This window comes from Triticum aestivum, chromosome 1D (assembly GCF_018294505.1).
Source record: "Triticum aestivum cultivar Chinese Spring chromosome 1D, IWGSC CS RefSeq v2.1, whole genome shotgun sequence".
Taxonomy (NCBI): Eukaryota; Viridiplantae; Streptophyta; class Magnoliopsida; order Poales; family Poaceae; genus Triticum; species Triticum aestivum.
In genome coordinates, this window is record NC_057796.1 from 41,627,770 (window position 1) to 41,699,858 (window position 72,089).

Here is a 72,089-nt window from a genome sequence, read left to right on the forward strand (position 1 = left end):
TCATGCATACCGGAAGGAAGCCGGGAGAGTCGTGGTCTTGAGTAGACACGAGCTTGTCCCTAGTTCCTCGTCGGGACGAGTGTGTCCGGTATGGCATGATGAGTTTTGATGAGCAATGACTCTGTCTGTCTATGGTAATGATTTGGTTATGCTATCATTTGGAGAATACCTGGACCTCCTGAGTCGGTCGTAGGTCGAGTCTTGTTTAGTAGCTTCCCCTACTTGTTTTGTACTACCACTTGTCCCTGCCGCGGGTAGGGTACGGTTCAGTAGGTTGTCAACCCCTTACCAAAGCACACACCGTACAGAGAGGCCATGGTGGAAGATACCGGAGGCCTCCGGTAGGCATGCCACCTGGTCCGGGGGCATGGGTGTTTTCGGTTGGGACCGAGAGTGGGGCACCCCTTAGAGCGCGCGAATATAAATTTGATCCCATGCTACGTCGAGGTTGTAGCCTCCCCACTTAGAGTTTTGCTTGGCAGGTGTCGTGGGTGATTCCAGACACCGGTAAGTTAAGCTGGTGTGTGCAGGTCAGGCGTGTTTTCAATTAAAAGGCCGTAGGCGGAATTAGTCCCGATGGGCTAAATAAATCCGTTACTCGTGGGTAAAGAGTACACCCTCTACAGAGGATATATCTATTCGGATAGCCATGTCCATGGGTAGGACTACAGTCTGAGATGAGTCTAGTGACGGTATTCGGATGGAGAACGGCTAGACTGGAGCATAGTAACGGTATTCGGATGGAGAACGGCTAGACTGGAGCATAGTAACGGTATTCGGATGGAGAACGATTAAACTAGAGCATAGTGACGGTCTTCGGATGGAGAAACGGCTATACTAGGATATTGTTTATGACCCGTGACACCTGAGAATCATGTGTATTATTGTTATCATGGACTAACCATTTACATTATTTGAATTTATTGAGTATCCCTGGGACGGTTCTACCTCCTGGATATTCACTGTGATTATTCTTATATAAGCCCTTTATGTGGCGTCGCTCAGACGCCCGATTGCGACATGTTTGTTATCTATTCCTTATAAGCCCTTTATGTGGCGTCGCTCAGACGCCCGATTGCGTTTGTTATCTATTCCTTATAAGCCCTTTATGTGGTGTCGCTCAGACGCCCGACTGCGGCATGTTTGTCATTTTATTTTTCTTTATAAGCCCTTTATGTGGTGTCGCTCAAACGCCCGACTGCGGCATGTTTGTCATTTTATTTTCTTTATAAGCCCTTTATGTGGTGTCGCTCAGACGCCCGACTGCGGCATTGTCATTTTATTTGCAACCTTTCGAGGAGTCATTTCAGACACTCGCTCAGTGCATTCCATTTTTACTCCCGTGTTGCACGTTCATATTCTCTCTGCATGCGTGCATCACAGATTTTTTGTGGCAGACGTTATCATCATGATAATATTTCAGAGCATGATTACCCCTTGTTATATTATACCCGTGTTTTTAATGTTTGCGAGTACATTCAAACGTACTCACTGGCTTGTCCCTGGCTATTGTCTTGGCCAGATTTCGCGTATGGGGATAAGCATTGCGATGACAGCCCCGGAACTTGCGTGTTGTCGATAGCAGCCTCGCGAAGATAGGAGTTATCCTGGTCAGCTGTTCTTGTGGAAAATGGAGTCCCATAGACACAGATGTATCGCAAACCGCTTCCGCCATCAACCACTAGAAACCAAGTGTTGTACTCCTAGGCCACAATGGTCTTGTACTACATATTTTGTACTTTGCTTGGAATCCTTGTATCAAGTTGGTGCCTCATCAGCTAACAGTAATCCTGGGGCTGGTGGGCACAAAGGCCGTTTTTCTAGGAAATTATTATCCCAAAAATCCGGTCGTGACAAATTGTCTATTGTTCATGCTATAATTGTGTTATCCGGAAATCGTAATACATGTGTGAATACATAGACCACAACGTGTCCCTAGTAAGCCTCTAGTTGACTAGCTCGTTGATCAACAGATAGTCATGGTTTCCTGACTATGGACATTGGATGTCATTGATAACGGGATCACATCATTAGGAGAATGATGTGATGGACAAGACCCAATCCTAAGCATAGCGCAAAGATCGTGTAGTTCGTTTGCTAGAGCTTTTCCAATGTCAAGTATCTTGTCCTTAGACCATGAGATCGTGCAACTCCCGGATGCCGTAGGAGTGCTTTGGGTGTGCCAAACGTCACAACGTAACTGGGTGACTATAAAGGTGCACTAAGGGTATCTCCGAAAGTGTCTGTTGGGTTGGCACGGATCGAGACTGGGATTTGTCACTCCGTGTGACGGAGAGGTATCTCTGGGCCCACTCGGTAATGCATCATCATAATGAGCTCAATGTGACTAAGGAGTTAGTCACGGGATCATGCATTACGGTACGAGTAAAGAGACTTTCCGGTAACGAGATTGAACAAGGTATTGGGATACCGACGATCGAATCTCGGGCAAGTAACATACCGATTGACAAAGGGAATTGTATACGGGATTGATTGAATCCTCGACATCGTGGTTCATCCGATGAGATCATCGTGGAACATGTGGGAGCCAACATGGGTATCCAGATCCCGCTGTTGGTTATTGACCGGAGAGGCGTCTCGGTCATGTCTACATGTCTCCCGAACCCGTAGGGTCTACACACTTAAGGTTCGGTGACGCTAGGGTTGTAGAGATATGAGTATGCGGAAACTCGAAAGTTGTTCGGAGTCCCGGATGAGATCCCGGATGTCACGAGGAGTTCCGGAATGGTCCGGAGGTGAAGAATTATATATAGGAAGTCCAGTTTCGGCCACCGGGAAAGTTTCGGGGGTTATCGGTATTGTACCGGGACCATCGGAAGGGTCCCGGGGGTCCACCGGGTGGGGCCACCTGTCCCGGAGGGCCCCATGGGCTGAAGTGGGAAGGGAACCAGCCCTTAGTGGGCTGGGGCGCCCCCCATGGGCCTCCCCCCTGCGCCTAGGGTTGGAAACCCTAGGGTGGGGGGGCGCCCCACTTGACTTGGGGGGGAAGCCACCCCCCCTTCCCCTTGGCCGCCGCCCCCCCCATGTAGATGGGTCTTGGCCGGCGCCCCCCCTCCCAGGGGGCCTATATAAAGGGGGGAGGGAGGGCAGCAACATTACAGCCTTGGGCGCCTCCCTCCTCCCCTGCTACACCTCTCCCTCTCGCAGAAGCTCGGCGAAGCCCTGCCGAGATCCCGCTACATCCACCACCACGCCGTCGTGCTGCTGGATCTCCATCAACCTCTCCTTCCCCCTTGCTGGATCAAGAAGGAGGAGACGTCGCTGCACCGTACGTGTGTTGAACGCGGAGGTGCCGTCCGTTCGGCACTCGGTCATCGGTGATTTGGATCACGGCGAGTACGACTCCATCACCCACGTTCATTGGAACGCTTCCGCTCGCGATCTACAAGGGTATGTAGATGCACTCCCTTCCCCTCGTTGCTAGTATACTCCATAGATGGATCTTGGTGATACGTAGGAAATTTTAAAATTCTGCTACGATCCCCAACAATTGCATCTACATTCCTACCCTGTAGTATTGTCAGGATCACGCGAACTGTCATCTGGGGCCGCCACCCAGTCATTCATGTCCCGAGCCACCACCAACCCTCTGCCTCACAAGGCACCAACTATGGAGGGAAGATCCGAAGGCACCTCCTTCCACTTCTGACCAAACATCAGCCACTGGACCAGAGTCAAACGCCTCCACCGCGGGCGTGCATCCCATGCAACCGCCAAGCCACTGACATCACCGCGCCATAGCAACCCACGGCCCTACCGACGGCCACACTGGGTCGCCGCCACCACCCGACGCTGCTAGTCGACGTCCAGCCACCGGATCTGACTAGAGATGGCCAAGCACACAACCACCATCGGCCACATGCCGCCAATCCGACGCCAAATCCCACCGGTACCATCCTGCTTGCGCCACCTCCACCCCACCACCTCCACCATCGCGCACAGCCACAATGCCCTGGCACCATCGGCCCGTAGCAGACGTAACGACCACTGCCAAGCAGAGGCGCCGCCCCAACAAAGGCCAGACCCGCCCGGAAAGAGCCCCGCACGCCCGGACCTCCGCGCTGCCCCGCACCTCACGACCAAGTCGCCGCCCATACGGCACTGCAGCACGCCGCCGAACGAGCAGCACAAGCTCACTCACCCGTGCCAGCATGCGCACACAGCCGCATCGCGCATTCCCCCGCCAAGTAGAGCTGCCTGCAATGCCCCAGCCTGAGCGAGAACCCCCCGGTCGCCATCGAGCAGGCTTTGCTAGGCGATGGCCTATGGCGGCGGGGGAGGGTTGGCTCCCGTGACGCCTGTAGGAGGTCTAAACATCTGAATGTAAAAAATATTAATAAATCCTGAACGTTCAGATTTTAAGCATGGCAATCCGAACGTTTTTCATGACAACTTTAGTTCACGCGAGGTAGGCAAACATGGCAATTTTCAGATAAAAAACGAAATATGATAAAGTTGCATGTTCTAACAACTAAAGTTACCACCTCGCGTCAACTAAAATTGCCATGAAAAGATGTTCGGGATGACATGCTTAAAATCCAAACTTTTGGGATTTATCGGCGTCCGAAAGATTGGCAAGTGGATGGGCACATCCTTTTTCTTTACAAAATAGTGGAAGCACATCCTTAAATGTGGAAGATTCCAAGGAAGGAGACCCATCGAGCTTCTTCTCCGGTCGCGGGCGGTTGTTGGACCTCACCAGCAGTTCCGCGTACGGGAGTCGTCCCGCACGTCGTGCCCCCTCTTCTTTTTGAACTTTCTTTTAGCATGGTCTGCACCTACACCGTGCGCCGTGTTTGTCTTTGTTGACTAGCTAGCATGAGCAACACTGTTCAACACCATCGCAGGTGTTCAGACTGCGGCTTTGCCCGGGGCCTGGGACGATCCTAGTTTGTGTTCAGACTGCTTGAAATACATTAGTTTCTCCATCGATGTCAATTCGATGTTACATTAGTTTGTGGGTAGTAAGTGGCATTTGGCCGCAAAATACTACCCGGTCATGTAGTTGGTGCTAGTGCTAAAGAAATTTAGCAAGACCTTTTGAGATGGTTGGTGGACATGTATGTAGTGGGTGCTAAAGATGATGTTCCAAGTCATGATTAAGCATATAGCCTAAAAGAAAGTCATGATTAAGCATGGATTTGCTTGTCCTCGTCCCATCCGACTCGTCTAACGCGCTCTCTATTCTTTCCGGTGATTCTCTTTCCTGGGCGGCATATGGTCATTTAGTTATAAAGATTAAGACCCTCGTGAAAGGGAGAAAATTTGTTTCATAGAAAATTGAAAGAGAACAAAATTAAATAGGGTCAAGTTGGTGGTTTACACACGAACTAAAAGTCTAGCATGGTTGTATGGACGCACATAGGTCCTCTTTGTATCGAGGAATTGTTGCATAGAGTTTATCCGACGGGAGGCCAGGATACCCAACCCACCCATATCCTTGGACAGACAGATGTCGGCCCACATCACCACGTGGTACTTCTGTCGATTGTTCATCGCCCGCTAGAAGAACCGGGACAGGTCTTTATCGAATGAACTATTCACTCTCTCCAGCAAAATGTACATCCCATCATATACATGGGGATACTGGAGAGATTAGAGTCAATCAAGATTCAAGACAGTCTTACTTTCCTTGGAAGTAAACCACTCACACCACGGTTCAGCCCGCGCGGCGACCTTTCCCATGAGAGGGTCAAACGCACTAAGAAGAAACTTCGAGTCAGAGAGCAGTATCCTCAAATACTCTATGGGAAGGTGGCCAGCCCGCAATTCAGGTTGTTCGCGATCCGTTGCTGCTCGGCCTCGGAGTATCCCAGAACAATCACCTCGCTCTTACCAAAATTATTTTTTAGCCCCGACATTTCTTCGAAACACAAGAGAAGCAACTGCAAGTTGACGATGTCTAGATCCGAACCCTCTACCATAATCATGGTATCATTCGCATACTGCTGGTGAGTGACCCAACCCCCAGGGATAATGTGAGCCACCACCCCTCGTAGGTGGCCGGCGGCCCTCGCCTTATCAAGGATGGTCGCAAGGGCGTCCACTGGCAGGTAGAAACAAAGGCAAAAGATTCACCTCATCCATTAGTTAAGGAGTCTAGAGTTGCTTTTACAAAAGCCACAAGAAGATTACATGGCCACTCTACTCTCCCGGTATAATGCAGCCCAAATGTTTTGCGCCCACAATGACCTAAAACTTGGCCTCGCTTTGAATGTTTGATTGATTGTAGGATTGACTGGTGGATAGACTTGTGGCGGAAGACCCTAACATTTCTCTCACATCAAATGGTCCAACAAGTCAGCATGGTAGGGGAGGCCAACACTTTTCGGTTCGGCTTATTGGTGCTGGACATGTTGATCCACCAATCCTTAATAGAGAGCTCATCAATTAATGATGAAGTGTTGAAGTAGTCGAGGTTGAGCACCTCTTCATCATTTCCCATAGTCCAACCAACAGATTTGATGGTCTGTTTGCGAAGCGGACAAAGGCCACGGTTTGGCCATCCTTTTTTTCAACCTCTCTGCCGTCCAGATACAATTTTAAATTGCAACCAAGCGAAGAATTAACTATTCACCATCGACGGTTCCAATATAAAGCAGCTAGTGAGCTATGTTGCACAGGCATCAGCTGGTACAATATATCAATGCCGACGGCATTCTTGCTGACCGCCCTGCTACTGGCGGCAGCGGCAGCGACCAACGAGGCGGCAGGGAGCCTCGTCGTAACCCATGGCTGCGCGACGAGCTGCGGCGGCGTGGACATCCCCTACCCTTTCGGCATCGGCGGCGGCTGCTTCCGCAAGGGCTTCGAGATCGAGTGCGTCAACAGCAGCCGCGCTGTGCTCGCCGGCACGTCCATCCAGGTGATGCACCTGTCGTCGGACCCGGCCGAGTCGCTGGTGATGCTCCCCATTGGATGGATGTGCTTTAACGCCTCCAGCCCCAGCGAAGCCTCGGGTTTCAGCTACGCCGAGACGGAGATGAACAAGGACGGCGTGTACCGCATCTCCAACACACACAACATGCTCGTCGTCCTCGGCTGCAACACCTTCGCCTACACGGGCAGCGGGAAGACGCAGGGCGGCACCGATGCCTACACCTACTACACGGGCTGCATGTCCTTCTGCAACAACTCGGCCAGCGCACAGGACGGCCTCTGCGCCGGCGTTGGGTGCTGCCGCCTCGACATCCCGCCGGGCCTCACCGGCAACTACTTCAAGTTCCGTACCTACGACCACTCCACCATGATGGACTACAGCCCCTGCGACTACGCATTCCTCGTCGACAGGAACAACTACACCTTCCGACGGTCCGACCTCCTCATGGACACCAACCGGACCTCGCCGGTCTGGCTGGACTGGGCCATCCGCGGCAACGGCTCCGCTTCTGGCGACGTGTTCTCATGCACACAGGCGGCCAAGACGGGTCAGTCCGCATGCGTCAGCGCGCACAGCGACTGCGTGGATTCCACCAATGGGCCTGGCTACAACTGCAAGTGCTCCAAAGGCTACGAGGGCAACGCCTACCTTGCCGACGGATGCACCAGTAAGTAGTACTTTCTGTGAGATTCTATGAAATTCGTTGAATTTCAGTAATCTCAGTAGTCCCTGAAATATTTACCTTTCCACCAAATTATTTCAGTAGTATACAGGAATTCAAATATTTTCCATTTTAAAAAAATATTTAATTGAATCCAATAGAGTAGTTCGGCCCTCTGAACGAAATGCAAACCGAAATTGATTTCGGTTGCTTGCTGGATTTTTTTCTAAAACTGAAAGAGAAAACCAGTAGTACTGCTCGTACTAGTACGTTTTAGTTGTACACACACTGTTTTATACCGTGTTAGCATGGTGACATTTTTCACTTAGCATTTAGTAACTTTGACTGCCAATCGTTGTATGAAATATGTACGGACAAATCAAATATGAAACTAGTAATTTGATGGTATAGTTTCCAGCCAATACATATGAAGATCATTTTTCTTGTTAATCAGTACTCAAAATAGAAGTCTGACTGCATGTTTTTTAAGACATCGTTGTTATTAGAAATATGGTTTAAGGAGGTCGATCGATGCCCTAATGATTATTTTTGTGAATTTGTGCAACACAGATATAGATGAATGTGCACATCCAGCAAAGTATCATTGCTACGGTGTCTGCAAGGACACTCAAGGATCTTACCAATGCACCTGTCATCCAGGTTATGAGAGCGATGACCCAAGAACTGGACCCTGCGCTCCAAAGTTCCCACTTGCTGCACAGATTTCCATAGGTAACCTCAGGCAAACAACTTTGAATGTTTTGATTTTGCTAATTATCAGTTTCGCAATTATTTAATTTTTGTATGTTCACTTAAAGTAGACAACACAAATTAAGCAATCTTTCTATGTAGCTCTTTTTATATGTACTTTGTTATAGTCTAGTCCCTCCTGGAGTTAGCTAGCTAGCTGAATGAGTGGGTCGATGTGAGGGGAGTGATGAATATTGTTTGAGACCTACAAGTGACCTGACTTAAAAAAGTTTCAGTCAACTGATGAACAAACAAGTCCCCACCAAGGGGCACAATCTTATATCATGTAGGATCTAGGACGCGGGTACATTCAATTTCAGTATCTTACTTTTCTTTAAGTTAAAATATATGCAGTTATTCAAAGCAATGCGGAAACTTAAAATGAACTTACTGAATTTGTTAGCAGAATAATAATTAGGATATTTTTCATTAAATTATTTAGGTTTGCTTCTTTGTCCATATATAGGTGTAATAGGCGGTACACTTGTCATCGCATTAGTGGCATTCATCATTATTATTCGAAAAGAGAAGCGGAAGACCAGGGAGTTTTATGAGAAAAATGGTGGTCTTACCTTGGAGAAAGCTAAAGTTATAAAGCTTTTCAAAAAGGAGGAGCTCAAGCCAATTTTAAGAAGTAGCAATTTAATTGGAAAAGGTGGCTTTGGTGAAGTTTACAAGGGGGTTGTTGATAACATACTAGTTGCAGTAAAGAAACCAATTAGCGGTAATGTGCTGGAGAACAAGCAATTTGCAAATGAAGTCATCATACAGTCTCAAGTCATCCACAAGAACATCGTTAAGCTTATAGGTTGTTGCCTAGAAGTGGATACCCCCATGCTAGTGTACGAGTTCATTTCCAAAGGAAGCTTGCATGACATTCTTCATGAGTCCGAGAAGAGGGAGCCACTCAACTTGGATGTGCGTCTAAGCATTATTGTGGAATCGGCACATGGTCTAGCTTATATGCATTCCCAAGCCCATACCAAAATCCTGCACGGTGATGTTAAACCAGCAAATATACTTTTGGATGACAACTTTGTGCCAAAGATCTCAGACTTTGGCATATCGAGGTTGATTGCAGTAGATAAGGAACACACTGCAAATGTCATTGGTGACATGACTTATATGGATCCAGTATACCTACAAACAGGCCGACTGACTGAAAAAAGTGATGTCTACAGTTTTGGGGTTGTCATCTTAGAGGTCATTAGCAGGAAGAAGGCCACTCATTCCGACAATAACAACTTAGTGACGAGTTTCCTTGAGTGTCATAAAGAAGGGAAGAAAGCAACTGAGTTGTTTGATAAGGAAATTGCCATAGCAGGAGATTTGGAGCTTCTTGACACTCTGGCCGGTATTGCTGTGGAATGTCTTAACCTTGATGTGGATCAAAGACCATCAATGACAAATGTCGTGGCACGTCTTCTCACATTGAATAGATCCCGTGTGTTGTAACTGGTTTCTGAGGTTGAGTTTTAACATGTATGGAAATTTATCATGCATCACACTTCTTCCCATTCCAAAGTCAACGTGCATCTCCCAGTAAGATAGGCAACTATCAAGGCGTGAATTTTCTGTATTTGTTGTTGTGAGTAGCAGAGGAGGCCATCCTTAGTTCTTGAAATTTTGTATGACTGTAGCAAGTAACTATGTGGTTTATGTGACCAAATTTATGGAATAACTAATTAAATTCCCGCGTGCTACTATTGTGATTTGCTCTTGCTCCTGAAAACCTCAACGTGCTTGCCATGAAACCGTACATTCCATGACAATATTAAGGGTGTTCATAAGAACTCAAAATTTCACTAAAATGTGCTCAAGTATACAATTCTTGTTCTTCACAATGTTTTTTCAGTTTCAGGGGTTCCCATAGAAAAGACGTGTCAACAGTGAATTAATGATACCTACACTACTCGGAAGGCTCCAAGGCTCTATACAAAATAAGTGGTTTTAGTTCAAATTTGCCAAATTTGAACTAAAACCATGACATTATTTTTGGGACGGAGGGAGTATGTACTTAGTTCGTGGATGTAGCCTTTTTTTTGCTTGCTGGCCCTGGCAAATGGAAACAGATAATTCCAACAAGCAACAAATGAGTATGGTTAAAAAAATGGACGTGTGATCTGGAAAAATCAAATTGCCACGTTAAACTTTAAAACTGCCATCATTTAGATAAAAAATGCCGTGTACAAAAAAATAGACATTTTCTTATGAAAAAAACATAGGAACATAAATTCATAAATGCCATGCTCTGAAATATGAAGATTGCCCTGCTACTTTATAAAATTTCCATTTCTCTGATTTATAAATTTACGTGATAAATAAAAATGCCATGCCAATAAAAATGGAAATGACACCCTCTTAATAATAAAACTGTCAGCCATAATAAAAATTCCATGCTCTCAATAATAAAACTACCATCCTGTTTATAATAAAACTGGCATGCTCCTAATAATAAAATGTCATGCAATTAATAACAAAAATGAGATGCTCTTGATCATAAAACTTCCATCCTCTTGATAATAAAAGTGACATGTTACTAATTATTGAAACGACATACTCTTAATAAAACAAATGCCATGTGAGAAAGTAAAAAAAAAACAATTCCAAAAAAAGTCATGAATACGTGATAAAATTTCCCAAAAACTTGCCATGGGGGCATTCCGAAAAGACCTAGAACACTTTTTTTGGAACGAAGACGCCAAAGGCGTCCGGCTTTAAATTAATAAAGCCAACAGGGCCAAAGACCTAGAACTTGCAATGCTACCTATAACAAAAATACACATGGCAAGTTTGAAATCTTCCCCTCTAAAAAATATGGATTTTTTATTTTAAAAATACGAAAAATTGCCATTTTAGGAAAAAAAAATCAAATGAGCGTAAATGTATTTGAATACATAAATGTATTTGAGTGCATGTGTTCACAGACCCCGTTTCAGCCCAAGTGGTGAGTGTGCACCGCGTTGGTGTATCATTTCCGCAAAGTTTTAGCTCTCCCGAATAATGACACGTTCGGAAGGAAACCCGCCACCTTCACGGCTGCACGTAATTACGGAGTAGTAGCATTTTGCTTGGACCTGTATTTTTTTTTTTGGTGATGAATAACTTGGACCTGTAATGTAGTAATCTCTAACGTTCTGGGTCCTGTACTCTGGCTTCATTTTGGTTAATGTTTTTTGATCTTTTAAAAAGACAAATTTGGCGTGTGACAATCAATGTGATTCACCGTGCTGCCAGCGGGCACCTAGTACGTGATGTAGGCCGCGGTGCACAGGTCGCCCCGAGAGAGAGCAGCACACACTCGATCAGAGCCGGGCGGTCAGGCGCGTTCACACCGCCACACTGCGCGCAAGTGGTGAGGCAGGCTCATTTACATCAGACGGACAGGAGTAAGTGCACCTCCACTAGCTACATGCTCATGCTCTCGTACTAAAGAGAGCGGGAAACAGAGTGAGCTCGGCCGACCCAAGAGGCGACCCCGTGCGAGACCTTGGCGTTGACCGGAGGTCTCCGGTCTCCGGTGCGCGCCGTCGTCTCCCCGGCGGCGAGCTCTGGTTGCGATCTGAGGTCCGTTGTGCCTTGTGCGTCTGGTTTCACATCCACTTTTGTTTCTTCCAAGTGTGTTCTGTGTTTCGTCTGGTCGCGACTCGCTTCGCGGTTTCGATCTGTTTTCAGCGCGCACGGAAACAAGTTTGGATCTGACAGTGTCCTCGCGCGCAGTTCAGTGTGTGTATCCTTTCTATTGTGCTAGTTGGATCTTCTTCCGTTTGTTCGGTTGGTCTGTTTAAGATTGGATGGATGCTGCATGGTTAGATTATTTTCTACTGTATATATAAGCGGCATGATGGGAGTATTTCATCATGCGGCCATTCATGAGCACCCACAACCTAGATTATGTTGTTGTTGTTGAGAAACACCCATAAACATAGATTGCTCTCAGCATTTCAGCTTAAGTACTGCACCCTTTTTTGCTGCTTTGTCAACAAAAAATGAGGCGGGGGGGGGGACCCCTTTCTTTAAATAACAAACTGTACTTTTTTTCAGTGAAAATTTCAGCATACCTTTTTTGTTAGACAAAAAATTCAGCATACGTTTTTTTTTTCGAGAATAAAAAAATTCAGCATACGCATTGTATGGAGAGAAGAGAATAGTTTGCTCGAGCAGGAGGAGGGAGCGGGCCGTTCGCAGCCCACCTAAACTCGTACGTGGGAGCCCATGGATCAGTATCTTAGTTTTGTACTGATATGCGAATGGGCGGGCCCATAGTACGCTCGGCCTTCCACACCCAGGCCCGAGCCTTCAACCAGCTGCCGACCCGCCGGAGCAGATAGGGTCGTCTCCGGCGCCGACGTCCCCCCCTGCCCCCCCTCCCACACACCGGCATCAGCCCGACCTGCTCTCTCTCCCTCCGTGATGCTCCACCGTGTAAGCTCGGCCTGCCTGCCTCCAGGAGCTCGCGTCGATGCCCGCCGCCACGAGCCCGGCTCCAGGGGCTCCAAGAGAGATCACGGCAGGGTTCCCTCCCCGCCGACGGAGCTCCTTCTTTCACCGGAGCTCCCTTACCCGCCGGATCCGACCCCCTCCAGACCAACTCCGGCCTCGACCGGCTCTGCTCCGGGCAGCGACGTCGTGCAAGCAGCGCAGATGGCGATGGGGTGGCGTTCCGTGCAGCACCTTCACCGTGCGAATCGGCGTGACACTTGACATCTTTGCAATTAGCTGCTTGTGCCGCACATTTGAGCTGACCATCTAGACGATGACTTCCGAGGATGTTACTTCCATTTTGCGGTTAGTCCTCGTTCCTGCCTTGCAATCATATAGACACAGAGAGGATAGCGTGCATTGTAGATTTGCAGCTTGTAATTTTCAACAGTAGCAGTGCACTTGCAGGTTTGCTTCAGGGATGTATGGTCAGGGAAACAAGCATATATGCTTGGCACACTGATGTCTGAAGAAATTAACATGGGATGTTCAGATATATTGTTGAGGAATTAGGTAGTGTGCTACCAAGGAACTGTATGTGTCGTGTATGATTAGCAATTGTGCAATAATATAGATACAGAGAAGAACCAGCAATTAAAGATTGATTTCCATCAAAGGCTCGTGTGCATTTCAGATTTGCAGGTTGTAGTATTCAACAGTAGTAATGCACTTGCAGATGTGCTTCATGGATGTATGGGTAGGGAGACAATGATGCATATATGCCTGACACACTAATGCCTGAAGAAATTAGTGCAATGCTCAGACATATTTGTTGAAGAATTAGGTTGTGTGCTACCGGGTAATTCTGTAATTGTATGTTCCTTGTATGATTATTAGGCGTTGTGCAACTTAACAATGGGTAACTACTAAACTTTGCAGTGCAATTTTACAATGAATAACTTCTAAAGTTTATAGTGGTAGTCTTGCCTAGGCAGACCATGTAGTATTGTAGTGAAATATGTGCTAATTAAACATGACACATATAAATCTAGTGGTATTTTGGAAATTGTTTTGTTGCCCATATCTACCGCAAAACAGTAGGAAATAACACAATATCAGCTAATCAGAACACAATAATAGTCCAGGGGTATTAAAGACTTCCCATCAGACAATTCAGACCATGAGCCCAAACGACAGAAAAAGAAAAGAATGACTGCATTTGTTTAGCGACTTTTTTTCACCGCTATTCAGCGGGCAGTTAAGCTTAAGCCGTCTCCTCCAGCCGAAAAGAACCAGGCCTTAATATGGCTGGTGGACATGTAGTTGGCAGCAGAAGTCCGAAATGCCCATGTTTGCTCGATGATGTTTGAGTCCTGATTAAGCAGGGTTTATTAGGTTTTACGTATAGCACAAATCATATATTTGGCACATGTTTTTAATGGAAATTAACTTTTTTATTATGAAGTGAAATGATGCATTGAACAATGTTTTAATGTAGGAAATATCATTTAAAGATGATACAAAATTATCTAAAGATGATTATATACAACCAAGCTGTGTTACTACACACATTAAGAAATTGTTCGTAGACACTGGAGCAGATCAGAGAACAAGAGATTGCACACTTTGAAGAAATTGTTATCACACAAAATTGACCAAAATGTGGGATCCTGCCGGCATAAGCGGGCCTCCCAAGCTCAGTGCTTGATGATTACTTTGGCGTCTACTACATGTTGCTTTGTTCTTTGGTTTGCTAGCATTTTGTGTGCAAGTTCCATATTCCCATATATGGTTCCATATAAAGCAGTGACTTATGTTGCACAGGCAATGCCAACGGCATTCTTGCTGCCGGCGGTGCTCCTGGCGGCAGCGGCAGCGGCAGCCACAAATAAGTTGCACTATCATTATTAACTTTGCATCTTTTGGCTTCATTATTATGAATATGTGTATCACTACGATCGAGATCCAACAAACCATTTTCGTTGGTGTGTATGACCATAGAAGGGTTTTTATTCATGTAAACAGAACAACAATTGTTCTCTAACTTAAATGAATAACCGTATTGCAATAAACATATCAAATCATATTCATGCTCAACGCAAACACCAAATAACACTTATTTAGTTTCAACACTAATCCCGAAAGTATAGGGAGTGTGCGATGATGATCACATCAATCTTGGAACTACTTTCAACACACATCGTCACCTCGCCTTTTACTAGTCTCTGTTTATTCTGCAACTCTCGTTTTTGAGTTACTACTCTTTAGCAACTGAACGAGTATCAAATACTGAGGGGTTGCTATAAACACTAGTAAGTACACATCAATAACATGTATATCCAATATACCTTTGTTCACTTTGCCATCCTTCTTATCCATCAAATACTTGGGGCAGTTTCGCCTCCAGTGACCAGTCCCTTTGCAGTAGAAGCACTTAGTCTCAGGCTTAGGTAAAGACTTGGGCTTCTTCACTTGAGTAGCAACTTGCTTGCCGTTCTTTTTGAAGTTCCCCTTCTTCCCTTTGCCCTTTTCTTGAAACTAGTGGTCTCGTCAACCATCAACACTTGATGTTTTTCTTGATTTCTACCTTCGTCGGTTTCAGCATCACGAAGAGCTCAGGAATTACTTTCGTCATCCCTTGCATACTATAGTTCATCACGAAGTTCTACTAACTTGGTGATGGTGACTAGAGAATTCTGTCAATCACTATTTTATCTGGAAGATAAACTCCCACTTGATTCAAGCGATTGTAGTACCCAGACAATCTGAGCACATGCTCACTAGTTGAGCGATTCTCCTCCATCTTTTAGCTATAGAACTTGTTGGAGACTTCATATCTCTCAACTCGGGTATTTGCTTGAAATATTAACTTCAACTCCTGGAACATCTCATATGGTCCATGACGTTCAAAACGTCTTTGAAGTCCCGATTCTAAGCCATTAAGCATGGTGCACTAAACTATCAAGTAGTCATCATATTGAGCTAGCCAAACGTTCATAACGTCTGCATCTGCTCCTGCAATAGGTCTGTCACCTAGCGGTGCATCAAGGACATAATTTTTCTGTGCAACAATGAGGATAATCCTCAGATCACGGATCCAATCCGCATCTTTGCTACTAACATCTTTCAACATAATTTTTCTCTAGGAACATATCAAAAATAAACACAGGGAAGCAACAACGCGAGCTATTGATCTACAACATAATTTGCAAAATACTATCAGGACTAAGTTCATGATAAATTTAAGTTCAATTAATCATATTACTTAAGAACTCCCACTTAGATAGACATCCCTCTAATCCTCTAAGTGATCACGTGATCCATATCAACTAAACCATGTCCGATCATCACGTGAGATGGAGTAGTTTCAATGGTGAACATCACTATGTTGATCATATCTACTATATGATTCACGCTCGACCTTTCGGTCTCCGTGTTCCGAGGCCATATCTGTTATATGCTAGGCTCGTCAAGTTTAACCTGAGTATTCCGCGTATGCAACTGTTTTGCACCCGTTGTATTTGAACGTAGAGCCTATCACACCCGATTAACACGTGGTGTCTCAGCACGAAGAACTTTTGCAACGGTGCATACTCAGGGAGAACACTTTTATCTTGAAATTTTAGTGAGAGATCATCTTATAATGCTACCGTCAATCAAAGCAAGATAAGATGCATAAAGGATTAACATCACATGCAATCAATATAACTGATATGATATGGCCATCATCATCTTGTGCTTGTGATCTCCATCTCCGAAGCACCGTGCTTGTGATCTCCATCTCTGAAGCACCGTCATGATCACCATCGTCACCGGCGCGACACCTTGATCTCCATCGTAGCATCGTTGTCGTCTCGCCAACTTATTGCTTTTACGACTATCGCTACCGCTTAGTGATAAAGTAAAACTATTACATGGCAATTGCATCTCATACAATAAAGCGACAACCATATGGCTCCTGCCAGTTGCCGATAACTCGGTTACAAAACATGATCATCTCATACAACACATTATATCACATCATGTCTTGACCATATCACATCACAACATGCCCTGCAAAAACAAGTTAGACGTCCTCTACTTTGTTGTTGCATATTTTACGTGGCTGCTACGGGCTTAGCAAGAACCGTTTTTACCTACGCATCAAAACCACAACGATAGTTTGTCAAGTTGGTGCTGTTTTAACCTTCGCAAGGACCGGGCGTAGCCACACTCGGTTCAACTAAAGTGAGAGAGACAGACACCCGCCGGTCACCTTTAAGCAACGAGTGCTCGCAACGGTGAAACCAGTCTCGCGTAAGCGTACGCGTAATGTCGGTCCGGGCCGCTTCATCTCACAATACCGCTGAACCAAAGTATGACATGCTGGTAAGCAGTATGACTTATATCGCCCACAACTCACTTGTATTCTACTCGTGCATAGCATCAACGCATAAAACCTGGCTCTGATACCACTGTTGGGGAACGTAGTAATTTCAAAAAAATTCCTACGCACACGCAAGATCATGGTGATGCATAGCAACGAGAGGGGAGAGTGTTGTCCACGTACCCTCGTAGACCGACAGCCGAAGCGTTATCACAACGCGGTTGATGTAGTCGTACGTCTTCACGATCCGACCGATCAAGTACCGAACGTACGGCACCTCCGAGTTCTACACACGTTCAGCTCGATGACGTCCCTCAAACTCCGATCCAGCCGAGTGTTGAGGGAGAGTTTCGTCAGCACGACGGCGTGGTGACGATGATGATGTTCCACCGACGCAGGGCTTCGCCTAAGCTCCGCAACGGTATTATCGAGGTGTAATATGGTGGAGGGGGGCACCGCACACGGCTAAGAGATCTCAAGGATCAATTGTTGTGTCTCTGGGGTGCCCCCTTGCCCCCGTATATAAAGGAGCAAGGGGGAGGCAGCCGGCCAAGGGGAGAGGCGCGCCATAGGGGGAGTCCTACTCCCACTGGGAGTAGGACTCCTCCTTTCCTTGTGGGAGTAGGAGAAGGGAAGGGGGAAGGAGAAAGAACGAAGGGTGCGCCCCCCTTCCCTAGTCCAATTCGGACCAGACCATGGGGAGGGGGCGGCCACCTTTTGAGGCCTTTCTCTCCTTTCCCGTATGGCCCATTAAGGCCCAATACGAATTCCCGTAACTCTCCGGTACTCCGAAAAATACCCGAATCACTCGGAACCTTTCCGAAGTCCGAATATAGTCGTCCAATATATCGATCTTTACGTCTCGACCATTTCGAGACTCCTCGTCATATCCCTGATCTCATCCGGGACTCCGAACTCCTTCGGTACATCAAAACTCAATAAAACTGTCATCGTAACGTTAAGCGTGCGGACCCTACGGGTTCGAGAACTATGTAGACATGACCGAGACACGTCTCCGGTCAATAACCAATAGCGGGACCTGGATGCCCATATTGGCTCCCACATATTCTACGAAGATCTTTATCGGTCAGACCGCATAACAACATACGTTGTTCCCTTTGTCACCGGTATGTTACTTGCCCGAGATTTGATCGTCGGTATCTCGATACCTAGTTCAATCTCGTTACCGGCAAGTCTCTTTACTCGTTCCGTAACACATCATCCCGCAACTAACTCATTAGTCACAATGCTTGCAAGGCTTATAGTGATGTGCATTACCGAGTGGGCCCAGAGATACCTCTCCGACAATTGGAGTGACAAATCCTAATCTCGAAATACGCCAACCCAACAAGTACCTTTGGAGACACCTGTAGAGCACCTTTATAATCACCCATTTACGTTGTGACGTTTGGTAGCACACAAAGTGTTCCTCCGGTAAACGGGAGTTGCATAATCTCATAGTCATAGGAACATGTATAAGTCATGAAGAAAGCAATAGCAACATACTAAACGATTGAGTGCTAAGCTAACGGAATGGGTCAAGTCAATCACGTCATTCTCCTAATGAGGTGATCTTGTTAATCAAATGACAACTTATGTCTATGGCTAGGAAACATAACCATCTTTGATTAACGAGCTAGTCAAGTAGAGGCATACTAGTGACACTCTGTTTGTCTATATATTCACACATGTATTATGTTTCCGGTTAATACAATTCTAGCATGAATAATAAACATTTATCATGATACAAGGAAATAAATAATACTTTATTATTGCCTCTAGGGCATATTTCCTTCAGATGCGAAGATTACATGATTGGTACATGAAAACCTGCAGAGAGTCTGATGGGATGAATACTTTGACGCTGAGAGTTAAACCGGAGCATGACCTCGTTGGAATTGAACTGCTGAATGTTTCATTTGAGGAGTTCTTCCAGTTTTTCAATCAAAAGGCCCTCGATAAATCAACGATCACTTGCTACTGTCTGTAAGTAGTACTACTTCTGTCATTAAGTCTCTCTATATAGGTCAGCTCTTTCATTGCATATATTTATAATTATCCTCACTATATTATGCAGATTGAAGATCGCCGAATTGAAGAAAAGACAAATCGGTGATATTGGGTTCATTAACACAAATCTCATAGATGCATATACGGCTGAAAAACATGCCAAAGAAGCCGAGGCCAACTTGCTACAATCGTTGGTATTAAATCAAAACAAAGATATAATACTCTTTCCTTACAACTTCAAGTGAGTGTTACTATCTTGTGCATATTCGGTTTCCCTTATTAGTCCAGGTTATGGTAATGTAATTGATGACTTATGCATGCATGCGCAGCTTCCAGTATATTCTCCTAGAGATTAAGCTTGAGCAGGGAGTAGTAACCATCTTAGACTCGAGACGAAAAGATCCCCAGGACTATGCGGACATGACTCAAATGCTCAAGAAGTAAGTTAAATCGATCATTATCCACCATATCGGCAACTTTGTTCATTTCCTGATATCAAGTAATTGTTTTCTTTGTCTGGCAGGGTTTGGAGAAAATTCACCACAAAAGCTCCGGGACTGCCGAAGAAGCTGCAATTTAGACACCCGAAAGTAAGTACTATAGTAGCATGTTCCGCACATCTCCTAGTGATTCAAGCGCTAGTTTCATCAATACCATTTAGCATGCTTGCTTATCAGTTAGATTGACCTCTATTTCTTGTAAAGTGGTTGTGGCAGGAACAAGGGAATGATTTCTGTGGATACTACGTTTGCGAGTCTATCCGCCACACGACCTGTGAGCGGGGCTACTCTGACGAACAATATGAAGTGCGTAAGCAATAATATTCACAATTTTATTTTATTACCATCATTTGTGTCGAGTTTCATTTATTCATATATATATGTATTGACCCCCTTCTTCAAATTAGATGTTTCGGATGCGGGATGAACTCCTAGCAGAAGATCGTATGCGAGCAATTCAAGAGGAATTGGCGGCATTCTTCCTTGACCACGTGATCGCTGAAAACGGAGAATACTATGTGGACCCTGTGTTCTTACATTTAATTAGGAGATTATATTGTAAGAGATAATTATTGTATATATGTAGCCGGTAGTGTCAGATAGATATACGAGAACTTGTTGTTCGACCAATCTCTCGGAGAAGGAGAGGTGGTCGATATCACTTCTCTCTGTATGCATATGTTCATGACGATCTTCTGTTTCCTTCATTTGCTTACTAGCTAGCGTGTCTAGTCCTCTCCATACGTATATAGTACGTAGCGTCGACCAAGCACGGAGATAAGAGAGGACACTTCTCTCTATTAATTAGCTAGCTAACACAATATATGAAACACCTAAATTAACCCCCCAAAACCCCCCAACCCCCCCCCCCCTTTCAAAAAAAAAACCCCAGCCCCTGAAATGCTGATGCGTGGATGCCTATTGGTCCCGGTTGGTGACACCAACCGGGACAAAAGGCCCTGCCTATTGGTCCCGGTTGGTGTCACCAACCGTGACCAAAGGCCCCCTGCCTGGGCTGGCAGCAGCGGCCACGTGGAGGACCTTCTGTCCCGGTTCGTGTAAGAACCGGGACTAAAGGGTTAGGGCTTTAGTAACGACCCTTTAGTCCCGGTTCGAAAACCGGGACAAAAGGCCCTTACCAACCGGGGTAAAAGCCCCCTTTTTCTACTAGTGTAATCTTGCATGTGCAAGAAGCCAATCTGAGTTTGGTAAGTTGTGTTAGGATAATCCTTGTGTCCTGTAGTAGTCGCCCTTCTAGGATAGTAGTTAAGCAAGATGAGATAAGGTGGGTTGTAACAGCTAGTTGTGGTTTCCAGGGGCACATCTATGCTGTGTAGGGTGGTTACTGTAGCACCACCCCTAAATCCTATATACCAAGATGCACCCATATGTACAATGTAAGTTTTGCTATTAAGATTAGCATAGAGAGCTTTTCATAGTAGTTTCTTGTGTGCATGTGTGTTGTGGTGGAGACAGGGGGCAGCAGTGGCCTTGCCCCCCTCCCCCTCTAATATCATTAATTTAAGCCTATTTTTCATATGAACAGTGTAGACTTTACTTTTTTTTACTCTAGCCCCCCCCCCTCGCCAACATTCAGATTTTGAAAATCCTGCCTCCGCCACGCGTGTGAGAAAACAGTGACTGAATCTTGGTTTGAGAACCTAGTAGTTCTAACAATTGACATCAGAGCCATGTGTAATTAGATTGAGTGAAATATGAAGAAAGGAGGAGAGATTGTTTCCCTTAGACATCCTATGCTCACAAAGGGCAATTGCTCGACATGGCCCATCAAGATGAATGTGTCCATACTAGCCCAGGGTTGGGATGCTGCTAAGCCAAAAGATCAGGAGATGCCCACGGAGGAGAAGAAGGATCAAATGGCGTTGGCTGCCATTTATCAAGGGATACTAGAGGACATGCCCTTCCCGGTGTCCGAAAAGGAGACATGCAAGGCGACTTGGGAGACCCTAAAGATCATGCAAATGGGTGGTGAGCGCGTGAAGGACGCCAAGGTACAAACTCTCAACATGAAATTTGAGGGGTTGCACATGAAGGAGTCTGAATCGGTTGATTATTTCGCTGCGCGGTTGATGACCATCCTCAACAAGGTTAGGGTACTTGGCGAGAAGTTTGAGGAGACTTGCGCTATGAAGAAGTTCCTTCATGCCATCCCCAACATGTCTCTCCAAATTGCTTCGACCATTGAACAATTTGGTGACCTCAAAACCATGACGGTGGAAGAGGTTATTAGACAGTTGAAGGCATATGAGGAGCGTATAGGAGGAATTGGTGATGCTGGCCAGGAGCACTTGGTGCTGACCTGCACTGAGTGGGAGTCCAGGTTCAAGAGGAATGGGGGCAGCAATGGCTCCAGCAAGAAAAGGCGCAAGTTCGGTAAGGCATATGTTCGTTGATATAATGTAATGACTATGGGCATTTCTCTAGGGAATGTCTCAAGACAAAGAAATAAGGCAATGCAGACGCACATTTTGCTCAAGCATGTGTAGAAGTTGAACCAACCTTGTTCTAAGCAAGGAAATGTTGTTTGGTAAGTTGCGCCGCCGGCAATGAGGAGGTAGTGCTCCCGGTAAGTTGTGTCACTGGTGGCACAGGTTTGTGTTGCCATGTAAGTTGCGTCCACAAGACACTGTGTGTGTGGTCACTTGAGTTTTTGTGCTAGATATGTCCACGAAATCGCGTATGTGATCAAAATCTTGTGTCAGTTGTGTCCACAAGATACTTCTTGTGTTAGTTGGGTCCATAAAAAGATGAATTCTTGTGTCAGCTGCATCCACCGAGATAATTCTAGGTCTAGCTCTAATTAGATCAACTCTAAATTAAACTAGAACTACAGAGCTAGAGGAGGCTCCCAAAACTATATATAGGTTGGGGAGAGGGGAGGGGTGCCACAAGGGAGGAGGACCCCTCCCCTTGCTTTCCTCCTCCCCTTCCAAATTCGGCCTCCCCTAGGCATTCGAAAAGGCTAAGGGGGCACCACTTATGTTATTGGGCCCTAGGGCTCAATAACTCTCCACCACTAGGCCTTTTAGTATTTTCTTTTAGCCCGCTGATATTTAATATTCTAAAAGCCTCCTAATCAATATTAGAATCTTTTATCATTTATTTAACATCTCCAAAAACATTTACCACCTATATATCAATTCCCGATATTACCCGGTCATATGAACTCAAGTACTTATTGCCAGAGCCTAATAACAGACCCGAAGAAATGTAGCCCCCAAACCCAAGGGGGAGAGGTTGGGAGAAGTTAATCATCGGCTGCTCCCGATCAGTACACAATGTGAGTGCCACTTTAAGATGCCCTTAGACTGAGACCTCGCTGCTAATACCAGCGGCTTCCACTTTTATGTAATTAATGAGTGTTTGGCCCCATGAACTTTAACACCGATATTCCATACTAAACGTTGGCCATTTACTCAAATAATAATCTATCACTACCTCAACTTCGCAAAGCTATTGCAAAGAATTAAGCTTATCAAATTCAATGATCTATGCATACCTATCATTTTTAGAACCAACATATAATTCATGGAAATGACCAATTGCTATTCAACTTTGCTCTAACATATACTAGATCATTGATGGCGCGTGATGTTGTGCCCTTCTATTTGGAATTATCTTAAATATAGAAAGACATGATCATGAACGTTAGTTACATCTGCATATATTGACCCATATATTTGTGAGCAACATAAGGGAGGTTAATATTAATTGGTTTGCAAGAAGTAGTGTGGCAGTATGGTGGGATATAGTCTTATCTTTGGTCTAATGGGATTTAGTCAGCACAAGTACAGTCAACATGTGATGGGGTAGACAATTATAAATTAACAAAAGGAAAGTATGATTCATAGTTGGGACTGTAAATTAGTACATGATGGTTCAATTGGAAGGTACAAAAATAGAACAGTTACTTGAGGCGCTGTTCCGAGCAGTAGAGGATAGCATGGAAAATAAATGGAGGGCAAGCAGATGCAATAGAATACCTGGCGAAGCATGGAGAAGCACAAGAGTGAGAAGTAAAAACAAGCCGACACATCGAAGCTTAGACAAACAACACAAGTAATTTAGTATAACACATTAGCATGACATTGTATAACACAACAACATGTGAAGGGCTTGCCAAAATGAAGTCACACTCAACAAGTGGTTTACAACATTTACATAAAGTCTATTCTAAGCTTAAGAAATAACATAACAGGAAGCTGCCCAAAAGCAGTAGGAATGGAATTACAATTTTCTGATCCAAAAGAACCAAAAAGAAAGACCTTCCTGTCAAAATGATGCATAGAAAGCTTCACAAGAACATGAGTTGCAACAGTGGACCATGGAGGTTGATGGCATCTGCTATAGTGAATCTATGCTATAATACCCGTAGAAAAAACTATTGATTGTTGAGTAAAATGGTTCATGTCATGCTATAATACCCTTAAAAACTATTGAATCTATGCTATAATTCCATCTATTTCATTCTATATATGAAAGCCTTTCGGGATTACAATATCAACTTCATGTCATGTTTTGACCAATTGATTATCAATACTTTTGCAGATGAGTTTCATGGAGGACTTGACTGGAACCAGCGTTACCAAATTCTAAAGGGAATTTGTCAGGGTATGCGTCACCTCCATGATGAAGCACATGTTCTTCACGGAGATCTCAAACCAGACAATATATTGCTGGGGGCTAATCTCGTGCCAAAAATACACGACTTTGGTTTGTCCAGGCTCTTAGATAAAGGAGAAACTTCAGGTTATACCAGAAACGTCTACGGGACTCGGTAAGCTGTAGACCGATCCTCTTGGTAATTTTTTTTCCGGTGTCACTTGGTACTTCGGTAATCATAATGCATTAGACTTTGTATATACACATATATGCAGAGGATATATACCACCGGAGATGCTTCAAGGTCATTGGTCAACTAAGTCTGACATATACAGCTTAGGCGTTATAATCATGGAATTGTTGACCGGGAATAGATGGTTGGAGCCAAGTGTATTACAAGTGAGCAGAACTTTTCAAACTATATCTGGATCGAAGTGCTGCCATAATTTTATTTGGACTTTAGCGGGTGCTAATTCCCCAAAACAGAGAATGTCGCTGAACCATTTCTGACCCATGTATTGGTGTAAATTTGTACAGGTATTGAAACAGTTGAGGAAAAAGTTGGTAAAAGAAGGAGCGTTTTCATCATGGGAAAACAAATACCGTCAAGTTAGAACATGTCTGGAGATTGGGTATACCTGCATGGAAATCGACTCAGATAAAAGGCCTACTGCATTGCAAATTATCCAGCTGCTTGATGAAACCGAAAGCACGAACTACTCTGCGGCATCACTTTGGCAGGTATGGCAAATCGAAAGCACAAGGACTGTTCTTTATCCATCTTTTTAACGTACTGATTGATAAAAAATTCTGTTTTAGCCAGACTTAAATCCTCACAAGCACAGTACAGTAGTACATTTCTTTTGTTCGGCCATTAGGCTAAACATATAGCAGTTCGCAGAGCCATCTCTAACGAAAGATATGTGCTAATTAAACTAAATAAGAAAAGAAAATACATGACAAAGGGAAGACACAGTGTAAAATAGAGAAACACCAAACTCTTGCATGAAGTAATGGTCTCTTCAGCGAGGGAAGGCACCTTTCAAATTAGCAGAAATCCTACGATTTTACTCCTACATGCATGATACATCTAAGAGAATACTGATGTCACCCATTGCATACATGCTTACATGTTGATTTATATATAAGTGCAGTCAGGAGATGAGGAATAGGATTCATCGGACACAGAAGCTTTGGAGATAGAGACAACAACCGAGTTTTTTCCCAGTGACGAGGAACCCGCTTCTGCAGACACAACTGGAGAGACGAGCACACAGGAGCCTGATAAACCAGACCTAGTAAGTAAGTTGCCTCCGTTGGTGGATCTGTCTGACCTAAAAGTCCTGGAAAAAATCACAGATAATTTTTCACACAAACGAATAGTTGGGAAGGACGGTACGTTCAAGGGTTCACATAAGGCTTTTGTTTATAAGGTAGGCATGGTTGTATGTTACGATGTGGTGCTTTGCTTTGCTGCTGTCCTTTGAGTTCAACATCTTCATTGATCTTGATTACACACACACACACACACACACACACACACACACACACACACACACACACATATACTAAATGTATATATATTTGAACAGGGCGACATTCCATGTCAAGAAATGATAGCTGTGAAGAGGTTAATTGGAGTGGAGATTCCAGTTGAAAAGTTTAAGAGGGAAGCAGAACAGTTCATTAGTCTAGATCACAAGAATATAGTAAAGGTTGCCAGCTACTGCCACGATCAATCTAGAGGACATAGACTGGTACAGTTCAAAGGAGAACCACTACCACAACTGTTTAATGGTGCCGAACAACTGCTCTGCTATGAATATATGCACAACGGAAGTCTTCGCGACTATCTTGTTGGTATGATACCGGTCACTAACAATTACGTTATCTTTAACATCTGCAATCAATTACTATTTTCTTTAACATCCGTAAACAATTTCTGTTTTCTTTAACATCTGTAATCAACTACTGGACAATTGCTTTCAATGGAGGAGGGCTGCAACGTCCAGTACAAATCATATATGGATGGATCGATATAATTTAGGAACTGCTTGCAGAAATAGAAGGAAAACCAATCCATTTATAGTTTTACAAGTTTTACAGTAGTTGGCATTTTTTGGAGCCGTTCGTTTGTCTCGATCTAACGGCGTATACATACGTAGTACTCGAAAGTACGCGGATGAAAGTACTAGAAAGTACTATTAGTCTAGGGGCATTTTAGTCCTAGGAAATATATGACAAGGTGGGGCCCTCTCGTCCAATGCAAAACCGCCGCCCCTCTCCTCCAATGCAAAACCGCCGCCCCTCTCGTCCAATGCAAAGCCGCCGCCGTGCTCCTTCCCCTCTTCCATCACCATTGCAACCGCGGCCATCTCCTAGCCTTCTCCTCCTTCTCGCGGCCGCAACTTTGCTCTTCTCATCTTCCACATCCACCCCCCTCTTCCATCCACGCAAGATCCTCGATGGAGCAGCAGATCGAGCACATCGGCGGCGGCGAGAACGCCGACTTCGTGGAGATCGCCGGCGGCGACCAGGTCAAGATGGCCAGGTTGACGGAGATCCGTTCTTGGTTTCACAACATATTGCAGATGAACTGGACGGCAATGGCCACTTTGAAGCAAATGACGAGGAGGGAGAGGGCAAAGCATTCCCCCCCCACCCGCACAACCGATGCACAAGGTCGAGATCCTCCTCTGGGCGATGGAGCAGGCCGATTCGTCTAGCCCGTGGACCAGGCGTAGGTGGTGGGCGTTCAGATCCAGGGTAGAGCATCCACTGGATCAGGAACCCACGGTGCACGAGGTGCCGTTGCAGATTGTGGAGCCTCCAACCGAGTCGGAGATGACTCCGAAGCGCAAGAGGAGGAGGACAGTGGTCGCGACATCGCTTCCCCGCCGTTCTCCACGCTTCCCTCGCCGCTCTCCTCGTCTGAACGGCGGCCGTAGCTATGTTTAGGGTAAGATTGCTGAATTTCATTCATCATTACTTGCCACTTGCTTAATTTGATTCTCTGCAATATGTTCTTGCTACCTGTGTACTTGAATCCGTAGCCTCTGGATGGCAGCTTAGTTTGATCGACGAGGCTGTAATGAGTCTAGGCATATAGCATTGCTATGTTTACTTGCTACGTTTTGATGTGCTGGAGTTGTATCCATGATAGGAAATTTTGTCTGTCACCTCAAGAGTTGTGTTCAAATTACGTGATGCAATCTGTGTAAATTGAACTTGCAATATTTTGGCTGCAAGCAGTGCCTCCAGAAAAGTTCAGTACACAGTTTAGAGTGATAGACTCTGGGTTGACACTGAAATATTTCAATACTGCAAGTTTAGTAGATAGTTGTAGGCATTGAAATATTTCAGTACTGACAGGTTCACACTGAAATATTTGAGTAGTGCAATTGCAGTACACACGGGTACACACTGAAAAATTTCAGTAGTGCAATGCAATTTGAGTACACACGGGTAGACACTGAATATTTCAGTACTGCAGTTTCAGTACACGCACGCAACCCCAGAAATATTTCGGTGTAGCAGTTTCAGTACACGCGCGTAGCCACTGAAATATTTTGGTGGTGCTGTTTCAGTACAAGCACGTAGCCTCTGAAATATTTCGGTGGTGCACTTTCAGTACATGCACGTACCCACTGAAATATTTCAGTGGTTCACTTTCAGTACACGCACGTACGAAATGAAATATTTCAGTGGTGCTGTTTCAGTACACGCATGTAGCAACTGAAATATTTCAGTGGTGCTGTTTCAGTACACACACCGTAGCCACTGAAATATTTCAGTAATGCACTTTCAGTACAGAGATGTAGACACTGAAATATTTCAGTAGTGCCATGTCGGTGATCTTGCATCCAAATATTTAGGGCTTCCTAATGATTCAGCAAAAAAATAGACATAAGCAGTGAAATAATTTTTGTAGGGATGTTGGCTTACTCATGTTTTAGAGTGGTTGGGCTTTTTTAGAACCGTTCGTTGATGTCGATCTAACGGCAGACAAATACGAAGTACTGGGTAGTACTCCGATGCCATATCAATGTTGCTGATATGAATATGCATGTTTTCACCAAGTGTTTGAGCCTGATCCAGCTCATGTTGGATGTTTTGTTCTCCATCATTTGTACTAGCATTCCGTGCGATTAGCTGCCATGACAAGACCCCTGGCAAATTTATTTTCTTGCCTCCAACATCCCAGGTGTGTTTTGCAGGAAAAAACCTGGAGTTCACCAGGCTGGCTGCAGTTGTGAGGCTGGGAGGCTGATGGTGCTGCTACTGGCTGATCCTCCTTCTTTCAACTTTTGTTCGTCCTTTCTCATGCCGTTGGACCAGGGCTACTTCCCTATGTGCTGTTAATGTATTAAGTAGTTCCTTCGAATTTGTAGTATTCAAATTACGCATTGATGGAATGTGTGAGGATGAACAATTATCAGTAACTTTACGAAACCCCTTGTAATATAATTCATGACAGCCAATTTGGAACATTGCCAGATTCAATATTTGGTATAATTGGCACATGCGCACAGCATGTTGCACTTGCGCACAGCATAGACAAGTGTTGCAGCATGTCTGAAGCAACACTGAAGCGCCATTTGTGATCATTGCACCATCAAAACAACAAGTAAACATGAAGGAAGCATTCACCACCAATAAAGTTAAGGCCAGACATATATAGATAGCATTAGGTACCAGACAGTTCACAACAGATCCAGTTAAGACACACAATACATTACATTACATTAATAGAGGTAGTTTTTAACCAGTTCAGACCCAGATGCAGCTTTCCAAAAGTAAAACATCATCAAATATACTGATGATGAGTACGGCTTCCGGCTTCTGATGATCAGCATGATGTAGGACTAGAGGTTAGGGTTTCTCAGGACCTTCAGGAGGGCAGAATGCTCAGCCCTGATCTTGTACTCATCACTGGAGATCGATGTCGCCCGGCAATGTTCCATCAGTTGCTCCAATAACCCAGACCTGGGCTTGGGCTTGCTGCAGAAGGGGCAGCGGTACTTTTCCGTCCTCCAGTTGTGCTACATACCAGATCCTTGGGTCCTGATCTTCAACACCACCTTCTCTTCAAACGACTCGACGTTCCCCTCGTCCACATCATCTCCAGATTCATACTGCACACATTAATGACTGACATTAATACATTATGCATTCAAAAAACTATAAACACGTAATACTAACTCAATGCACAAATAACATTTCAACTAGGCCTTACCTCGTACGGCTCATCTTCATCAGAGTCATATGGGTAGAACCCAGTCTTTTCCCACTTCCTCTTGTTGCCCACAAGATCCTCCTCCTCCTGCTATATTGTCAAACAAGCACATCAATTACAATGAATTGAATTGCAGTTAACAGAATGTCATTACAAACAAAATTGTGAATGTGAACCACATTGGTATGTTGCAAGTGACCAAATGCTTTCCTTATAAATAAAGAATCTAAGCAATCAATCAAAAGACAAATGATTTCCTTCATAAATGCTAATGAAAATGCAAGCTGGATTCTTGACATTCCCTGAATTTACCCAACACTTTTCTTTTGAGGGAATCCCCCCCCCCACACTACTTAATGGAAACATATAGTATATTTTGTTGCTAGGATCCTGCCTTGGAATGTTTACTTCACACTTTACATATAGTATATACTAATTACAGAAGCCAACTACAAATTTCAATATGCACAGATTACTGTTTTTGGGATAATGCAGCAAAGCTCCTACACATATTAACATAATGCAGTAGTTAATTAGGTACAACTTCAACTATAAATGCATACATCTCGAACAAACATCTAAAATTTCATTACTTACCAAAACAACAACAAATTATACTATAGATGAATCTTGTATCATCTAAATCAATTCATTGGCACATCAAAATTAATGCATTCCAAATCAAATATGTTTCCATCCAGTATCATTGAACCACAGATCAAATCAAATAATCATAAATGTCAGCAGCATTGAACTACAGATCTAATAATCATATGACATCTATCTGACCTTAAATTCCCCCTTAAATAAGGTATTCAACCTCATACTAATTAAAATCTAACAAGCAAAAATTCAACTACTAATCTAATAAGCATCTGAAAAAACCCCAAGATGCTTTTATCTCTGAAGCAACGGCATTGCAGAGGATGTTCAATGCTGTCAATATGTCTGAAGCAACAACAAAATTCCACAACTAACCCAAACTAAATAAGCATAGACTGCCCCTTCCCCTCGACCACGCTTCCCCTCTCCTTCAGAAGCCCCAATCCAGCACAAAAAAATCCAGCCCTTGAGAAGCTCTTTTGGATTAACATGACAACACCCAGTACATGAGCACATCCTTCACTATATTTACAACCAAACTAATGCACCATCTAATCACCTCAGGTAGACAATTTCCAAATCACAAGGCCATGCACAAATCTAACCAAACAAAGTTCTGGCCACAAACACTACAATCTAAAAACTACCAACTAAAAGTGATAAGCAGATACCTTCTGCTCCGCCTCCTCCTCGCCGGAGCCGGCCTCCACCTTCTCCACCTTCTCCACCTCGTGCGCCTCGCCACAGCCCGCCCCCACCTTCTGCGCCTCGACAGAGCCCGCCTCCACCTTCTGCGCCTCGCCGGAGATCGCCAGAGCGGGCGCATCTGGCTGGACCGCGCTGCTGCGGCCCGGCCCCGCCTTCTCCAGATCTCCAGCGGAGGGAGCACCGCGCTGGACGCCGGCACGCCCCCTCACAAAGGTGCCCGCAGCGACCTGCCGCGCCTGCTCCACCAGATCTGCGCCCCAATCGGGGCGCTCGCCTCCTGCGTCCGCCATGGCGATGGAGAGGATGCGGTGAGGGAGACGAGGAGGTTGGAGAGGAGAGGGTTTTGGGGAGTGGGGAGTGGAGAGAGGGAGACGATGCGGCGGGGGGAAATGGTGGGCGATGCGGCCGGAGGTGGTTGCCGTCCACATTTATATGATGGGACAGTTTTGGCAACTACCCGTGACACGTGCTGCCCCACGCGCGGGCGGCTTCACGCGTGCACGAAAGGCCGCCGTATACAAACAAATACGTATACGGCCGGGCATACGATCCTATATGACGACCAACACGCCCGAAACCAAGGAAGCGTGCACCCGCCGTCCCTCGTGCGCCCTTAAGGCCAGCCCATGTGAGGGGCGGGAAGCCCCTTTCGTTTTTCCTTTTTATTTTTTCTGTTTTCTATTTTTCCTTTTGAAAGTAATTCAGGATTTCTACAAAGTTGCAAATTGCGAAAAAATGTTCGCATTCCAAAGTTCTTCATGGCTTGAAAAAATGTTCAGGACATGATAAATCTCACAGATTCAAAAAATGTTCGTGATTTCAGAAAGTGTTCATATGTTAAAAAAATGTTCATGAATTTTTAGTAAATGTTCAAAATATTTTGAAAAATGTATGAATTTTTCAAAAATGTTCATGAATTCGTAAAAGATATTAGGAAATTTTAAAAATGTTCACAATTTCAAAAATATATTTCTGAATTTGGAAATTTTTCCTGATTTCAAGAACAGTTCATCGTTTAAAAAATTGTGCCTGAATTCAAAATATGTTTATGTTTTTCTTAAGAAAGCGTGAATTTTAAATTTTTTCGCAATTTCTTAATAATACGAATATTTTTTGAAGTTGATGAAAAAATATAATTCATGAACATTTTTTAAACGATGTATGTAAAATTCTTCGGAAGCTTCAGCAAACATATATAACAGTTACCATGTAACACAGTGGAATAATCATAGGTAGTAGAGCATTAGTTACCAGTTAATAATAGTTGCAATCCATCACAAGCAATAGTACCTAGATATGAGTAGATATAGGTACGGTAATACACGACAAGTACTTGCAAACAAGAGCTAACATAATAAGTTCATTTCACATTGATACATGGCCCACCCCAGTTCTAAATGAGGTGGATGGTGATCATCATCCTCAAGTCATGGCGACGGGTGTTCGCAACACTGAGTAGGATGGCCTGTCCTACCCGAAGATTCTTGGCACGAAGGAACTTCTTCCACCCTGCCCTGCTCAAGACAGTGCGACCGTCCGTGTCCACTGCATAGGCACAGCTGGTGATGGAGCCCGTTCTGGTAAGGCGTAGTCCAGCAGCCATGCCTTCTTCGTCCGGGTCGATGCCACAGCTATCAAGTAACCTCTTAGGTAATTTCTGAAAACAGTTGACATGATATATGATCATGTCACGTGCAATTATCAACAAAGCATACACTTCAAGACACATATATCATTGGATTCAACACTGAGCATATATATCATCACATCACTACACTATACGCCAAGCATCAAATTACTACAGTAATTAGGCATATCATTAGATTACTGCGTACACTAAGCATATCATCGCATATTACTACACTACATGCATGTCATAAAATTCTTCACTAAATGAATTCTAAACTAGGCCTCTCATCACAGTACTACAACATGCATATCATATGAACTACTACACTAACTAAGCATGCATATCATGTAATTACCACACTAAGTAACATACCATGATATGCCGTTTAACATTCGTCCTTGTGAGGCGGGTCACGAATGGCTTCCCTAGGTAGTCTTCACGTAGCGGAAGCATGTCCCAGAGGTTGCCGATTTCCTCGTCGCCCAGTCTGAGTCCTTGGGCATACAGGTATTCAACAAGTGGGTTCTCATCATCATCTGAATCGTCATCATCTGAATCAGCACCATCTTCCTCCTCATGAACTTCATCCTCACTATCCGGAATCAAATTTAGATAGATAACAGAAATCCTGGGCCTATCTCTTCTGAAGGAGAAGCTGATCAATTCACCCCCACTAAGACGCATGCGGGCGATGAAACGATCCCAATCATCTCCTCCTATCTGGGTTATCTTTCGCCCCTTCTCGACCTGCATAGTGTATGGGCCCCCAAGAGCGTCGAAGGTCACGGTGTCTCCGATGAGCTCATTGAATGCCAATCTCACATTGCATGGTACGATCTGTGTAAGATAAAAACAAATAACAGACACAATACATTAGTGGAAATAGCAAAAAAAAAGAATGTACTGTCAGAAGGTTCATATAAATTGTTACCGCTGCAACAACAAAAGAAGGCTGGAAGTAGATGCCGAACAGCGTGGCAGTAGAAAGGCTGGTCCGGCACCGTGAGTTGCAGCGTCCACATGGTGCTTCCTCCATTCTACACAGAACATGTTGAACTCTAAGTTGAATTGTACATAGTACAATACAAAGATCATACATATAATAAATCATAGTGATAACCTATACTGGCAATGGCCAATCAATCTATTTACTATCATCTACGTAATAAAGCAATGCCAATGACAATGGCAATGCCCGTCTCATCTAAACCTGGGAATAGTTCGGCATCCAAACTAAAACCAGTCCAATCCACGGCACACATCAAAACCAAACCAATCCAGATATTTTCATTTAGAATCTAGACCAAACCGAACTATACATGCTCGTCATCCAACCCAGTCCAAACCGTTTTCAACTTTTGGATTGAATCCAAAGGTTCAAACCATAGAAACCAAATCAAGATCCAATCCAAAAACTAAGTTTCAGTCCAAACCAATCGGCTCAGATCCGCCTCCGTAGGGAGACGCGGTTGGGGAAGGGAAGAAGAGGGGAGATCTCACGTACTTGCCGGAGTTGGCGGCGGCCGCGCACCGGCAGCGAAGAGAGGGGTCGTCGGGAGATGGCGGCGGCGGCGGCGCTGGTCGAGAAGGGGAGAAAGAAAGATGTGGAGTGGTCGAGACGGGGAGAAAGAAAAATGTGGTACATGTGGTGGCGCGGTTGTGTGGATGACAAGGGGACCCACTTGTGAGACCGATAGCAATTGATGGCAAACCGCAGGAGGTGCACGACCGCGTGCACTTGTGAGACCGATAGTACTCTGTTTTTTATCGTTGCAGGCCCGTGGGTGGTTACAGAATGGAACACGAACAGCACGAGCTCCACGACCCCCACGATCACGATAACGACGAGCGCCTCCCTCACGCGACGAACCGCCTCCCCCAGAACTCAAAAAGGCACCTTCTCCTCCATTCCTCCCTCATTATGCGAACCACGTCCATCTACTCCACAAACTGCAACCACCGTCTCTGTCTCAAAACCGCCGTCGCTGGAGAAGGGCAATGGCGGATGAGCCGTCTACCAAGCGTCACTGTGGCGAGACGTCCGACCAGAGCATCAAGCAGGAAGAGCAGAGCATCAACGAAGATGACGTTCAGGTCCCCGGTGAGAAGCGCGACTACACCACCAAACTTGACAAGGTGGAACTCCACGGCAAAGAGACGCTGGAGGTCGTCTGCACCAGCAATCCAGACACTGCCGACGAAATGCTCACCAGGCTCTTCATGAAAGCCGTCGGCAGGTATCCTAGATTCGTCGGCGTTGATGTGGAGTATACCAGGGATGACGAACCTCCGCAGTACGCAGCAGTTCTGCAGTTATGCGTGGATGAACTCTGCCTGGTCTACCACATCGCTGCGGCCACAAAATGGTGAGCCATCCTACTCATATACCCTAGTTTCTCAACTACATCTACTAGTGTAGATTGTGAAGTGCACGCACTAGTGTGGTTTCTCAAGTACATGGACTGGCATAGATTTTTACCCTGATGCACTGGATTAGTATCTTAAAATCTTGCACCAGATTAATCACCAAACTTGATATACTAGTGTAGTTTCTGATCTTGATGCATTAGTGTTGTGTCTACCGCCTGTGGATGCATTAGTGTTATTTTCTGAAGTTGATGCACTGGACTAGATGTATTAGTGTTGTGTCTACTAGTGTAGTTTCTGATATTGATGCATTAGTGTCGTGTCTACCGGTGTGGATGCACTGGACTAGATGTATTAAAAGTTGTTTCTGAAGTTGATGTAGTGAAGTAGTTTGCTGTAGTGTTATTTTCAACTGTATGATCCAAAAAGAGAAATAACATCATGTACTTCATGCATTCATCTTCAAAATTACTACTAATCTTCAATATGTCTCTCCCCTTGAAGGCCCAAGCGCCTCAAGAGCTTCCTCCAGGAGAAGAAGTTGTTCACCTTTGCCGGTTTCAGCATTCATAATGACAAAGAGATGCTGAAGATGTCTGGTTTGGAGATCAATCCCGAAAAGTACATCGACATTCAGAAAAACTATAGAGTTCCATATGCCGGCAGAAAGAAGCAGTACGACTCCTTGGCTGATGTTGCAGCCAGCGTCATCCACCCATTTTACCAAAACATGAAGAAGAAGATCAACAGGACCGAAGACCATAAACTGTGGGGGATCAGCCCGCTGCCAGACTACCTCATCGAGTACGCAGCGAAGGATGCGTACGCCACCTACAAGGCTTGGAAGATAATAGACAACATCAAATCAGGTGTGGAAATTTCAGAAGCACAGGAGGCTGACCCCTACTACCACTGCCACTACGCGGCATGAAGAGAGATCAAAGTCTGCCTTCAAGTTGCTAGCGCAGTGTCCTTTTATGATATCTATGTTTCTTTGTTGTTCGATGTGTCTGAACTTATGTCCTATGGTGTGTCTGAACTTATGTTGTGCGGTGGTTGATCTGCCGTTTATCTTAAGAGTTTGCTGCTACTCTGGTTTAGTGTTCCAAGTTGTTAATACTATTTTGGTGATGCATGATAAGCCTTGTACAATGCTTGATGCGTACGGTGGTGCTTAGAAAAATAAACAGGGTTTTTCTGAAGCACTGGTGCCTATTTCTACAGGAGAGACGCCTAGTTATGCGTCTACCCTGTACAAATAAGCACCTGTGCTTAAGAAAAGCCTGGTTTATGACTATGGTAGTTATAGCTTGGCATGATTATGTTTAGTGTATAACTCAGCATGATTATAGCTTCACAAAATTAAACCATGCAAATGATTGCCGATTCCACCTATTGCCAAATCAAGCTTTGTACTGATGATGCATTAGATATTGCTATAAGTAGAGGATGCTCATGATTGCCAAAAGTACCTATTTCCACTTTCTGATAAGAACTAAACGTGTATGAAATGATGCTAAAAGTAGAGCATGAGCATGAGCATTTATCAATTGATGATCAATTGATGCAACCTATTTGTGTTTGAATGGGCTCAATAAAGCTGGTGCTGGTTTATGCTCTCTGCGTGACCGTGATGGAAACGAAGACACTTGGTTGGCTATGGTCTTGCTGTCAAATTTAAGTTTCAGTTCTTTAAGACTCTTTGTTTTTGCTGCTTCCTCGGGATTGACTAGCTTTCTCGGGCGTCCACGTGCTCTCTTCCTTTTTGGGGAGTTGGGTGCACCACTATTGGGGGAGTTGGGTGCACCGGTATCCTTCTGGGAGTTGGATGTGTCGGGTTCGTTGGAACCATCAGGATTGTTTACTAATTGCACGTCGTCTTCTGAACCATCAGGTAGAACTGCTTGCTGGGCATCGTACACCTCCTTCTGTATAAGAGAGAGTGCTGCGTTAGTTCTAATCATGAGACTTATGAAATAAATGATATATTCTTGATGTAGCACTAACCGTTATGGGGAACTTATATGATTCGAGACGAAGCGCGTTGCAATTTGAATGCAGTAAGGCTGTACATATTTTCCACCTGAAAATATCTATCCTTGCCTATATTTGATAACCGACACTTATGTCAGCATAGCTTTCAAGCTAAACAAAGTACAAATGTTAATTAGGCATTCAATTACCTGGTTGAAAATATCGGTCATTTCATCCCCGTTCCATGACAACATGTACTGCAGTGTCCAAACCGCACAGGAAGTCCTGCGATGTTTAGTTAAAGATCAGTAATCTTATTCGTGTAGGCAAATAATAATTTATGAGGCCATGCCTACCCATCGGTCTGTTGTGGTATGTTCTCATAGCGTTTTTTGGTCCATTCGGCAAAATTGATGTTCTTAGCTGGTGATATCAACCCATTCTTGACAGCTTCGTCGATGCAGAACTGAATCGAGTCCACCTAGGGTACGACGAGTTATACATAGGGTTACGGTACTTTGGGAGCTCATGTGCCATGCGGATCAAAAGAGGCAGCAAGAGAACACTTACAAGAGAATCTTCCTTGGTCTTGTCGCAATGATAATTCATGGAGTTCAGAGTCTGAATTTCTTTTTTGTCAAAATTAAACATCATTAGCATCCAATGGTTTTGGTGTACATTCAGTGGGACATGCACCTGCAGTAAAATTTGGGTTGGGTTGAGAACTGAAATTTGTCGTGTACAGTGTGTACATAAACTATGAAACTGAGGAAAACATGTACCTTTCGGCGCCCTACAAATTTTTCTGCTACACGAGCTAACCATGAGGCTGCACGTCCAACAGGAACCACCCCCTTCATTTGTAACAGCTTTTCGGTTTCTTCAGGGGATATGATTGAGGTAGTATCATTCTCAATTTGGCTAATGCGAGCATATGCCATAATAACCTGCCAAATTTTCAATCATACAATAATAAGAAAGTTGTTGCAGTAATGATGTAGACTAGAGTATAATGGGCTTACATCACCATAAATGTATTCCTCGTCCAAATTTCGCTTCAGTTTTTCTGCTGTGAGGGTAATGTCTCCGATTCTAGCTATTTCAACAGGGTCGTATGTTCCGCGGATGTAAACGGCTGTCTCTATGTCCTCATCCGTGAACTTGTAATCATTACCAAAGACAGGCTTCATCGGAGTTAATTCTGGATTCTCATTGTTTTCCGTCACATGTCTTGCACTTGGTGTAGTCGAAGTCCCTGCCGTGAATTGGATAGCCCTAGGAGTTCCTGTCAGTGATGAATTGCACACATTGACTTGATCCTACAAAGAACAAAGGTAGTTCATCATTAGTTTGTTACTTTTAGATATTAACGTGTTGGGCCATAAAGATCACCTGCACGCCTCCTTTCTGTGACACTGATTGTCGGTTGCTTCTAAATTCGTATTTTAATTCCTGTAACAATGCAAACAATAATGAACATGAAGGAACATATTCATACAAAATACAAAATGCACAGTATGACATACATGTAGTTCCCTCCTTAAGTCTTTAATTTCGTCCTCGGCCTTCGACAACCTAGGATTAGTGCCAGTTTTAGTCTTCATGTCGATCAAGTCTTCAGCTAGCGTCTGGTATTTGACATCAAATCTGTGCTCAATTTCCATTAACTTCCTGCCTACCTTCTTTTCATGATCAGCTAAGCGTGCATTCATGGCTTCAACTACCATGTCAATCTGTGTAAACCAAATAAAACCCCGTTGATAACAATAGCTAAATGAATGAGGTTCCATGACACCTATTTGTGATATTGCAAAAACAAATAGTCTTTGGAGTACATACTTGCTGGCTACTAAATTGCTGTCCTTGTGATGGTGCTCGATACGAATCATGTTGATGCACATGTTCATCATTTTTTCTTGGAAAATTATTAGAATTCTCAGACGGTCGTTGAGGAGCACAAATTTCCATGACAGCCTTTTTTATAAAATATAATGAACCATTAGTACCAAATAAAAAGTCGGATATAGAAAGTTCAATTGTAGATAGGTACCAGCCCGTTATGAAGACCTCCTTTGTCGTAAGCATCGCTTCTTAAAGTAGCCGTCGTTTCGTCCCATCGTGCGATCAATGGTGGGGGTCTAGAAGCATACATCAATCGGCCACTACGCACGTGCTCCCAGTACCAATACTACACAATAAATTAGTTCATCACCATACAGATATGCAACAGAACAATAATTAAAGGACATTAAGTAGTGATCTAGCACTAACCTGGAGCAGAATTAGATTTCCTTGTAGATTTACGTGATCTCGAGTTCTAAACTTGTGAACGGACTTGAAGAAGTGATTAAGTGTGAAACATCCCCAGTTAAATTTCCGAAGGTTTTGAAGATCTGTAACAAGGTTGAGATATTGCGAGTCCACATACTGTTGTGCTGTTGGTGCTAGTACAGTACCAATTGCGTACAGAATGAACCGTCTCAGGAAATCGCCGTCTGGGGCTTTGGAAGCTCGGATCGCCGTTTCAAGGTCAGAAATCAAAATTTGCCCATTGTTTGCATAGGCGGTAAACAATTCTGTGTCGGTTTGCATTTCCAGATGTGGCTCTATATCCTCCCCTTCTATCGGAATGCCAAATATACACTGCACGTCCTCTTTTGTTATAGGAATTGGCGTTTTTCCGATGGTAATGGATTGGGTGTCCATATCTATGCTCTTGGCTAGTCTAACCAACATTATGCGCCGTAGAGTCACTTCATGCATCTGGGTTAGACCGCCAAGACTGGTTTCTGATATGATGTACTTTTTGTGGTCTGGTGACAACAGTTTCATGGTTTTTCCGAACCTTGTCTGTGAGCATACTAACTTCATATGACCATGCTTTTCGCCGAGTTCCTGTTACATGCCATTAAATTATACTGAGTACACATGAATTATGTGTACGAAACGATTGTACACAAACAGTCAATTACTTACCGCATCGGTAATTTCGGAGATGGGCTTTTCTCCATTATGAAGGTTCGTATCTGAAACTGACATTGCTGGCTCCTATGCAATGATAAAATCCGGCTCAATTAATCTGAACAAAATTGGAAAATGTATAACAAAATTAGCAGCGAATTAATTTTAACAAAATTAACTGGGTCATTTAACATATGATCCACTTATGGGTTTAAGCAGAGAACCTATTTGGGTGCAAAACCTATGAGGGTTCAACTACTAAAGGAGCGGCCGACAACGATTATAAAGAGTTACGATCAGGTAATACCTTCTCTCGGAGACGGTGCCGCCGAGTAGATGGCGGCGGTTAGTGCGTCGCAAACTATAAGTGCCGGTATAGCGCGGTCGACGGCGCAAAGGAAAAACGGCGCGTTCACGCGAGGAGGAGGCGGCGAGAAGAACACTGACGTCCGACCCCTCAGATCACGTTAGCGGTGGGCGGCGAGTGGTGGCCGCCGACTCCTGTATTCCGTGGGTGACCGGCGTCTCCGATCTGATCTTGCAGCGGTCGTGGGAGGTGCGGACGGCCCGGGTGGTTAGAATGCGGAGCTGTAATCGCGGGATTTAGGGAGGGGTGGGCCGCGTGAGTTATGTGAGATTTGGATAAATGATATAAAAAAATAAGAAAATCTTGTCAACTCGTTTAGGGGTTTAGGGGTTTAGGGTTATTAGGGTTTAGGGGTTTAGGGTTTAGGGTTTAGTGGGGGGGGTTAGGGTTATCAGGGTTCAGGGTTTAGGGTTTAGTGGGGGGGGGTAGGGTTATCAGGGTTTAGGGTTTAGTGTTGACATGCAAGCCCGGAAATGCGTGTGTCAGAGATCGTACTTGCGTGTACATGTACTAATGATCCCAAACTTTCTTAATGGCATCCCATGACCACATAGAGAATGCATGCATAATGGTTTCCATGTGGGGCAAAATTTTGAATGTTGTTACGGTTTAGTGGGGGGGGGGTTAGGGTTATCAGGGTTTAGGGTTTAAGGGTTTTAGGGTCGCCGGAACTATGTTTGTCTTACAGTGGACGTAGCACACACACCGGACATTGGTGGAGCGTTCGTCTACAATGGATTCCCTCCGGTAGCATCGATCCGGTCCGTTGACTGGCTCGGCCGACAAACTTCGTCCCACATAGAGCATGCATCCATCCACTGGACCGGATCGATGTTGGGTTGGTTTCATACAGGTGAGGAACCCAGCTAGTGCTTTCGGGGTGTTGACATGCTAGGCCGGAAATGCGCGTGTCAGAGATCGTACTTGCGTGTATAATCCCAAACTTTCTTCATGGCATCCCATGACCCCATAGAGAATGCATGCATAATGGTTTCCATGTGGGGCAAAATTTTGAATGTTTTTACGGTTTAGTGGGGGGGGGGTTAGGGTTATCAGTGTTTACGATTTTAGGGTTGACGGAACTATGTTTGTCTTACAGTGGACCTATCACACACACCGGACATAGGTCGAGCGTTGGTCTACAATGGAATCCCTCCGGTAGCATCGATCTGGCCCGTCGACTGGCTCGACCGACATACTTCGTGCCACATAGAGCATGCATCCATCCACTGAACCGGATCGATGTTGGGTTGGTTTACATGTACATGTACAGGGACCGGAAATGCGCGTGTCAGAGATCGTACTTGCGTGTACATGTACTAATGATCCCAAACTTTCATCATGGCATCCCATGACCCCATAGAGAATTCATGCATAATGGTTTCCATGTGGGGCAAAATTTTGAATGTTTTTACGGTTTTGTGTGTGTGTGTGGTGGGGGGGGGTGGTTAGGGTTCAGGGTACATGCCACATTGTTCACATTGTCCAATTAACACTTTGTATAGATTTTTTGGGTACAAAATGAACGAAATGATGCAACTAATCTGAACGTAACGTTTGGCATGTATCCAACCAAGTAGCCACTATTCCTCAAAAAATAACCAGTTAGCCACTAATTGCGCCAAACATATCACGTAATAAATGGGTTGACAATTATTTCTTGAAATTCGTGGAAGGAATTTATTGCTCTTCCTTTTTTAGAGAACAATAAGTTACAAATTTTATTTTGGAAACAAGAAATCAGTTTTCAATTTTATTTGTCCTTTCCAATAGATTTCAAATGAGCTTTTCCTTGGTCTGGTCATACAAGGCATTAAGCACACATGACATTGCTTATACAGAAGCTGACTGAAATAATTTGTTAACAACTACTAACGACTGATGATCAACAAGTAAACAAATCCCACAACAATTATTGAAAAATAAAATCCCGCGGCCATCAGATTTGCGTGCTTCTTCAGATCGATCAACTGCCTTAAGTTCTTGTTGATCTTCTTCAATTCCACCTTGAGTTCCGCATCCGCCACCATCGGAGGAACATTGGCATAGCCCTTATTATCCACCGCCGATGGCAGATCTACCTCTAGGGTTGCCCCGTGCCTCAAATCAATGAAGCCATCCGTTTGAAGCCTCTCAACGTATTCATCCAGCCACTCAAAATGCTTGCATGTTTTCAGGTTCTGAAAAAGGGAAGGGAAACCCTAAATACCAATTCCGAGGAAATATAAATAAATCTGGGGTCAGAATTCATAGCAAAAAGACACAACAGAACATAGATTTAACCTTCCCCGCTTCTGGTTTGCTCTCGCATTTCACAAATTCCCGCCCATGGTTTCCATTCTTCTCCGATATGGTTGTCAAACGCTTCAGTGGCGCGATGCGTGGGCAGTCGGGGCATCTGGTCATCGGTAGTGAACCATACCGCGGCCATGATGACGGAGAGGCCGAACTGGACATGGACATCTCTCGTCTCTCACCGTCCGCCGGCGATGGCAGGCTTCGTCGCCGGAGAAGAATAACAATTTGGTGGGGCAAGGGAAAGGGAGGCAATGGTGGGCCTCGGGTTGGCACGGGCACGGCGATGGCTCGGGCTTGTGTGATATGTGGTTGGACCCGCGGTCAGTGCACATGTTTTGGAAGCCCAGAAAAGATCGTGCTCCTTAAAAAAATTGCATCAAAGCGCATTACTTCAAAATAACTAATTATCCCTACAATCACGGATATATACCTTCCCATTCTACCGCATATCAACCCTATCCTAACCACCCCCATCTACCTTGTTTCTCCTCACATAGCCATCGCCGGGATCGCGCCATCGCTTCTGAAGCGACCACGCCGACGCCGGATTAAAAAGGTCTCCTCCACGGCTCCTCCCATCTTCGATTGCAGTGCTGATTATTTTTTCCATTGATTCGACCAAGAAGTCATTTCCGAAGAGATTAGAAAATACAGCCTTTGCCATAGTTGAGTAGTTCTGGTGTAATTGGAGTACAGGATGTCATGCAAGAGCTTTTTGATTGATAGTTTGTAGTAGTTGTTCGTACGAACTGGTTATGAATATATTTTCTCGGTGGTATTGTTAGGAATTAGTTGGATGAGGTTGTGGATACAGTTTTCATACTATGGGTATATGTGTTGTTGTAGGGATCATGGTCTCAGAGGCGCATAACAACCATGCGGAGTACGACAAGTCTTTGCATGAAGCGCGCCGGGAGATCGACTTGAAGGTGCAAAAGGATCGCGCTGAGGTAGATAAGAAACTCAAAAAAGAACGTTCATACGTGGACAGGATGATAAAGGAGGAGCGTGAGGAGTTTTCCCGTAAGATGGCGAAGATGCGTCTTGAGATTGAAGAAAAGTATAAGCGGGACTGTGAGGACATGGAAAAAAAGTTTTTCCTTGGCTACAAGGAAATGCATCAAACGTTGCAGAAGGACCGGAAGCTTGTGGACAGTATTATACAGACAGAGCGAGTCAGGATGGATGCCTATGTGTTGCAGGCACGTTCGGATATGGACAGCAAGCTGCTACAGGAGCGGTCGGACATGGATTATAAGGCCATGCTGGAGAAGGTCCGTTTGGAAGGACATATGTTAGAAGCCCGTGCGATCTCACGGCCACCCCGACAACATGTCTTCAATTTTTCTCCCCCTGTAAGTATTTCGCACCGATTGTATATATTAAGGACCTTAGTATTCTATGATACAAACATCTTCAATTTGTGGCAACCTTATGTCGGCGATTGTATGTAGGCTAAGCATCATGAGACGGCACAGTCGCCATCCACTCGAGAAAGTGCGATAGAGTCACCCGTTCAATGCCACATCACTCCACCCCAACAACATATCTTCAATTCTCCCCTTGTAAGTACCTCCCAACGATGCCATACCCAAGATATGGTATGACCTTTTAAAATTTGTGTGTAAACCCACTGTCGACGTTTCATACGCAGGATAAGAAACGTGGGATGGCAGAGTCCCCAGTCACACCACATGAAGGATACATTCCACATAACAAGGTGAGAAGGTTTGAGATGGCACAATCCCCAGTCACTCGACATGAAGGATACATTCCACAAAAGCAGGTAACAACACCGCAATTTTGCTATGCACATAAAAAATTATGTTTGCCCCTTTACTCATTTAATGTATTAACTCTGATGTGAGATACTAGGTGCTGGTCATGGAATTTATTGTTAGTAGGGATGATGAGATGTCACATGTCCCGAGAGCATACTTTGATGAACACCCGGCAGAAGTCAGAATTTTTGAACCCCTCAAAGTGACCTACGATCTCATTCTGAGTGAAATGAGAGATACTTTTGGTTGCAAAATGGGAGCAGAACTGTACTACTTCTTACCCGAGTCTGCGTGGAAGCTGCCAGAAGGAATGTTCTTGATTGCAGGACCAGATGATGTAGAAAAAATGCTTTCTGATCTGAATGGCAGCAAGAAATGTCACCTGTACATTGTGTACAATAGAACTACAGGTCGTTATCCCGAGCATGACTTTGATCCAGAGGTTCAAATTTTACATGTTACATGCATCTAGTTTATGGCTACGTCATTTTTAAGTTCTTCCTAATACAATTCCTATGGTTTTCTACAGGAAGTGAGAATCCAAGAAATGGAGGGTCTTGCTAGAGAGTTGGCGGAGAAAGAACAAGAACAACTTCAGTTGTATGGTTACATTGATGTTAAAGAGAAAAAGATTGAAGCACATGGGTCGTCGCCAAGCCCGACGCAATCTCCAACGTCGCAACGCAAGAGGTCACTGGATTTTGGCAGTGCAGAAGACCATATGGAGTAGGCTCAATTGTTTTTCAACCAGTTTAAGCTTCAAACCAGGATTATTTGTTGCAAACAAACATTTTTTTTCTGTTTCACACTATGTTCGCAATTATGGTACAATTTATTCATGAGACAGTTCTTTGAACAACAATGCATGTGTTTTATGATCAATCATACAGTTGTTTCTGAGTTGTTTGTGAGATGGCATTGCATCTAAAGAAGTTTCCATCTATAAAACTTGTAAAAAATCATTTATGTTGTCTTTGTTGAAACTGTTTTTTCGTGCCTTTCATCTACACGTGTAATCATTATAGCCTACAAAACCATACAACGTCGCAAAACAATTTCCAGTTTGCATGGATGCTTGTCATGTTGGTACAAGGGTTTCAAAAAAATTTGGGTCCATTTCAAGCATGCCGAAAAAATCCGTCTTCCCAGGACCCGGAAACACCAATTTTTTCCATCAAGCGCGCAAGCACACCCCCGTGGGCCGCGTGAAATCTGAGCTAACCCCAAAACTTGCTGGTTTTGACGTCAAATAAGATAGAAATATCAAGGGAAGAAGATAGAAATAGCAAGCAAAACACAGATAACCAACAACATATCAAATAGACGGGTAGAAATCATAACATAGTTCGGATAGATAAAGTTCACGGTAGAACCAACAACATGATTTGCTCTTAATAGAAATATTTAAAAGATAAAAAACTTGCCCTAACACGCTAAGGCAAGACAAGCTGACGAGACCGGGCCTTCACCACCATCTTCACTGCGCCTCCTCTCCAGTGCTCCTCTCCATCCCGTCCTCGCCGATGTAGTAGGGGAGGGTGTGCATACCGTCGCGGGTGGGGAAGACGCAGTCGAAGTTTGTGAAGATGTTGTGGGTTGTGAATGCGATGAATTCGCATCCACACCAAAACATCTTGCCGAGGAGGTAGTACGCATCAAATCTGTTGGTGAAGGTGACGGTGAGCCCTATCGGCGGAGACCAGGAGTTTGGACGCACTTCATGCAGTCGGAACATCACCGGCGAGCCCGCCGGGAGGTGGGCGAAGCCCGCACGGAGGAACCACTGGGCAAAGCCCCTTGCACCCCTCCAGCGTGAGAACGCCCACACGCGAAGTGTGCTCTCCACGACGACGCCGGCCGGATACTGTCTCTCCGGCACGGTCGGTGGGAGCCGGTAGGTGGGGCCGTTGTACTGCATCCTCGCAGCTCGCTCAGAGAGTGCTCTGGGTTTGGGGAAGAAGAGAAGGGCGGCGCAAATGGATGTGTGCAGAAGGTGAGGGCTGGTGGTTTAAATAGGGAAAGGGGAAGGGAAGGGAACCGACCGCGCTTACGTTCAAACTAGCCGCGTCGAACGATCCATATGCCACTTTAATTGCCACGTTGAATAGATGCGGGTGGATCAAAAAAGTGTGAAACCAAGGTTTTAATTGCCACGTTGAATCGAAAAGTGTGAAAACAAGGTTTTAATCGCCTCGCTCGCATGCATGCACGTCCGCCACCCGCGCATGCAAACCCACGTCGCCGCCCTTCCCATGCATGCAGGCCTCAGGCGCAGACAACGAGATGGCCCAACGGTCCATCCAGCGACCCAGCGGGTGAGGCTGGCGTGGGACGGCCCACCCGAATTAGGCCCAAGCGAGCTTCGCGCCGGGCACATCCCAGGGGTGCAGGGAGTTTAGTCCCACCTCGCCGAGCGAGGGGAGCTAGCACCGGTTTATATAGCGCGCTGAGCTTTCCCTCTCAAGTTCCTTTCTAAAGCGGGCAGCACATTGCCTAACCGTCTCCGTCCCTGCCCTGTGGGGCCTACTTGCTACCTGTTTTCACAATCTGGCGGGCCTCTGCATCCTGGCCCAATAAATGATGGGGTTACTAGTCGTATGCAGGCCGTTGAATTGTGAAAGCGGGCAAGTAGGCGGGCTTTTTTTTCACCGGCCCGATTACTTTTGTACACTGGGGGTATACATGTATTGTACGTGGGCGATTCGTTTTCCCTTGTCACGTGCGGCGGTCGTGGGCGTGGGCGGCGGCGGTCGAGGGCTAGCCACGCGGCGCACGAAAACTTCCAACAACGTCACATCCTATAAAGAGGGAGGGGAACCACCACCGGCCGCATCTCCCCCACCTTTTCCCCCAAATCGGCTCACCCCCTCTCTCCTTGCCGCATCGTCTCCCCCTCGTCTCCATCGCCCCGCCACTGCACCTACTCGCTCAACTCCACCGCCTCCCTCTCTCCGGTGGGTTCTCTTAGGCTTCGATGGCGCAAGGTGGTGGCGCTGCCGCCACTGCGCACGGAGTTGCGGTCGAGGCCGCGAACACCGCGGTAGATGCCGTCCAAGAAGTGGCCGCCGTCGGTGGTGCGGGAGATGCTGCACCCGCAGTCGCTAGATCGGTCGCTGCGGCGGCGGATCTGGTGGAGCAGGGGGTGGTGGGCTCGGACTCCGTCGTGCCGGACCTGGTGGTGACGGCGTCTGGCGGCGCACTGGATGCAGGTGCGGAGGCGAGCGACAAGCAGGTGGTGGATGTGGTAATCCTTCTCGTTCCCCTCCTCTCTTAGTTGTAGTTGTTAAGCAGAAGATTTAGTAGATAGGGTTTTTTATTGTAGATTTGTGATTGAATGCGGCACCCCCTTTCTGATTTGTGATTTAATGAGAGTTAGGTTTTTTATATTAGTATCTGGATTGCCTCATGTGCTCAGATTTTGTTATATGCTGTATATGTTGTTAGATTTGTTTTGCATATTCCCTCAGTGGGCCACGGCAGGGGCTGAGCCGCCACCCAGTGTATCTATTAAAGTTGATATTGTACAAATGAGGTTAAAATCCTACTTTGTTCATTTGATGTACCACTATGTACATTACATGAGCCAGATGAAGTAAATGCAATTACTTGTTGTCAACCAATGTACTACCTCCATTAATTGGCAGACCTGAGCACTCACAAAATTATTGTTGGTGCCCAGTCTGGCATTACAGTTTGAAGGACCACAGTCAGCATGATCTAAAATTTTAGCTTGACCAAGCTATCATTGTAGAATGCTTGACCTTTGGATAATTTTAGGTCAAAGTAACATTTTAGGTTATTAGAAGCACATTGCAGATTGCTTGACCTTTGTATACTATGTTATATGTAGTTAGTAGTATAATTGAATTAATTACTTGTATTGCAGAATGAGGAAGCTGCTGGCAACAAGAGGAAGCTGGACATCGCTGGGTTCGACGACCCGTCTGAGTCTGACGACGACGAGGAGGTAACCCCAAGTTGTTTTTGGTCTGTTTATTAATCTGTGTGAGATGTTGTTTGTTGATGATGCCCTATATGAATGCCTCTAAATTGGAATGTTATATAGTTTATTCATTGATATCATAAAGTTGTGTTGTTTGGTCATTAATTAGCTCTAAATGGCATATTTGTGGTCTTTGATCATGAAACCTTATCTGAATGCACATAAATGGAAATATTGTGTTGTTTGTCCATTGAATTATTCTAAAATGGAAAGTTTTGTTGTACTTTCAATTAATTCCTCTGAAAGTTGTGTTGTTTGTGCATTAATTAGCTGTAAATGGGATATGTGTGATGTTTTTTCATGAAACCATATATGAATGCATATAAATGGAACTATTCTGTTGTTTGTCCATTAAAATCTTCTAAATGGAACTATTCTGTTGTTTGTGCATTAATTAGCTGTAAATGGGCTATTATGTTTGTTTGTTCATTAACGGGCAAGTAAATGGCAATTATTTGATGTTTGTTAATTACATTACTCTAAATGGGAAGTATGTATTTATGCAAATCATTTGTATGTGCAGTACAACTCTGGAGATGAGGTGGAAGAGTGCAACCACAAGTCCTTCATTGAGCATGAAGCCAACAAGATCAGGGAGAAGGGGAAGGCGGCGTACTACAAGTGGGGCAAGTTCAGGTGCCCATACTGCACCACTAAGCCAATTCCCAAGGATGGGCTGTATGAGCACCTTATGTCGCATGCACGCGCTGTAGCGACGAGTGGGAACGACGTGAAGATCAGGGCAGAGCATGCAGCCCTCCTAAAGGCTATGGGTCCCATCTAGTCACCCTCTGTGAAGCTGGTAGTGCTACTCATCATCAATATAGTTGATGATGTTTAACTTTTGCGCTAGTATGGTTGTGAACTGTGAATCTGGAAGGTGGAAGTGTTTGTGAACTGTTAAGTAGTATGGCAGACTCTTAAGTAGTATGGCAGACTCTTAAGTATGGCAGAGACTTAATTAATCTAGTATGTCTCTGAAGTATATCAACTGTCTAGATGCAGGTCAGCTATGCTTTGTTGCAGTGTTTATATTCTGATGCTGCAATGATCACAGTAGGTGCTTCAATGTTGCTTGACTGATGAGACATGCTGCATACAGTGGGCATGTGCTTGGTAATGCTAGGTTTTGTTCAAGGTGAATTTTTCGACCACCTCCAAATCACCTCAATTTTGGCACACATGATCTCTTGCACAAACAATGCTAGGTTTCCAAGGTTTTGTATTTTTTTTTGAATTTATAATGCCCTCTAGACTGACTGCTGAAAACATCGGTCTATGCCTCAAGGGGCATTGTAAAATAATTTTTTCAAAAATTTCTTTCATAGACATGTTTGGCACATGTGTGTCACCATGTACAGGAAAATTGGGGTGATTTGGAGGTGGTGGAAAAATTCACCTTTTTTCAAAAACTGGCTTAAGTTAGACCAAATGGTCCCTCCGGAATGCGGGCATTTTTTCGACCACCTCCAAATCACCTCAATTTTGGCACACATGATCTCTTGCACAAACAATGCTAGGTTTCCAAGGTTTTGTATTTTTTTGAATTTTTTTGAATTTATAATGCCCTCTAGACTGACTGCTGAAAACATCGGTCTATGCCTCAAGGGGGCATTGTAAAATACTTTTTTCCAAAAATTTCTTTCATAGACATGTTTGGCACATGTGTGTCACCATGTACAGGAAAATTGGGGTGATTTGGAGGTGGTGGAAAAATTCACCTTTTTTCAAAAACTGGCTTAAGTTAGACCAAATGGTCCCTCCGGAATGCGGGCATTTTTTCGACCACCTCCAAATCACCTCAATTTTGGCACACATGATCTCTTGCACAAACAATGCTAGGTTTCCAAGGTTTTGTATTTTTTTGAATTTTTTTGAATTTATAATGCCCTCTAGACTGACTGCTGAAAACATCGCTCTATGCCTCAAGGGGGCATTGTAAAATAATTTTTTCAAAAATTTCTTTCATAGACATGTTTGGCACATGTGTGTCACCATGTACAGGAAAATTGGGGTGATTTGGAGGTGGTGGAAAAATTCACCTTTTTTCAAAAACTGGCTTAAGTTAAGACCAAATGGTCCCTCCGGAATGCGGGCATTTTTTCGACCACCTCCAAATCACCTCAATTTTGGCACACATGATCTCTTGCACAAACAATGCTAGGTTTCCAAGGTTTTGTATTTTTTTGAATTTTTTGAATTTATAATGCCCTCTAGACTGACTGCTGAAAACATCGGTCTATGCCTCAAGGGGGCATTGTAAAATAAATTTTTTCAAAAATTTCTTTCATAGACATGTTTGGCACATGTGTGTCACCATGTACAGGAAAATTGAGGTGATTTGGAGGTGGTGGAAAAATTCACCTTTTGTCAAAAACTGGCTTAAGTTATAGACCAAATGGTCCCTCCGGAATGCGGGCATTTTTTCGACCACCTCCAAATCACCTCAATTCTGGCACACATGATCTCTTGCACAAACAATGCTAGGTTTCCAAGGTTTTGTATTTTTTTTGAATTTTTTGAATTTATAATGCCCTCTAGACTGACTGCTGAAAACATCGGTCTATGCCTCAAGGGGGCATTGTAAAATAATTTTTTTCAAAAATTTCTTTCATAGACATGTTTGGCACATGTGTGTCACCATGTTTGGCCCGATTTGCATGCAGCGAAAATGAACGTGCATGCAGGTTTCTCAAATATTTCCAAGCACACCCTACTGGGCCCCGCTTATTTAAAAAATACGTCAGTCATTAATGATCTATAAATGAAGAATATGCATGATGATTATGAATATGCGTGCAGAAATACATCACAAAAATTATTCTACTCGAAAATAACAAGTGCTCCATGCTAGCCCTTATTCCTGTTCGAAATACATCATCATTCTTAAAGTTGGACATCAAATGATACACACAGAAAATGAAAACGAAAGATGTCGAACTAATACAGTAACATGGCAGTACAACCGCACTTCACTAAATTACTGTCACGATGAAATAGAATGTAAAGACCACGTCACACAAAGCTGAATGGCACACGACTTTCTCTGGCTCATCGTCAGTTCATGCTGTATGTAGACATCACAGTTCAGCCTCGAGATCCTACACAGAAGAATAGAATAAATCACATGGACATCAATTATGAGTAAAACACATGCAAAAAATAAATATGAACATATTTCGTACCTCTAGCAATTTAGCGCATTTACGTCGATTGTGACCAGGATTCTTGCAATAGCCACACATATTCTGTGATCTTGACTTCTTTGTCTTTGCCTGCAGCCTTTTCTTCGGTGCACCTCGGCCTGGCACATGCACGGGATCCAGAACCTTATCAACTTTCTCCGAGTGCGGCATCAACGGGCCAAACCTAATGCTGTTATGCTGAGCATTAGTTGACTCCTTGCTGTCAGCTTGTTCAAAACTTGATTGCTTGCCATGATGTTGTGCTTCCAAAAGCATCTTTAGACGGTGATAGTCCTCATCAGAGTGGCATGCCTTGAAACTTGCGGCGTGACTACAATTCCGCAACTCGCGGTACCTCTGCAGGCTTACCGAATAGTCATACATCTGGTTTTTTCTGGTAGGTGCGTATGCACATTTTGCATTCATAGTCCACCTAGTGGGAACGCAACAACTGGGCAGAATTGTTTGTTTTAAAATCCCCAATATGTAAAAAATGTGGGAACATGGTGTGCCTGCGCATTCCAGCTTACGGCAAGAACAACTCACCCTGTGCAAAAGACCTCCTTGCTCTTCAATGCGCACTCCAAACTTTTTATCCATTCTTTCCTGCTTGGACACAACATAAGTGGAATCTTCTGATCCATCTAGTATCTCTCTCATCTGACATTTGCTGACAGCATCTATGCTCCATAAGACCATCTTAAAGACACTAGGTGTGAAAACTGTTGCGGCGTGTTTCTCAAGCGGCGAAGCATTTTCCTCTGTAAATGGAACGGACTGCAAGGCTTCGACGTCTTGGAGAGCTTCGTTAATCCGTCGCGACGCAAGGCAACGCTCATAGTGCTCTAGCATTTCAAACAACGACATCTTACCCTCAAGATGCGTATGTAGCACAGAGTTCAAGCTCTCACTCCTCTGATTGCTGCTCAATCCTAGGAAACAACGCCCCTCAAGATATGGAGCACACCACAACTTTCTCATCTGATACATCTGATGCAGCCAAGACTCCTCACTGGTTACTTTATTCCGTTGTAAGAATTGTATCCATTTTATCTCATGCTCTTCAATGAAAGAAGTATCATAAATGAAAGATCTGAATTCCTCCTTTACGTCGTCATCATGCAGATGGCGTACAATGTTCTGCTGAATGTGCCATATACATAGTCTATGGTTTGAGTCTGGCCAGACCACCCTGATTGCTCTCTGCATTGCAAGGTCCCCATCTGTGATCACAGATATCGGATGCTTCTGTGCCATGCAATCAGAAAAGGTCCGCAACATCCACTCGTATGCCTGGCTTGTTTCATGAGAAATTATACCACAGCCAAAAATAACAGTGCTGCGGTGGTGATTCAACCCCACAAACGGCACGAATGGCAGATTGTATTTGTTGGTTCTGTATGTGCTATCGAAAACAATGACGTCTCCGAAAGCCTCGTAGTCAAGTCGCGATTGACTATCAGCCCAGAACAGTCCCTTCAGATGGCCATGCTCGTCTACCAAGTACTTGAAGAAAAAATCCACATCTCGCTCTCGCCTCGCCATCATGTGCATGATCACCGTATTAGCATCACCGGCACTGATTGTCTCCTGCTTATTAGCATGGCAGAAATTATAAATGTCCCTCTTTATGCATCCAACCTTATCAAATCCACCGTATTGAAAGCACAAAATATCCATAATACGGTATTTGCGGATCCCACATTTTTCCATGTCCGCAATGTCCGCTTTCTGCTCATCGCTAATTCGTCTGTGCGAACGCAGCAGACAAGAAAGATCCCGTGGGGCTAGAGGATGGCTGTGCTCATCGATGAAATCCTTGACAAACCACCGACCGGTTTCCTCCTGTCTCGTAATGACCAATTTAGCATTACACCCAACACGAGTTAAACTTCGTGGCCTCCTCTTTCTATCTTCCATCTTTCTTTTCATGTGCTTCTCTTCGCGAAACCCTTCACGACTACACACAATTTTCCTTAAAATTATGTATTTGTTGGATCCATCCCACTCAACGTAGCTTTTCCTCACACTAAAACCTTTTTCAAGAGCATATTTGTTGTAGAATTCATAGCCTTCAGCCTCACTATCAAACATCTTGCTGACAACATTTAGATACTCGAACATACTCTCATCACTTGCATACGCCATGTCTTCCTGCATATGACATGTGAGGGAAACCAATCATCAACATCTTTCTGTTTATCAATGTTGCAGGTGTAAAATAGCTCATAGGCAAAGACAAGTGCATGGAAAAGACTTTGCTCGTTTGACATGTGAGGGAAACCAATCATCAACGCCCAAGTTTAATTCCCCGCAAGATCGGACGGCTAATAAAAATCAGACGTGATCAGAGATGTAAGTACTGCTAAATTGAATTGCATGCACTAGGGAAACCTAAATCGATGATGACTAAACAAATCTAAGTAGGAAGTGCAGGCTACGAATCAAAGTAAGTTGAGATTCAGGCGATTCATACCTTAAGATGCAAGTCCGGAAGCGATGGGATCAGTGGGGGGCTTTCTCCTATACCGCCGCCGCCGTCGCCACCGACACTGCCGCCGCAGATGTCACGCCTTATTCTTCTTCCTGCCGCCGACCACGTCTTTTATAGTGAAGGGGACCAGGAGGAGGACGAGAACGACGCCGACGACGGTGAATTGGTTCCTCTCGCCGGGCTCGTCGGACAGAAGGAAGAGGACGAGAAGGAGGACTTGACCGAGCTACTAGATCTAGACGTGGTTCTGGTCGAGAAGGAGGACTTGACCGAGCTACTAGATCTAGACGTGGTTCTGGTCGTGGACGTGATCGGTTGAATTTTTTTTACCCTGGACCATTATGCCCTTCTCTGATTAAACTAATTAAGTTAATTCATTTTTAATCCCCCACCAGATCGGACGGCTAATAAAAATCGAAGGGGTAAGTACTTGAAAGTACTCCCAGTACCGCCCCAATCACCGTAAAAGGGCTCTTATAGTTTACTTCACTAAGCTAGGTCTTCGTTCATTGATCCCTCCCTCTCTACTTGTTGTTTTATTAGGTCAAGAATCTCGTGAAATTGATTGGGAGATGCACTACAAATTGATCAAAGGGACTTGCGCAGGCTTACATTACCTCCACAAGGGCCGTGCAGATTGTCCAATTGTTCATCTGAATTTAAGCCCGTCAAATGTATTGCTTCACAAGAACTACGTACCATGCATCACAGGGTTCGATTTTTCGAAGCTCATTGGGGAAAAGAACACCAAATCCCTGGTACTTAAGCTTAATGGGCCCAAGTATGTATGCTCTCAGTGCTACTGGTTTGAAAATTAGCTCTCGAATTTGCTCATGATACGTGTCTATGTTATGTTCATTTCGAAGAAATTAAATGTCTATATTTTGTGGCCTATCGGTTTAGCTAGTCGATTGACTGTAATATGTTTTAATTAAACTGATATGTTCATATATTATGCAGTGCTTACCTGCCACCAGATTTCTTCCACTCCAAGGGTACTGACCTCAAATATCTAGCTACGGTGGATATATACAGCTTGGGTCTTATGATTCTAGAGATAGCAACACAACAAGAGATCAAAGGCAACCACGGAGTGCTTATTAAGAGTGTAAGACGATTTGTTTTAACACTTTGATCATGCGATAGCTTTTATTGCTTGACAGAAAATAACAATAAATTTCAACCTTACCTAAAAATAATTATTATTTGCCCTTAAATATTTGATGATCTAATATACTCTACAGATAGAGGAAAACTGGAGGGAAGAGTCACAAATAAGATGGTTGTATACCTCACTAGAAGCTGACGAACTGCAGCAAGTAAAAATGTGCATTGATATTGGCCTACACTGCGTCCAGTCAAAGCCTGAAAAGAGACCTACCGCTAGGGACATCATGCTCTGGCTTGATAAAGGGGTCAATCCAGTCCCAGCCCCAAGAGCAGGTGGAGGAGTGTCAAGACCTACAGTCTCAGTTCCAAGTGCAGGTCCAGGAGGGGTGCCAAGACCTCCTGTCCCCACTAATATCACCCATGCAGATGACCGCATCCAAGGTTTTCCCATTCTGGAGCCCTCTAGTGTTAATGAATATTTGTTGATGAAAACTGCATTTGTGAAAACAATTAAAATACAAAATCTTCATCTTTTTTCAAAAACAAATTCGATAAAGATCTTTTTTCAATGAAGGGCATACTTTATTGACCCAAAATGTAGCATCAAGAGGATTCAAACAATCCAAATGTCTTCATCTACTTCTGTTCATCCAAATCGACCGGTAAAGCATTTCACACAAAGTTATAAGACCAAGGGCTTCCTCCTTTTCAAATAAAACACTCATCTATCCGGCAGAAAAAAAAAACACTCATCTTCGTCCATGGATACTCGTGTTGAAGACTCCCTGCGATCTTGTTTCTTTTTTTGGGGAAAAGGAGGATAACCCCCGGCCTTTGCATCAGAACGATGCATGCGGTCTTGTTTCTGTGTCTTTTTTCAAGTGTGCATCTACTGTTGTGACTAAATATATGCCTTTGACTCATTGGTCAATCAAAGGTCAGCAAGGCTACCGATGTTTACACAATCTTAAGTATTTACATGAAATTGATTACAGTTTTAATCCAGCGAAGCAAATATATATCCCCAGCTGGATCAAACTTGTCTAATGCTTTTGTACATTTATTATATGTTATACCAGGAAACGAGAAGCCGGCGGGATTCATAAAACGAATCTTCGGAAGAAAGTAGCCACCTGAGGGAGGAGGAGAATTCTTTGAAGTGGACAGGATTTAAGAAACGATTCATTCCCGGCGGTGAAAATTATATGATGGTTCAACAAAGCTCGTGGTTGGTACTGTTGGAACGTGGCATCTGCAGCTGCCTGACTGAGTTGATCATGAGGAGGGGGAGCGCTCACTGCATGGAATGGGATCATGTTCTGTCAGCCAACGCGAGTCACACAGTGACACAAGTAGCATTTAGTTGTGTAACCTGACCCCATGAGTGGGAAAGTTACACAAATCTTCTGGTACCGCAAGCGATGCGCCACATCTGTGGAAGGGGCCGGAGGTAGTTTTACTGCATATTGGATCCTTTCTGTATTCTTATCTTTCTATGTTTCGCATTCATGTGATCTATACGAAGCAAAGTGTGTGGGTTGCATCATTTAGACAGTCCAAGTACTGTAGTCAGTTGCAGAGAGTTCGGTCCATTTCTGAACTTGGGTCGGAGCTATGCTGTCATGAAAATGTGAGATGATTTTCAGGACGCACCCGAGCCATCATTTATTAAAACAAACTAAAACGATATGATGTAACTGATGCAAGTTGTACTGAACCAATGGTGCTTGCAATATTCGGAAGTTTGATGACTAATCGGCAAGTTAAGCATGCAAGCACATTGATGAGGAGCGAACCTCAAGACGAGGGACGATCCGTTGTTGACCCGATCTTTCACGGCACAAACCTTCATCGCAGCAAGAACAAGTCGCGGGTTTACGAAGATGTTCGCAAATCCCACGGAAACAACACGCCAACCCCTCAATCCGAAGGAATAACGTGGACGAACTGTATAGGCTCAGCTTGTAATCCCCTACGCGCCGCGTTGCATGAACTTACACGCCAGTAGAGATTTTGATAAGAATTCTCTAAACTCGATAATGGCCAGCGGCCTAAACACACGTGGTGTCTAATTCCATCATAAAATAACCTACCCTTTCATGACACATTGACTTGGCCTTATATTGTGGCCGTACACCCTAATCTACCTTGGAAAACAAGCAACGTATTGTGGCTAGCTAGATGGGAAAAAAACTAATCTGAACTCTATCTAATAAATATTGCCTTTTACATCTCGGCGAACTTCTAATTCCATAATTAACAAACTAACAAAACCTTGTCTCCAGATGATTTTGTACGCATATATTGCCGGTGGCCCCATCCAATCTCCTGCAAGGTCACGAAATCCCAACTTTCCGAAGTACACCGAATGTATATTTCCTTGTCATCCGGTGGTCTCGTACGTGCAAAGTAGTAGCCGGATAGGCGCCCTGCTATAGCCTGAGAATTGAACATCTTGCCTTTTTTAAACGAAGAAAACGACCAGATTATCTCTTGAAAAGGGTTAGCACGTGGATTCTCCCAGGGTATATACTTTGCATGTGTCTCCCCTGTGTATGCCCATCTGGTTCACTAAAAACAAAGTCTTGCATATCATGCATGAAGGGCTGGATGCACATGCATGCAAGTACACACGCATGCATGTTACTCCCTCCGTTTCGAAATATAAGTCTTTTTAGATATTTCAAATGGACTATAACATACGGATGTATGCAGACATATTTAGAGTGTAGATTCATTCATTTTGCTCTGTATGTAGTCACTTGTTGGAGTCTTTAAAAAGACTTATATTTAGGAACGGAGGGAGTAATAATTTCCAACCATGCTCGTGGTTTCTTCTCGTAATTCTCATGTGATGAACCATCCACAAAACCAGCATGCATGTACGTTATAGCAACTAATGCTTCAACTTCCTCTTCATGCTTCTGATTAAAAACTATATAATTTGGCACATGGTCACCTTCAACTTTCAACCTTGATGTACCTAATAAATCAATACAAACAGTATCCGTGCTAGTGGTAGCCATGGCCATATCACACATTGAACATTCACCCAAAACAGAGTTGTGATCACAACACGGCGGTTACAACTTCACACAGGCTGATTACAAGTTTACAACTCAATGCAGAGAATTCTACTCATCACTTCTTAAGACGCAAACGATGTGCTTCTGCTGCGTGTTTTTTCCTGTTTCCAGCGTGGCTTATCCCAAGCCAGCGTTACAGATTACATGGACGCTGCCTGTATTGCCAGTGGCACCGGCAGATAGGAGCAGATGTTCACAAAGTCACACACACACACACACACACACAATTGAAGGACACATTCAAGTATTAGATTATTTTTCTGTGGGATCCAATATCGGGAATTTTGATCGGCATAATGCAGAGAAATTGTTGGCCAATCGTTATCACCGGTACTACTACAATGACATCATGACGCACGCAGAACCCGACGGACAACTGCTTCCCTTAATCGAGAGTGGGACACTTGCAAACTCGCAACTTTACCCCTAGACCCACCAAATTATGACGCTTACAAACACACGGGATTCAGAAACTTTTACTGAAGCAAAATGCTCTGATTTTGCATATTTTGAAGCCGATGCACATTTACCGTCCTAGCAATCCCATGCTCAGATTGCGTATACTGAAGCAAACAAGCTGTCGGGTGAGGAGGCAGCGAGAAGCTCCATAAAACACAAAAATAGAATCGCCCAAACGAGCAGAACACGCTGCTGGCAACAGTTTGGTTGGATAATGGTGAGGTGATCGGCAGCAGGAACTTGCAGTGGCCATGGAAAAAACTAAGAGAGAAAAAGAAGAAGAAAAGTCAGTTAGTTCATACGGTGTTACAGCCTGGTAAGGATAAGGTCAGCAGGATGATAAGGCACATGTGGTGGTGGAGAAGTGGGCACTTGTTGCTTGGCTACGTACACACCTAGACGTACATGAGAAAGAACATCTCAAAAATAATCAAACAAACATGTGATGTATTAAATCCTGTTTCCTCAAGTGGGACAGAGGATTTGACCACATTGTTTGGATTTCTTGTGATAATTCAAGTCTTTTTTCTATTAGCCATGTTCAAGAATTCGCATGATAATTAACCAGTTAACTTGCGATTAATCCTTATCCGTAGGGTCACCAAGTAGTCAATAAACTGAGCAGCCTATTAATTCCCTACTCACCAGCCAACCGAGCAGCCAGTGGCGTACCAACGGGTGTGCCAGGTGTTGAAAAACATTTTTTCACCATGTAAAAATTAGCTGATTTTTAAGGCCCATGCAAGGTAATTGAAATAGACTTCATTTCTTTTAAATGTGCACACCGTTCATTTTATTTCTAGATTCGCCATTGCGAGCAGCTACCAAGTTAACGATTTCCTTAACAATGATGATTAGTATATGTGTTACTAAAGAGCCACAAAGTTGAGATGACTGTGCTGTGTGTGAAAAAAAATATGAATCGGGTAAATTCGTGGCATGAAAAAGCCGCAATATTAAAATGCAAGATTGATCCTAAAACCAATTAAGTGAATGGTTGTCTCAATACAACCTTAAATATATTAAAACAAGTTTCATTATTAAAATATATATTAAAAAGTTCCCTTTCTTCCTCAAATTTGAGCAGGCACCTGTGCTTCTTCAAAGATTATTTCGCCTCTTCTCGCCCATGGCGGCTCCTCTTCCCACAGACGTTGTCGCAGCCCCGTTCACCCCCTCAGTCATGCACATGCACCCCGTTGATGTCTGGCCGCCGAGTACATAAATTCATAAATAAATTCAATGAGACGGATCCGATGATCTCCTCAAGAGCGTGCTTTTAAAATGCAGGCTGCCGCGAACCAATCTGTGATTGGATAGTTAGAAGGTCTGCGGTAACCCCATCCAACCAGATTCATCCAGTCCCAAACTTAATATTGATGCTCACATTTTTCTAGATTTATTTCAGGCTTTCGTCAATCTCAACATGCTATGTCGGCTCAGACTCTCGGAGGTATTTATAAGGTAGGGTATACGTGTATGTATTCACAGAGGTGTGAGTGCTCGGTTATGTGAGCGACTTCGACTGTGTTGTGTTAAAAAAATGCAAGCTGCCTCTGTCCCCGCCGTTTTTTTAATTATTAATCTGGCATGTGTATGGTAATTCAACAAGTTGATCGGGTCTTAGGAAATGCAAGGTCCCTCGGTCACCAGGCCGACCGGTCATTTTTTTTCAGACAAAGGGCCGACCGATCATTTATTAGTACTCTGCTTATCGGGCCATTGGCACAGCTCTAGAGCTCCGGATCTGGATCGACTTATTATTCTCCCCCCGGTCAACGCCTTTGCCTGCTGAGCCAGGGAATGATTGATCCGCTCATGATCTACAAGACGAGAAGCAAGCCCAGTTTTGCTCCTAGCTAGCTGCTTTCTCCTCCTCCTCCAATCTCCAGGTGAGTAATTAAGATGCAACTAGGTAGCTGCTTTCTGGTAAGACTTATCTTCTGCTTGATTTGCTTTGTGCAGCAACGAATGAAGGAGAAGCTGGCAACCATATTCATATCCATAATCCATATCTATATGCGAGCTATTGCTTGCTAGAAAGCTTCTTGCTCGCATACTCGGAAATGGGCGGATACGAGTTCCAGAGGGCGGAGCTAGATGCACTGGAAGGCGTCGTACGCGATCCAACTGCGGAGCCAATGAGTCTGACGTTGCCGCTTCTCAGGCACATAACAAATGATTTCTCCCCTGAATTTGAAATTAGTAAAGATGATTCTGCAGTGGTTTACCTGGTACGACTAAACTCATATCTCGTTTATTATTAATATAAGCAAATCCTATCTCGTTAATTAGTACTCTGCTTATGTGGTCGAATATATATGTAGGGGGTGCTTCCAAGTGGGTTCCGTGTTGCTGTCAAGAAGCTTCACAATCGTCATTGGTTAGAAGATGAAGATGCATTTATAAATGAAGTTTCTATCGCAATGAAGGCTGCTAAGAAGAACACAGTGCGAGTTATAGGCTACTGTCAGCACACGCAAGAGCAAATTGCCGAATACGAAGGAAAACAAGTTTTCGCCGAGCTAACAGAAAGGTTGATCTGTACCGAGTATGTGCCTAACGGACCCCTTAGTGGACATATCGAAGGTAAGATATGTGCGCAAATGGATGGATACGAGTTCCAGAGGGCAGAACTAGATGCACTAGAACGCGTCGTACGCGATACAAGTGCGGAGCCAATGAGTCTGACGTTGCCGCTTCTCAGGCACATAACAAATGATTTCTCCGATGAATCTCGAATTGGCCGAGGTGGATTCGCAGTGGTTTACCTGGTATGATTAAACTCATACAGTATCTCCTTAGATATTAAGCAATTCCTATCTTGTCAATTACTAACTTCTTATTGTGGTCAAATATACAGGGGGTGCTTCCAAGTGGGTTACGTATTGCTGTTAAGAGGCTTAGCAATATTGCTTATATGAATGAAAGTGCATTTCAAAATGAAGTGTTTATCACAATGAAGGCCACTCACAAGAACACAGTGCGATTCATGGGCTACTGTAGTCAAATACAAGGTAAACTCATCGAACACAACGGGCAACATGTTTTCGCACAGCTCGAGGAAAGGTTGATCTGTGTGGAATATGCGCCTAAAGGAACCCTTGATGCACATATCGGTAAGATCGATAACACGGCATGCCCGCCCTAGCAATAATTCCCTCTCTTTATTTTGGTGTTTCTGTTTGTGTGGCTGTTTTTTACTTTGTGCTCACAGAACAAAGAATGAATACCAGTGGAACAAAAAAGTAGACTATAATTTTAGCGCAACTGAAACCAACATGACCAGTCGTAGAACACAAATTTAGACAAAGTGGACCAAATCATAAGAAATATTAGAACATTAATTTTTTTAGAACATAAGGCACAAAATTATAGTGCTCGTGAATCAAAACTTGGCTACAAGTGGAACAAATATTGTAACAAATACAAGAAAACTATTAGAGGCTTGTGCAACAAAATTTCGGTGCCCATGGAACAAATCAAAATTCTAGTGGAACAAAAGTTTTAACTAACTAGAATGAGCAAAGTATATCACTTGCAGGAAAAAATTGAAACTACTACTGCTGCCACTTCACCACTTCTTGTGCTGACTTTGCCATCCTCACCTGGTACCAATTTCCTTCAGTTTTCGTGTGTGCCAATGAATTCAGATTTCCAAACAAGTGGAGGTTTTTTCTTCCTTCCCCAATATCCCTCGTTCTACCCAACTATCTATAATGGGGCAGAGAAGGATAAGCAAAGTAGGCGGTAGAACAAAAAATTAATGTAATTGGGACAAAATTTAATCAGTAAATGCTCACTAGTCTGAGGATAAACGAAAGCATGAAACAAGGAAAAGACGAGGGTGAGCAACTATTGGAATAAAAGAAAAATTAAACTAGCAGAGCAAAGTAAAGTTGCAACCAAATCATCAGCGAGCACCACATCAGCGCGCTAGTCTCCCCTCCCGGCGGTAACCGCTATTGGTGGCTCACCGGCGTCTAAGGCCCCTAGGCGGATGAAGACTAGATGGCTTTCCTTGCCGATCTACATGACGTCTGGCCCTTGGCTTATTGGTGCCGATTTCAACATGATCGTCTCTGAGGCGGACAAGAATAACCCGCACGTGAACCGGCGGATCATGCATCGCTTTCGATGCTTCCTTGTCGACGAGGAACTTCATGACATTTGTATGCATGGTAGGCGCTACATGGTCCAGCGAGCGCAAGATTCCTACTCTTGTCAAGAACAACCGCATCGTCTCCTCCTCCTCGAAGGATGCACATCCCCACTGCCTGTTGTAGTGCCTCTATTCAGCTGCTTCAGAGCACTGGCCGCTCCTTCTTGATTGTGTCCCGTGTACCCATGGGATCAAGCGGTTCCACTTCGAGTGATTTTGGCAGAAGCTTGATGATTTCCAACTAGTCGCCTCTGAGGCTTGGAACTCCATTGAGCATGCCCCTGATGCATTTCGCCATATCGTCGTGTGCCTTAAGTCTACCACACGTCGTCTCCAGAGCTGGAGTGCCAAGTCTATTGGCCAAATCTCGGTGCAGCTTCAGATCGCGTGTGAGCTCATTGCTCATTTGGACGCCGCTCAGCACTTTCTGCCGCTCTCGACCTCGGAGGCCTGGTTGCGACATAGGCTGAAGGCCGCCTACCTTGGCCTTGCCTCGCTCGAGTGTTCCATCATTCGGCAGCGCACGAGGTTTGCCTGTCTCAGGGAGGCTGATGCCGGCCCTACCTTCTTCAACATGCATGCATGCCTCGTACCATAAGCAGAAAAACCACATCTTCGAGCTCAAGGTGGGTGATAGAGTTGTCTCCACGCCGGAGGCGTTTGCCACTGCGGGATTTTGATCACTTCACCGGTGCCCTTGAGACCTCCGAGGACCGCGACTTCTCCATCTCCCTTCGGGATCTGCATGCTGGTGCTTTCGATATCAAGGCCCTTGATGAGCCATTTTTTTAGGCCGAAATTTGGCGCGTTGTCAAGGCTCTACCCTCCAGTAAGGCGCCGGGGCCATCCCTCAATGCGTGAGGCTTTCAAAAACTCAACGAGGCATACATTACCCTGCTCCCCAAACGTCGTGCCGACGCAACCACACTCTTCTACTTTTGGTCCATTAGCCTCATCCATCTGATGGCGAAGTTGTTCGCCAAGGCGCTCTCTCTCTCTCTCTCTCTCTCTCTCTCTCTCTCTCTCTCTCTCTCTCTCTCTCTCTCTCTCTGCAAACGGCGTGTGTTCTGCACAATCTCAAGGTTCCTCGGGTGATGCTGAAGCTTGACATCGTTAGGGCCTTCGACTCGGTGTCTTAGCCCTTTCTTCTGGCCCGAATGTCCCTCTCGTCCGCAGAAAGGGCGTGTGATTCTTGGGCAATGTCAAGGCGAAGGATAACGAGAAGGGCTGCATGAAGATGCAACTTTGCCTTGGAGAAGAGGCCCTTACTCCATCTCGCCAAGTGCCACCCCGTTTTCCTGAGCTTATGGAAAAGCCGCTGGCAAGGCTCCGTGTGCTCGCATGGCTCATCCCAAGCCTTTGACACGATGTCAAAGAAGCCGGGGAGACAGGACAGAAAATTCTCAAATTTGAAACATCTTGGTCGCTTGGGCCCCTTGTCATCAACGAGGAGGAGAGGGCAGTGATCCGAAAGTGAATAGGAGATGGAGTGGAGCACATGGGAGTTAAAATGCATGTCCCAATCGGCATTTCGGAACATCGAGTCAAGCTTGCAAAGAGTTGGGTTTTGACGCTCGTTGCTCCAAGTGAATCGTATGTTTTGCATTACCATGCCTTCTATTTTTATCTCAAGCACGATAGATTTGGTTGAAGTCGCCCATGACAATCCATTTAGTGCCATTGTTGGGTTTTTGTGAGATTAGCTCGTTAAAGAAGTCACCCTTTCTGTCGGAGGCCGTGGGAACATAGACACTAGTGATCATGAAGTAGGTATCGGTGTGAATCACATTGACCATTGCCGAGAGGCAGAACTCAGTAAAGTTGACGTCTGAAATACGGATGACACTATCGTCCCAAAGCATGAGTAGGCCCCCTTTGGTTCCAATAGCCGGACGCTGACAAAACTCGAAAGCCTATTGCCGCCGAGGTAGGAGGCGATGAATCGGTCCACTGATTCCATCTTGGACTCCTGAAAGCAAACAATGTGGCAAGAGGAGGAGGCAATCGTCTCATGAACCGTCGCCCGTCTACCTGGGTTGCCAAATTTTGATAATTGGTTTGATGCCAAAAATTGGCATGCCAAATTTTGGCAACTGCCAAATATTGGCTAGAGATTGATTGCTTGCCAATTTTCATTGCCAATCTCAGAAAAAGTTGTCAAATGTTGGCAACTTCTGATTTTGCCAAATGTGGGTTTGCCAAATATTGGCAATGCCAGATGTTGGTAGCAAACCAATTATGCTCTAGTTTCCTGATGATAGAACAAAACATAATTTTTTTGAGTTGAAATCTGCAAGGATTAAGAGCATAATTGGTTTGCTACCAACATCTGGCATTGCCAATATTTGGCAAACCCACATTTGGCAAAATCAGAAGTTGCCAACATTTGGCAACTTTTTGTGAGATTGACAATAAAAATTGGCAAGCAACCAATCTCTAGTTAATATTTGGCACTTGCCAAAATTTGGCATGCCAACTTTTAGCATCAAACCAATTATGCTCTTGACCCTTGCAGATTTCAACTCAAAAAAATTGTTTTGTTCTATCATCAGGAAACTAGGGGTCTCGTGGCACTCACAATTAGAGCCCGTCGGGGTTGCATGAAGTGTGCTTGCTGAACCAGCTCTTTGCACAACAAAGAGAGAAATAATCTGGAAGCTGCGTGGAGTTTGAGGTCAGGGTGGCTGCTGTCTAGAGTAGAGGTTGCAACTTGCAAGCGATCTTTGCACAACCATGATCTTCATTAAGCACTGGCGACGATGAACACCCAAGTTACAACCAACAGGAACGTTACAGCAACTAGTTCCTCTTGGTTAAGGGATAACAGAGAGCTTTGCTAACATCAGGGCAACTAGTGCTTTGGCTCTGTGAAGTGGGGAGAAACAATGGAGGCACTTGCCCACCAATTGAGGGGGGATTTGAGGCCGCCTGTGAGGAGCTGGAGGGGGGGTTTGGCAGGCCAGGGGAGGGGAGGGGAGGTTGTCGCTGCGTCCAGCCAGGCTCCAGGGGGCATCCTGTACTTCCTCTGCAAGGCGATGCGCGGGGGCGGCGTTTGCAGCGGAAGACCCGGGGCGGGGTTGCCGCCCGGGCATTGATGGCGGCCTCCTCTTGAATGCGTTGCAGAGACGCGTCGGGGGCGACGATGATGGAAGCGACGCGCACGCCTCCCCCTCGAAGGACAGGCGGCGTCTCCAGAACCTCGTCAGCAAGCTCAGCTGCCTGGATCCGGAGACGTGCAGCGGCCGATCCAGACCGGGCACCAGTGGCACGACAGTGGACACAGGGATAACAACCGGGAAAAAAAAAATCTCCGGCAAGCGGGGCGGCGGCGGTGGCAGCTCATGTTGTCCGGCGAGCCCCGAATGGCACGCGCCGGGTGGGGCTGGTGGGTGGGTGGGTCGCCCACTCATCTTGTCCGGTGATTTTTCCAGCTGTGCCAGCTAAGTTTTTCAAGTGCAGTGTTTGCGATTTAGGAATTTTGAGAGGATACATGCTTCGCTGTTTTATCTATTTCTATCTATCTCATGTAAGCCTTTCGGGATGACAAGCAGATCAACTTCATGACATTATCAATACTTCTGCAGGTGACTATGGTGAACTTGACTGGAACCAGCGTTATCAAATTCTAAAAGGAATTTGTCAGGGTTTGCATCATCTCCATGACGAAATGCACGTTTTTCATGGAGATATCAAACCAGCCAATATATTAATAGGGGATAACCTTGTGCCTAAAATCTATGACTTCGGTCTCTCCCAGATGTTTGAAGAAGAAGAAACGGAACGTATTGTTAAAAATATGGCCGGAACATTGTAAGCTAACCCGTTCCTCTTGGTTATTTTGTTTTGTTTCTGCTGACACAGGTACTTCGATAACCAAAATGCATTAGAGTTAGTCGGCCGATTGCCTCACATCTAACATATGTGCAGGTGTTATCTTGCACCGGAGGTACTTAACACTCATATGATGTCATTTAAGGCTGAGATATACAGTTTGGGCGTTGTGATCGAGGAGTTATTGACCGGGAAGAAAGGATGGATTGATGAGGATGTGAGAAAACTATTTAAACCACATTTGGATCAAAGTGTTGCCATTGATATATTTGTATTCTATCGAGTCTAACTCCTCAAAACAGAGAATGTATCTGAGCCATTCTGACACGCATATTGGTTTAAATTTGTACAGCAACTTAAGGGTTTGAGAAAAACATTGGTAAAAGAAGGAGCGTTTTCATCATGGGAAAACAAATACCACCAAGTTAGAACATGTATGGAGATTGGGCAGGACTGCATAGACCCCAACCCACATAAAAGGCCCACTTTGTTTGAGATTATCCAGCGGCTTAATGAAGCGGAAGATATGAACTATTCTGCAGCATCACTTTGGCAGGTATGGAAAATCGAAAGCATAAGAAAACAACTGTTCTTTATCTACCATTTCACTTTAGCTAACGTACTGTTTGAGAAGAATCAGTCTTAGCCAAGCTTACATCCTCACAGACACAGTACAGAAGTACATTTCTTTTCTTTAGCCATTACGATTAACATAAAGAGTTCACAAAGCCATCTCCAACGAAAGATATGTGCTAATTAAACTAAATTGGAAGAGAAAATACATAACAAAGCGAAGACACCATGTAAATTAGAGAAGAAACAAACTCTTGGTACTCCTTCAGCGAGGGAAGACACCTTGTCAACTTAGCAGAAACAAACTCTTGGTACTCCTTCAGCGAGGGAAGACACCTTGTCAACTTAGCAGAAACCTTACGACTCTAGTCCTACATGACATGTCTAAGAGAATATTGATATCACGCATTGCATAATGCTTACATGGTAAGTTATATATAAGTGCAGTCAGGAGACGAGGAATCCGATTTATCGGATACAGAAGCTTTGGAGACAGAGACAACATCCGAGTTTCTTCCAAGTGACGAGGAACCCGCCTCTGTGGGCAAGACCGGAGAAACAAGCACACAGGAGCCTGATAAACCGGACCTAGTAAGTAAGTTGCCAGCATCGGTGGACCTGTCTGACCTAAAAGTCCTGGAGAAAATCACAGATGATTTTTCACACGAAAGAATAGTTGGGAAGGACGGTACATTCAAAGGTTGTCATAAGGCATTTGTTTATAAGGTACACATAGTTGTAAGTTACTATGCAGTGCTTTGCTTTGCTGATGTCCTTTGAGTTCAACATATTCTTCCATCTTAATTATACTCCTAACACACACACGCATACTAAATGTACATTTATTTGAACAGGGTGACATTCCACGTAGAGAAATGATAGCCGTGAAGAGGTTAATTGGAGTGGAGATTCCAGTTGAAAAGTTTAAGAGGGAAGCAGAACAGTTCATTCGTCTCGATCATAAGAATATAGTAAAGGTTGCCAGCTACTGCCACGACCAGTCTACAGGACATAGACTGGTACAGTTCAAAGGAAAACCGCTACCACAACTCTTTAACGGTCCCGAACAACTGCTCTGCTATGAATATATGCACAACGGAAGCCTTCGCGACTATCTTATGGGTAATGATACCGATCACTAATCAACTACTGTTTTCTTTAACATCCGTAAACAATTACTGTTTTCTTTAACATCTGTAATCAACTACTGACAATTGTTTTCGATGGAAGAGAGCTGCACGTCCAGTACAAATCATATATATGGATGCAAATATTAGGAACTGCTTGCAAAAATAGAAGGAAAATCGAACGATTTAAAGTTCAAAAAGCTAGCTCCTTGCTCATTGATCTCTCCATGTCTACTTGTTGTTTTACTAGGTCAAGGATCTCGTGAAATTGATTGGCAAATGCGTTACAAATTGATCAAAGGGACTTGCGCAGGCTTAGATTACCTTCACAAGGGCCGTGCAGGTTGTCCAATTGTTCATTTGAATTTAAGCCCGTCAAATGTATTGCTGGACCACAACTACATACCACGCATCACAGGGTTCGATTTTTCGAAGCTCATTGGTGAAAAGAACACCAAATCCGTGGTACTTAAGCTGAATGGACCCATGTATGTATGCTCTCAGTGCTACTGCTTTAAAATTAGCTCCTGAATTTGCTCATGATACATGTCTATGTTTTATTTTTTTGGAAAAATGTCTTATGTTTTGTGGCTGCTCGGTTTAGCTAGTCTTTTTCTGTGAGAAACGTTTAGCTACTCTATTGATCGTAATATGCTTTAATTAAACTGATGTGTTCATATATTTTTGCAGAGCGTACCTGCCACCGGATTTCTTCCATTCAAAGGGTACTGATCTTAAATATCTTGCTACGGTAGATATATACAGCTTGGGTCTTATGATTTTAGAAATCGCAACACAACAAGAGATCAAAGGCATCCATGGAGTGCTTATTAAGAGTGTAAGACAAATTTATTAACCCTCTGATCATGAGATAGCTTTTATTGAAAGAACAAAATTTCAACTTTTTATAAATAAATAATTATTCGCCTTTAAAACTTTGATGATCTAATATACTCTACAGATAGAGGAAAACTGGAGGGAAGAGTCACAAATAACACGGCTGTATACCTCACTAGGGGCCGACGAGCTGCGGCAAGTAAAAATGTGCATTGATATTGGCCTAGACTGTGTCAAGTCAAACCCTGAAAAGAGACCTACAGCTGGGGCCATCATGCTCTGGCTTGACAAAGAGAGCAAACCGGTCCCAGTTTCAAGGGCAGGTGCAGGAGTGCTGCCAAGACCTCCGGTCCCTACTAATATCAACCATGCAGGTCGCATCCAAGGTATTCCGATTGAGAAGTCTCAAGTGTTAATTCCTTCGTTTGCATGCAATGAATATTCTTCGGTGAAAATACAAAATCTTCATCTACTTCTGTTTATGTTCATCCAAGTTGATCAGTAAAAGCAGCCGCAAGCTATTCCCTACTTCTCAATTGTTAATTCCTTCATTAGCATGCAGTGAATATTCTTTGGTGAAAATTGCATCTATGAAAGGAAATTAAAATACAGTGTCTTCATCTATTACTATTTCTATTCATCCAAGCTGATCAGTAAAAGCATCCACATGTTATAAGGGCAATCTATATGTGGTATTTAAAATGTTATTTCTGTCGCTTTTCACATCGTATATGCAATCTAAGATAATGCTCTCCCTCTCACTGTAAATAAATATGTTACCAGAAAAGGAGAAGGCGGGATTCCTGAAACGACACTTCGGATGGAAGAAGTAACCACCTGCGCTGGCTTGTATTCCTGTGAATATTATAGATGGTTCGACAAAGCTCGTGGTTAACCGAAGGAGGATATTTGAGAGCTTTTGTGTTAGAACATGGCCATCTTGTGCGTCCGCAGCAGCCGGGGTCATCAGGAGGGAGTGCTCACTGCATGGACCAGATCACGCTCTGTCAGCCATGGGAGTCGTGCGCACATAGTGCCACACATGTAACGTTTAGTTGTGTGATCTGAACTGTTATGTGTCGTGTAACCTACCTCATGTGTGTGTATGATAAAGAAAGAACCACATCAGTGGAAGAGTTAAACCAATCGTATGGTATGACAGGTGAGACGTCACATATGTGGAAGCAAAAAAGAGTTGGAGGTAAGGTGGTTTTCGTACATACTGGTTCTGATCCCTCTCATATTTTTGTATCCTTATTATCTACTCCCTCTGTCCCATAATGTAAGTGTTTTTGACATTAGTGTCAAAAACTGTGTCAAAAACGCTCTTACATTACTGGACGGAGGGAGCATGTAAGTTTCGTATTAATCGTACTATGCGCCATCTTGCTCTATGAATCCCTATGCGAGACTTCTTTCTTCTCACAATTGATTTATTATTTTATGATAATCTTGTTTCACATGTTGACGTGATTTTATCACCATATCTTGGTGTTCTTTCCTTAAACACCCAAACACATCCGAAAATGGTTTCCCACGAAAACAGGCAAAAAAAAGGTGCACAAGCACGGTAAAATCCGAGAAAGCTTACTACGTAGGCACAAAACAAAGGGTAACAACGTCATAAAATTTGGACTCATCGCAACTCATGAGGGGCTAAGTGCTAGCATGCCTCGTGCACAAGATGGGGCTGCTTCTGGTCCACCTAGCTAGCTCCAACAATAGTAGCCTTGGCTCACATCTACACTACTATTAAAAAAACAAACATAAACTCCCTACAGCTACACCAACAACTGTACACGGGATTATCAAGAACGTCAGACCAATCTAATTAAATCAAATCCGAGAGTCTATATTATATCAATAGTCTGCCATACAAGTTAACGGTCCAGATTAAATGTTCTGCCGGGGCAGACCACCTCGCGCACCTCTTTGTCCACAATTAATGGGGATATATGGTAACCACCACGCGCACCTCTTGGTACTCAATTAGTGAGGATATTAATCCCGTAATTTTCTCTCTGGCCTTTGCCTTAGTTGTTGTTAATAAGTGCCTTGCGGTTACTCCTCTGATGCCCCAAGGACCGCTGCCGCCTACTTCTCCTCCTCTGTTGCCGAGTCAATTGCAAGAAACCACCACATTTGCGGCTAGGTTTGCAGAAAACCACCAACTCGTTAATCCGTTGCAGAAAACACCGGAAAATTTGTTAAGTCATTGCAAAAAGCACTGATCGGATGATTTGGCCCGTTTAATCACTTTCTTACAAGTGGGGCCAGATTGTAAGGAATTGACTTAGCAAAAAAATAACACATACACCCCTAGATCTAAAAAACAAAAGCAATCAGACCCTCCCCCGTGGAACACCGACGCCTTGTACACTACGCGTCGCCGCCGCGCTGCTGCTATCCGCCGCCGCTATGCTCCGGGCCGGGAGGATGAGGGAGGAGGAGGAGCCCAGCTGGTTCGGGCGCTTCGACGAGGACCTGCCGTCGCCGGACGAGCTCATTCCGCTCTCACACTGGCTCATCACCCGCGATCTCCCCGCCGCCTTCAACATCCCCACGCACGGGGCCGGCCGCTCAGCGATCTTGGCAAAGGAAAGAGGGAGCGAGGCGTCGCCGGGGAACACATCAATGAAGGACGGCGGTTTCCCTTCGCCGCTGGGGAACACGTCGATGAACGGCGGCGGCGGAGGCGGGGGTAGCGCGAGGACGTCGAGGTCATCGGACTGCAGGCGGGAGGAGTTGAGGAACCTGGATGACGTCGCCGGGCTTACCAACCTCTTCTCTGAAGTCCCAGCAGCAGCGGTGGTGCTCTTCTTCTTCTTCTTCTTACTGCCATGGCCGTGCTGCTGCTTGGAGTAGCCGGAGGATGCCGAGTCTTTGGTGCTGCTGGTACTCGTGCTTGGCCTTGGCGGCTTGGAGGTGGAGGAGCGGCGAGGGTCACAGAGGCGCGGCGAGTGGCGGTCGATGGCCCGACCGCTGCTGCTGTCGACGCCGTTGCTGGTTGTGGTTGAGGCGATGATGGAGCAGACCGGCGGCGGCACGTAGTGGATAGGGCGTC

At 44.5% G+C, this 72,089-nt stretch overlaps 2 protein-coding genes, 1 long non-coding RNA gene and 1 pseudogene across 6 annotated transcripts; all 4 read left to right on the forward strand.

Moving 5' to 3' along the window:
* Window positions 1-6,667: 6,667 nt before the first annotated feature.
* On the forward strand, window positions 6,668-9,908 carry LOC123157530 (wall-associated receptor kinase 2-like). Its single transcript, XM_044575822.1, has 3 exons — window positions 6,668-7,568; window positions 8,133-8,294; window positions 8,779-9,908. The coding sequence occupies exons 1-3, from the start codon at window positions 6,668-6,670 to the stop codon at window positions 9,765-9,767; spliced, it is 2,052 nt and encodes a 683-aa protein (XP_044431757.1). The 3' UTR covers window positions 9,768-9,908.
* Window positions 9,909-12,461: 2,553 nt separating this feature from the next.
* LOC123164488 (uncharacterized) lies at window positions 12,462-13,647 on the forward strand. The gene is made up of 2 exons (XR_006482481.1): window positions 12,462-13,100; window positions 13,203-13,647. It is a non-coding gene; the product is annotated as an uncharacterized lncRNA (long non-coding RNA).
* Window positions 13,648-21,325: 7,678 nt separating this feature from the next.
* On the forward strand, window positions 21,326-55,522 carry LOC123180168 (uncharacterized; annotated as a pseudogene).
* Window positions 55,523-60,107: 4,585 nt separating this feature from the next.
* Window positions 60,108-70,245, forward strand: LOC123180169 (receptor like protein kinase S.2). Of its 4 annotated transcripts, none has more exons than XM_044592134.1 (13): window positions 60,108-60,387; window positions 60,461-60,729; window positions 60,823-61,269; window positions 61,359-61,614; window positions 66,242-66,467; window positions 66,585-66,716; window positions 66,831-67,044; window positions 67,509-67,799; window positions 67,916-68,183; window positions 68,439-68,676; window positions 68,879-69,026; window positions 69,150-69,411; window positions 69,809-70,245. In XM_044592134.1, exons 2-13 carry the CDS (start codon window positions 60,562-60,564, stop codon window positions 69,856-69,858), a joined length of 2,700 nt encoding a protein of 899 aa, XP_044448069.1. In that variant the 5' UTR covers window positions 60,108-60,387; window positions 60,461-60,561; the 3' UTR covers window positions 69,859-70,245. The 4 variants fall into 4 exon arrangements, with proteins under 4 accessions (XP_044448069.1, XP_044448070.1, XP_044448071.1 ...); XM_044592135.1 differs by having other exon boundaries at window positions 67,509-67,787; XM_044592136.1 differs by having other exon boundaries at window positions 66,585-66,705; window positions 66,841-67,044.
* Window positions 70,246-72,089: the final 1,844 nt, after the last annotated feature.

Excerpts from the sequence above, each read along its gene's own strand:
- LOC123180169 (XM_044592134.1), top strand. The coding sequence starts at position 60,562 with ATGGGCGGATACGAGTTCCAGAGGGCGGAGCTAGATGCACTGGAAGGC. Across the intron at positions 61,615-66,241 it reads AACCCTTGATGCACATATCG|GTGACTATGGTGAACTTGAC; the intron begins GTAAGATCGATA and ends ATACTTCTGCAG. Across the intron at positions 67,800-67,915 it reads TTTATAAGGTACACATAGTT|GGTGACATTCCACGTAGAGA; the intron begins GTAAGTTACTAT and ends TTATTTGAACAG.
- LOC123157530 (XM_044575822.1), top strand. The coding sequence starts at position 6,668 with ATGCCGACGGCATTCTTGCTGACCGCCCTGCTACTGGCGGCAGCGGCA. Across the intron at positions 7,569-8,132 it reads CCTTGCCGACGGATGCACCA|ATATAGATGAATGTGCACAT; the intron begins GTAAGTAGTACT and ends TGTGCAACACAG. Across the intron at positions 8,295-8,778 it reads TGCTGCACAGATTTCCATAG|GTGTAATAGGCGGTACACTT; the intron begins GTAACCTCAGGC and ends GTCCATATATAG.